The 69,087-nt window shown below is 51.3% G+C and overlaps 6 protein-coding genes and 1 long non-coding RNA gene across 7 annotated transcripts in view; 6 read left to right on the forward strand and 1 right to left on the reverse strand.

The window, feature by feature from the left end:
* Positions 1–4,013: 4,013 nt before the first annotated feature.
* LOC121851671 (retinol dehydrogenase 8-like) lies at positions 4,014–8,552 on the reverse strand. Its single transcript, XM_042345737.1, has 6 exons — positions 8,447–8,552; positions 6,982–7,143; positions 6,022–6,201; positions 5,431–5,524; positions 4,829–5,012; positions 4,014–4,341 (listed from the first exon to the last, which is right to left on the reverse strand). Exons 1-6 carry the CDS (start codon positions 8,550–8,552, stop codon positions 4,114–4,116), a joined length of 954 nt encoding a protein of 317 aa, XP_042201671.1. The 3' UTR covers positions 4,014–4,113.
* Positions 8,553–11,762: 3,210 nt separating this feature from the next.
* LOC121851669 (complement C3-like) lies at positions 11,763–38,781 on the forward strand. The gene is given in 44 exon segments (XM_042345735.1): positions 11,763–11,845; positions 12,755–12,944; positions 13,426–13,585; positions 14,022–14,092; positions 14,323–14,426; positions 14,787–14,869; positions 15,204–15,291; positions 15,786–15,835; positions 15,838–15,938; positions 16,185–16,305; positions 16,484–16,599; positions 16,985–17,137; positions 17,821–18,024; positions 18,636–18,839; positions 20,531–20,695; positions 20,994–21,123; positions 22,033–22,109; positions 22,438–22,699; positions 23,340–23,451; positions 23,914–23,999; positions 24,538–24,646; positions 24,648–24,678; positions 25,460–25,672; positions 26,284–26,335; positions 26,936–27,020; positions 27,831–28,048; positions 28,546–28,621; positions 29,102–29,261; positions 29,917–30,012; positions 30,582–30,732; positions 30,944–31,113; positions 31,738–31,834; positions 31,837–31,895; positions 32,366–32,425; positions 33,288–33,378; positions 33,777–33,828; positions 34,210–34,297; positions 35,031–35,119; positions 35,371–35,531; positions 36,000–36,089; positions 36,526–36,615; positions 37,200–37,283; positions 37,871–38,009; positions 38,275–38,781. Coding segments are annotated over 44 exon segments (5,148 nt in total). The 5' UTR covers positions 11,763–11,777; the 3' UTR covers positions 38,417–38,781.
* A 2,751-nt stretch (positions 38,782–41,532) lies between these two features.
* Positions 41,533–45,213, forward strand: LOC121851670 (deoxyribonuclease-2-alpha-like; the record flags this gene model as incomplete). The annotated part of the gene is made up of 6 exons (XM_042345736.1): positions 41,533–41,627; positions 42,142–42,307; positions 42,829–42,904; positions 43,213–43,374; positions 43,839–44,177; positions 44,419–45,213. Coding segments are annotated over 6 exons (1,191 nt in total), but the record flags the coding sequence as incomplete, so codon positions are not given.
* Positions 45,214–46,043: 830 nt separating this feature from the next.
* On the forward strand, positions 46,044–55,878 carry LOC121851674 (DDB1- and CUL4-associated factor 15-like). Its single transcript, XM_042345746.1, is given in 15 exon segments — positions 46,044–46,154; positions 47,481–47,578; positions 48,395–48,411; positions 48,414–48,529; positions 49,097–49,203; positions 50,056–50,192; positions 50,812–50,982; positions 51,470–52,147; positions 52,732–52,776; positions 52,779–52,822; positions 53,166–53,294; positions 53,852–53,934; positions 54,737–54,841; positions 55,183–55,298; positions 55,803–55,878. Coding segments are annotated over 15 exon segments (1,983 nt in total). The 5' UTR covers positions 46,044–46,073; the 3' UTR covers positions 55,859–55,878.
* A 3,597-nt stretch (positions 55,879–59,475) lies between these two features.
* LOC121851673 (ATP-dependent Clp protease proteolytic subunit, mitochondrial) lies at positions 59,476–63,819 on the forward strand (the record flags this gene model as incomplete). Its single annotated transcript, XM_042345742.1, has 6 exons — positions 59,476–59,496; positions 60,414–60,485; positions 61,193–61,289; positions 62,049–62,236; positions 62,987–63,092; positions 63,596–63,819. Coding segments are annotated over 6 exons (639 nt in total), but the record flags the coding sequence as incomplete, so codon positions are not given.
* Positions 63,820–65,113: 1,294 nt separating this feature from the next.
* LOC121851668 lies at positions 65,114–66,321 on the forward strand. The gene is made up of 3 exons (XR_006085945.1): positions 65,114–65,185; positions 65,547–65,599; positions 66,290–66,321. It is a non-coding gene; the product is annotated as an uncharacterized LOC121851668 (long non-coding RNA).
* A 46-nt stretch (positions 66,322–66,367) lies between these two features.
* Positions 66,368–69,087, forward strand: part of LOC103171577 (afadin- and alpha-actinin-binding protein-like) — a 7,098-nt gene continuing 4,378 nt past the window's right edge. The window contains exons 1-3 of the mRNA XM_042345743.1: positions 66,368–66,458; positions 68,360–68,470; positions 68,639–68,762. Coding sequence (XP_042201677.1) covers positions 68,660–68,762 — 103 coding nt within the window. The 5' untranslated portion in view covers positions 66,368–66,458; positions 68,360–68,470; positions 68,639–68,659. The remainder of the gene's footprint in view (positions 66,459–68,359; positions 68,471–68,638; positions 68,763–69,087) is intronic.

Consider the following 69,087-nt stretch of genomic DNA (forward strand, 5'->3'; position numbering starts at 1 on the left):
GGGGTGGAGCGCCATTTGGACTGCGTGAGAGTGCGTGTGTGTGTGTTCTCTCTCCCTTTAGGCTGACGTGAATACTTGCAACCCGACTGGCACTTCAAGGGGGACCAACGATGTATAAATCGGCGATTGTGTGTGTGTGTATATATATATAATATATTTATATATTGTCACCCCCCCCCCCTCACCCTTCCCACTCCCCCAAACACCCTCCCATTGTGGCAGTTCTACTTAATGCGGCTACACGCCTGAATCCTGCAGGACAGAGCTCGGTTTCTCAGCCCTAATACTCCTCGCTTGGAGGCTGCGGAAGGAGGTTTCAGCTGACTTGCTCCCAATAAAACTCCCGTACCTTATTCGCCAGCCCTTAGGGAATCTTGGGACATCTTCCACATAGGGTCCGTCCGCCCACACTCTTTTCCCGCTTTCCCAGCCCAACGGATCCAATGCGACCAACAACAAATTACATTTGTGTAGCGCCTTTCACGCCTGGAGGACGTACCAAAGTGTTGCATTGCCAGTAACCCCCACGAACCATTCTTTCAGCTTTCACCCCCCTCCCCCCTGCCCCCCCCCCTCCCCCCTGCCCCCCCCCCCCCCCAAATTGCCAGGAGCACTTTTTATGTTTTCTTTTGACGTCGACTCTTTCGAGCCGCGCGACGTTTCTCTGAACGGAACGTCTCGATGGGGGAAGGGGGTGGGGGGGGATAATTTGCGGGTCGTGGGCAGTAAGTCAGTGGACCTGTTCCCCCCCCCCCACCCGCCCCCGTGTCCACGTGACCAGGCCAGTAGAGGAGTGAGGTGCATTTTTCCGAGATGCTCCTTCTCTGGACTTTGGACAGATCTGGAAAAGCTCCCGTCTGGACCAATGTTATCTGAACTTCCTTTAATAAAGTGTGCAAAGGACGAGCAGCCCCCGCACCCCCCCCCCCCCCCACCCCATCACCCCCTGACCCCACCCCATCACCCCCTGACCCCACCCCCCTCACCCCACCCCTCACCCCCCACCCCCCGTCCCTCTCTCTCGCTCTTCTCCCCTTGTCCTGGTTTGGGTGCCGCCCCCCGACTGGTCACTGGATTCAAACTTCCAAATCTTTGCCATTTGAGCCTTTTTTTTTAAATATACTGTGTGTATATATATATACACACGTGTGTGTGTGTATATATACACGTGTGTGTGTATATATATATACATGTGTGTGTGTGTGTATATATACATGTGTGTGTATATATATATATATACATGTGTGTGTGTATATACACGTGTGTGTGTGTGTATATACACGTGTGCGTATATATATATACATGTGTGTGTGTGTGTGTATATACACGTGTGTGTGTGTGTATATATATATACATGTGTGTGTGTGTGTATATATATGACGGGAAGCCATGCGTTTGAGTTTGTAAAAATGATCAGTAAAATGCAAACCTTTGCTGATCTGAGACGGCTGTTTTCTTACCCGCGACACCCACAGGACCGGGACTGAGGGACACCCCCACACACCCCCCCACACACACACAGTCACACACACCCCCACACACACCCCCACACACACACAGTCACACACACCCCCACACACACCCCCCCACACACAGTCACACACACCCCCACACACCCACACACACCCACACACACACAGTCACACACACCCCCACACACACCCACACACACACACAGTCACACACACCCCCACACACACCCACAGTCACACACACCCCCACACAGTCACACACACCCCCACACACACCCCCACACACAGTCACACACACCCCCACACACAGTCACACACACAGTCACACACACACACACACACACAGTCACACACCCCCACACACACACCCCACACACAGTCACACACACCCCCACACAGTCACACACACCCCCACACACACACCCCCACACACAGTCACACACACCCCCCACACACACCCCCACACACAGTCACACCCCCACACACCCACACACACACAGTCACACACACCCCCACACACAGACACCCCCACACAGTCACAGTCACACACACCCCCACACACACACACCCCACACACAGTCACACACACCCCCACACACAGACACCCCCACACAGTCACACGCCCCCACACACAGACACCCCCCACACAGTCACACACACCCCCACACACAGTCACACACACCCCCACCCCCACACACAGACACCCCCCACACAGTCACAGTCACACACACCCACACGCGCCGAAGGAACGCTCCGGGAGTGCGGGGACTGTGGCGGCGCCGAGAGCTCTACAGCGGTCAGAGCCGCGGGAACCGGAGGGGGAGAGGGGTCCGGGGGGTGAGGGGGGTCCGGGCCCCGGCGCGGAGGGGGTGAGGGGGGTCCGGGCCCCGGGGGGAGGGGGTGAGGGGGGGTCCGGGCCCCGGGGGGAGGGGGTGAGGGGGGGTCTGCAGTTGGGGGTATAACCGTCATTATCGGTTCATTTTATTTATTACATTTGATTATTTTGTTATTTTTCACGTTTTTAATGAATTTTATTTCATTTAATTTTATGTCATTTTTACTGTGTACTTTATGTCCTTTTATTTTATTTTATATGTTATGTTCTCTGCAGTTTAACTTTAATTATATCATTAATTTTATGCAATTTTATTATGTTTTATTTTATTATTTATTATGTTGTAATTCAATTTTAATTTACGTTAATTTGTTCGATTTTGTTATATTTTATTTGATGTAATTTTATTTCTTTATTTGATTTTATTTACTTTGACTTCTGACTTTTCGCTTAAAGTTTCCTTTTAATTTAATGTCTTCCGATTTGTTTTTTTTCTAAAAAATTATTTTAATGCATTATTGCATCGTGTGAATGAATTAATCTAAACCGATTAATGATTATAATGATATAATATATAATTAATATAATATATATAATATAATAATAATAAACATGAGCGTCTGCATGGGGAGGGGAGGGGAGTGGGGGGAATTACTGCCGGAGTGTAATCAGCTAAAACCACACAGATTGCTCATCTGAAAACACTACTAATAATATAATAATAATAATAATAATAATCCTCGCATTTGATATAGCGCTTTTCACGTCGGGAGGACGTTCCAAAGCGCTTCACAGAACACACTGTAAAGTGATTGACTGTATATTTGTGGGCGAACGCGGCAGCCAATTGCGCACAGCAATGTCCCACAAACAGTCGTGGATTGTAAATGACCAATGTATTATAGTTTTGGTTTGGGAGGGATTATTATTAGGCTCTGTGTGGAGTAAGGAAACTTGCCCAAGGTTTCGCCCTCTGCCGGGGATTGAACTCAGGTCTCTCACTTGCAAAGCGAGTGCTCTAACCACTGAGCCTCAGGACTCCACTAAGGAGAGGGAATAGCGCTGTGCGTTCACCTACAAAATACACAGACTCCGTGAGAGCTCGAGGGGGTTTGGGGGGAGAGGGGAAAGATGACCGAAAGAGCGGTCACAGAGAGGTAGGTCCTGTGATGAGGGTCGGGAGGATTGCCAAGTACTGGGAACGCCGGAGAGGTCAAGTTACAGACAGGACCATATTTATTAGGATAGCACAGCAAACATAACGACCCAATCTGACCACGAAGGGGGAACCGGGAGAAGAACAGTTTGGCCTCATTGAGCTCTTCCCCATTCATGACCTGTTTCAGGTAGAGGTTAAGGATTCCCCCCCTACCCACCGCCCCCCCCCACAGCGATGCGACGCGACAAGAGAAGGGAGTTTCTCTCTCCCGACCAAAAGCACAGTCAAAGAGGTAAGTCTTGTGGCGTACTTTGAAAGGAGGGAGGGAGGGGAGGGGAGGGGAGGGGAGGGAGGGAGGGAGGAGGGGAGGGGAGGGGAGGGAGGGAGGGAGGGGAGGGAGGGAGGGGAGGGGAGTTGGTGGACTCCAGGATGGAGTTCCAGAGAGCAGAGTGGGGGGGCCTAAAGGTTCGTCATGATGATGTTGCGGATGCTGTTGATAATAATATTGCTCGCATTTGATGTAGCGTCTTATCTTGTCTCAAAAGTGCCACACACAGAATATACTGTGGAGTGTAGTGACTGTATATTGTGTGGGGGAAACCACTCTGTTGCCGTTGTGGTTGATTTTGGCTGTTGAACCTTATCGGTCAGTTCGGTGAAATCTCACCGCTGCGAAAGCAATTGCAAGTTATGATCCTGAGGAGAGTTAAACTAATTTTGAACATGGTCCCGTGGTTAAAGAGCAAATTATAAAACGTACGCACGGACAGGTTTCCTGTGTTGTCCGCATATTTCATTGCTATCAGAGGTGTGTAGAGTACATTCGTTTGGTAACGAAAAACTGGCCTCTCCATGCTGATCACTTTCATAGTTGCCTGGGAAAAAAGAAGTACTTTAGAATAACCGCGGAATATAGTTAATAACCTAAATAGTTGTTTTTTACGCTGTTAGCAGATGTCCCGATGTTTTCAACGATCAAAGGTGCTTCAGACCTCACAGATTCGATCCTGTTTTTTTGTTGCAAATCCCAACATCTGTGTTTCTTTGACATTTAGTTATTTATAATAATAATAATAATAATCCTTGTGTTCGATAGAGCTCCTTATCACACCGGGAAGACGCCTCAAAGCAAGCGCTTCCTCGGGATTTCCATTGTAAATTGTAGTGACTGTGTGTCTTGTCGGCAAACACAACAGCCACGTCCTTGCAAACAGCCATGAAGTGAATGACCGGTTTTATCCTGGGGGGAGTGGGGGGTGGGGGGAGCTCGGTCTTAACATCTCATCATCTCACAATATATCCCACAATACCCCCCCAGCACTGTGCTGGTTAATGAGCCCGGATTGTGAGTTTGCTGAATACCTGTGCAATCGCGTCCGGAGTCTGACCCATTGTCATAAAGATGTCGTGGGAAGCAGGAAGATAGACGTCCTTAAAATACTGGACGGTCACTGGGTCTGCTCCCGGGAACTCTGATTGAGACACCTCCTCCATCAGCTTCATCTCGAATTCTGTGTTGACCGGACCTGGTTCAATCATTGACACGCTAAATCAATTCAAATAAAATCAAAATTAATCTGGTCAAGTCATATACCTATGTTGTTTCATTCGGTTAGTTATTGGGGCAACTGAGGGTCTGACACGGGGAAACACTTCGCTGTGTTTAGGGGTCTCTAAACCCAAGTCGGTAAGTCACCTGCACACAGAAATCTCTGTGTCTTGAAGTGGAATGCACATTCTCTCTCCCCCCCTCTCTCTCTTGGTCCCGGGAGGGATGCATCTTGCCCAGAGGCAAGAGTGCCTCTGAATGAGCTGACCCCCAATTCTGGAGAGTATTAGGCAGGGTGGGGATGGCCAAGGCCTGGGACCTTAGAGAGTCCATTGGTGGGGAGGGTACCTTAACCAAGTAACTGCTGGAGTTTACCCAACAGCTAAAATCTGTGTATCAAAAAGTCAAAACTTACTAGATATTGAATTTCAGAAGTTGAACCGCAAGGCTCTCACAGAATCCCTCGATGGCAAATTTGGAGGCAGCGTACACGTCATTAAATACCACTCCTAAGCAAAAAGAAGTCCTGTTAAATTGTATCCCAGTAGCTATGAAAGACCTCTCCCTACTTCTCTGATTTACTCGTACTCCACTCTCCTGCGAACCCATCCCTCCCTTTGCTTAGCTAACTCGGATGACCTCCCCCCACCCCCATCCCCGCACCAACATTGGGTGTCGTTACTTCAGCCACCACATCTAAATTATGCAGTAATGTCTAAACCGGCACATCAGAATATGCAGCTGCCCCCTCCCGCCCCCCCCACCCCATCATAACCCTCCACTCCCCTAATCTAGTACCCTCCAGAATGAGGTAAGTGGGGTACATCTCTCGAGGGGGGAGAGAGAGTGTGTGCCAGATGGGGAGATTTCCACGTGTAGGTGGCATATGCACGTGTAGGACTCCAGGTCTGTTTTGGAGACTCGAAGCAAGGAGATGGGTTTTCACGCGTGGAGGTCAGACTCCTGGATGATCAAAGAAAAATGCCATGAATTTAAGCGCCTGTACCTTGCAGACCTATGACACTGCTCATCACGACAATGTGGCCACTTTGCCTTTTCTTCATGTCGGGCAGCAGAGCTTTGATCATACGAACAACCCCAAAAAAATTTGTTTCAAAGATAGTTTTCATTTCCTCGATGCTCAGGCTTTCCACTGGTCCTATCTTTCCAACCCCTGCGTTGTTGACTTGATCAAAATAATTCTGATGTTAATAACAATAGTAATCTTCGCATTTGATGCAGCGCCTTATCATGTCATCGAGACATCTCAAAGCGCTTTCCAAAGTTATGCTATCAACCCTCCAAAACACTGCCCCGTGATACATGAACAAAAAGGTGTTGTTGTTCAAGTGTAGTGACTGTGTGTGAAGCATTCATTAAGGAGGATGTTGGTAAGCTATTTCCAATTGCTGAAGAGTCTGGGGAAGGTGTGTGTTCGGGGTAAACGAATAGAACAAATTAATATCGTCAATAGAAGATAGACAGCGGTAGATTGAATGGAGAGTTTAGGAGGAGCTTCTTCATGGGGAGGGTATGAGAATGTGGAACTTACTGCTGGGGTTAAAGCAGAAATCTTTTAAGTGTTTAAGAGGAAACCTGATGCAGAGATGTAGGGACTCCGTGATGGAGTTCCAGAGAGCTTACCTCTGCAATAAACTTAATGTACCAGTTATCAGCCCAACTGCACACCCTATCAAGCTCTCTCACTGAGTAGGGGAGTTGGCTGGAGTACTGGGGGGAAGCAGAATGGTTGGTGATGGGACAGGTAGAGGTGGGGAGGGATAGGTAGGGTGGGGGGCAGAGATGAATCGGGTGGTATTTAATGAATACACAAGGGAGAAGTGACTAGAAGGGTGTCAGGAAGGTGGGATATAAACACCGGCTTCGACGAGTTGGGTGTAAAGGCCTGTTTGCACGCTGTCTGGTTGTGTGTTACTCTTGAGTACACAAAGCTTCACTCGCTTACCCACGATATCGACTCGCCCGGCTTGAATGCTGCTGAGACACTGGGTCACAGACTCATCATAGCAGACGTCCAGCTGTGCGATGTGTAATGTTTTGTTCAGCGTCGCTCCAGCCGCCTCTTCCAACTTCCCTTTTTTACTCAAGTTCCTCATTGTCGCGATAACTTTCCATACAGACGCCCCCACCACAGCCCCCACACAGACCAAAGAATAGCGTTAACTCGGTCACTCCGCTTCACAGTTAAATCCCACCCAAACGCTTCGAGACACCCTCTCGACATGGAAGGCTGACTGATCCCACAGATTTGAATCACTTTCTCTTCTATTAAACATTGTCGGCCTCTGGCTCAGTCGGCAGCTCTCTTGTTTCTGAGTCAGAAGATTGTGGGTTCAAGTGGGTGGGGGACGTGAAACTCGTAGAGTCTAAGATGACTATATGAGTTATTATTAAGATGGTATTCAAGTAACGGGAATTTCCCCCTCTCAAGAGAAAAAAAAATCCTGTCAAGCGCTTTGAGACGTCAAGAAGACGTGAAGAGCGCTGTATCAAATGCAAGGACTATTATTATTATTATTACTATGATAAAATTCTGAATGTCGACCCAATCGTTAGTAATCTTCGCATTCCACACCTGTTTTTCATGTCTTGAAGTGCTTTGCAGGATTTCACTGTGTTTTTTGTGGGCCACTGGCGTCGCTGTAATTTAGTGATCAGAATTAGACAGAAAGCTTATTATATATAAATGTAGCACATGTCCCCGTTAATCCTTTTACACCTAATCTTCTCGAACTAAATCACTGTAACACTCCAGATAAATGACCCTGTACTGGACTGTTTCATAACAAACACAAACACATCTTGAATTGCAGTAAAATAATCGAGTTGATTTGGGGGTGAACTTTGGTCCATGTAAAAAATAAAAATGACGAAATAGACTTTACTGCAGTTTTTTTGTTTGCTAATGATCTTAACGTTAATTAATAATTGATGATAATAATAATCCTCGCATTTAGACAGCACCTTATTACTTTCCGTCTCAAAGCACTTTGCCGGATTCGCTGTCGAGTGCAGTGACTGTGTGTTTTGTGGGCGAATGTGGAGCTGAAGTGCAACACCGACGTCCCCGAGAAGAGCGAGGAAGCAAATGAGTGATTTTATGGTGGGGGGTGGAGGGGGCAATTTGTCAGGCAGAACACGGGTTGTGGGGGAGAGAAACTCTTCTCTTTTCCGACAGCTTCTTTAACTTCTGCCTGAACGGGGAGGAAGCTCGGTTTAATGCCGCCCGCACACACACACACACACGCCCCCCCCCACCCCGCGCCACACCGGAGCGTCAGTCTGGACCGTGTGAACTCAACCCAAGGGGACTCGAACCCACAACCTCCCAACTCGGAGACCAGAGCGCTGGCCGGCGGCTGAGCTCCGGCACGAGACAGCCCAGCATGGGCCATCAGCAAGCCACCTACCGTGAAATCGCTTCAGTGGGTCGCTAGCGAGTTGCACAGCGAGCCTCAGACCGATCCCCGAGGAGCAGCCAGTGATCAGCACGACTTTTTGCCCGTCGCTCGCCATTGCTGACAGAGCCCAGGAGCCTGAGCCGGACACTGGAGAGGCTCAGCGGCTGGAGAGATGGGATAAGCTGGCAGCTTAAGCGAGGGATGTTTACGTCACCTTTGTGCACTCGGACCGGTAATCCACCGTGGACACTGATTACAGGCGGTTTCCAGCTGCCTTAGGTCGGCTCAGAGTTTTAATAACAAGAAGAAGAATCCTTGCATTTGGATATAGCTCTTTATCACGTCGTTGAGACGTCTGAAAGAGCTTCACAGGATGTACTGTAAAGTGGATTCACTTTAAATAAATTAGATAGGGAAGGGTACCAAGCCCAGCTCAGCGGGTTACGCTGCCCGGACATCTTAGGTTGGTTTGCTGACTACAACGCAGGGCTTAATTTAATTTTTTTGGATGCTGTGGATTGATTTTCCCCCCAAATCCCCATTTCTCTCTCTCCCTCCCTCCCGGCTCCCTCCCTCCCTATGGGTTTCTCCAGCGAGTGCAGATGAACGCCCCAGGTTCAATTCCCTCGCTCGCTTTAACTCGATCAGTGAGCTTAGCTCAGCCAGTTGGTCAATTGGCCTGAAAGGCCAACTTCCATCAGTGGCCGAGCCTTCAGCCAATGCGCCCTCTAACCTCTGGACTCCCTGCCCCTACTACTCCTCCGCCTGTGCCCTCTTTATCTTTAATAGATAAGCCAACCGATGACCTAGTTCTTCAACTGCGCGATGATCCCCCCCCTCCCGCCGCCCACCGTGCAATTCTCCAAGATGATGCCCTATGTGATGGGCGCTACGTGAACGCAAGTTGTCGTGTGTTTTGTGGGCAAACGCGGCAGTTAATTTACACATTTTGACATCTCGCAAAAATGGCCGTGAAGTGAACGACCAGTTGTAGCTGTGGTGATGGTGGGGTGGGGGGAAGGAGGGACTTGTCGGTCAGGATAGTTGAGGTGGTGGGGAATGGCTGGGCTGTGTAACATGGGGGAATTCTACGTTCCCTGCGCTAGAACCTTTAATTGAACAATATTATGGGGGAAGCTGAGTAAACGAGCGGTTCTTTGAACTCTTGTGTTATTGACTCTGTGTTGCGCAGCATTTGACTGTTTACACTGTGAACACAGAGAGGAACAAATTAGTCATTATCGATGGCAGAGAATCGGAGCCCAAAATTCCACCCCGTCTCACTCTTTTTTAAATTGATTGATTGATTGATGGATTGATGGATTGATTGATTTAGAGGGGTTTAGAATTGTAGCACCTACAGGAGGCCATTCGGTCGATCGAGTCCGTCCCAGCTCTCCGAGCAAGCTTTCCACTCAATCTCACTGTCTGCACCCTATCCCCAAACCCTTCAAGTCTCTATCCTTCTACATGTGTATACCCCCCTTCATGTACGTTGTCAGGTTGGCTCAGTGGTAGCTCTCTCTCTCTCTCTCGCCTCTCGAGTCAGAATGTTGGGGGCTCCAGCTCCATGTCAGGACTTGGAATCACACACGTAGGCACATCCGTAAGATGACATATCAGTTCAGTGCTGCGGGTGCGCTGCATTGTTGGAGATGCCGTCCTTCAAGTGAGGTTAAACTGAGGTCCTGTCTGCCTCTTCAGGTGGACGATAAAGATTCCCATGGCTCGAAAAGAGAAAGAAGTTTCTCCCGGTGTCTGGCCAATAATCCCCCCAAATAAAAACGTGTCACTCACTCCATGGCTGTTAGTGGGATGTTGCTGTGTGCAATTGTGCTGCTGCGTTTGCCCACAAAATACTTCACAGTAAATTCTGTGAAGCGTTTTGAGGATCTTTAACGTCTGTCTGAATAGGGCACGGACTAGGTGGCTCGCAATCCCACCCCTCCACCTACCCAACCCCCAGCGCTACATTGGAGCTTTGTTCTAGACCTCGTGAGCTCAAAGTCTTCTGACTCGGAGGCGAGAGTGCTGTCACGTGAGCCAGACTGACACACTTAGAAAGGACCTAAATGACTTATTCCGAGCTTCAGTCACATTGCAAGTCTGTCCGTAATCATAAGGTCACCTTATCTGAGGTAAACTTGTCCTAAGATGCGTTTCACAACAGGATCTCGTATAATCTCCCTCTGTGTTTACAGATGTCCTAATAACAATTTGTTGTTTTCAAATTTTTTTTTAAACTGTACCCCCCCCCCCCCCCACCGGGGTCCTGGCCGACAATCCCATGGATAAAACCAGTGGGATGGGGATGGCTGTTTACGGCCTCGCTCCCTCCTACCTCTCCAACCTACTATCCCCCTACCTACCTGCCCGTACCCTCCGTTCCTCTGGCTCCGGTCTGCTCCACGTCCCCCGCCCCAATCGCCCTACCATCGGTGGTCGGGCCTTCAGCCTCTCAGCCCCCAGGCTCTGGAACTCCATCCCCCAGTGCCTTCGCCGCTTCCTCCCTTTCCTCCTTCAAGGCCGGTCTCAAAACCTTTCTCTTTGACCGTGCCTTCAGCTCCCCTCTCGACTCTCTTCCCCCTCCTTGCTCCCTCCCTTCCCTCCCCTCACCCTGACCATTTCCCCCCTCCTCGCTCCCTCACTTCCCTCCCCTCACCCTGACCATTTCCCCCCTCCTCGCTCCCTCCCTTCCCTCCCCTCACCCTGACCATTTCCCCAATGCTCGGGTCATGACCCAACTGTGCAGCGCCTTGGGACGTCCTCCTGACGTGAAAGGCGCTTTATAAATGGAATCTTGTTGTTGTTGTTGTTGTACGGTGATGTCAAATGTGTGCAAATCTGCTGCCACCTTCATCCCCATAACGCGCAGTCACAGTAACACCCTGCAAAGCGCTTTGAGACATCTTGATGAGATAATAAAGCGCTGTCACAATTGCAAGGATTATTATGACAGTGTAACTCCCGATAACTCGACCCTGGCTTAACTTGTGATCGTGCTGCCAATATCCTGGCCGCGTTTGTTTATGAATTTATACATCTGCCTAAGTTGCCATTCTTGATAAATCGCCACTGAGCCCTTTTCCTTGGAGCAGAGAGATATCAGGTGTTCACTGTATGATTAGACAAGGTCAAACCGTCCCTCATGCCAGAAAACTGTTTGCTTCCTGGAATTCGCCTTGTCCGCTGGATTGCGATCAACTCTTAAATAAATATGTTCACAGATAAAACGAATGGTGCAAATCCACCTCCAATGTTAAAGATTAATAGATATCATTCCCACATATAAACTGACAAGATTTTTGGGGAGGTTTAGTCCCAGTGAAAGTCTGTCACCATGAAGGGGACATGTCTGTATCTGGTCCTGTGGACGTATTTCACTGCTTTCTCCCAATGTGGTGCACTGTAAGTATTAATATTCCTATTTCCTATAATAGTAATCGTTGCATTTGATACACTGCCTTTCATGTCAGGAGGGCGTCTCAAAGTGCTTCGCAGGATTTTACTGTGGAAGGGGAGCGACTGTGTGCTTTGTGACCAAGTGGGGCAGTCAATTTGCGTGCAGTGACATCCCTGCAAATAGCCGTGAAGCTGAAACATTACCCCCCACCCTCCCGTGCTGGCTGTGTCCTGTTCAGTCAGACACTAAAGATCCCCCGTGGCGCTATTCGAAAGGAGAAGGGAGATTTTTTTTCTGTCTCTCCTAATGTCCTGGCCAACAATCCCCCCCAGATAAATGTAGTCGTTCCCTTTAGGGCTGTTTGCGGGAATGCCTTTTTAAGCGCAAATTGGCTGCCGAGTTTGTCCACAAACTACACAGTCTCTGCACATCACAGTAAACACCTGTGAAGCGCTTTGAGATATCCTTCTGATGTGAAAGGCGCTGTATAAAATGTAAAGATAGTTATTAGTAGTAGTCCAGTAAACTGATAACTTGTCACACCTATCTGGAAGGCTGGTGGAAGCCGATTCAATAACAACTTTCAAAAGAGAAATGGATAGATATTTGGGGAAGACAAGTTTGCAGGGCTGTGGGGAGAGAGCGGGGGAGTGGATTGATTTGGAAGCTCTTTTCAAAGCGCAGACCGAATGCCTCCTTCCATACTGTATAATTCTATGATGCTATGAAAGGGCTCTGACGAGTTATCCAGAGTGGGTGAGTTAGGCATATGTATAAATGCATAAATAAACACGGCCAAAATATTGACAGCACGATGACTACTTGGTAGTGACAAGTTAAGCCAGGGTTGAGGAGTTACCAGGAGTTTTACTGTAATTATATTAATTACCTGTTAATTTGTTGTCTTTCCCCAGCTACACTCTAACGACTCCAAATCTCCTGAGGGTCGACATCTTCGAAAAGATTGTTGTGGAATCTCATGACACAAGCAGTGCCTTTCAAGTGCAAATCCGTGTCCAAGACTTTCCTGCCAAGTCTGAAATTCTGTTTTCTACCGAAGTCCATCTCTCACAAGATAATAACCCGGCCTCTGTGGAAATCAAGGTAATCAGCTGAGGACGTAAACCGCAAGTTAATACTTACATTTATACAGCGCCTTTCACATCGGGAAGATGTCCCAAGATCCTGGATAGTCCAGGGTTTGCACCCGAGCTGGGGTGGGGGTTAAGGTGGGAAACAATGACCTAAAGAGCGGCCAAGAATAAAGTTTTGAGACGGACCTTAAAGGGGTGAGGTAGCAGGAACTCCAGAGGGTGAGGGCAGATAGGCTGAAAGCCTGAACCCGAGGTTGGGGCACAAGACACAAAGCGGAGGTGAGCCCCACTGAGCGAAGGGAGTTATAAGTTTAGGTGACCAACCCTGTTTCAATGTGGTAGTGTGGGTTCAACACCTCGGTAACGTATTGCCTCTCCTCCCCGGTGAATTCCTGCGAAGCACTTTGAGACATTTCAACGGGTTACGGCGCAGTACTGAATGCGAGGATTATTATTAATGACGTATCTCTTTCCACCTGTTTTCTGCCCAGATTCCAGCTGATCGGGTTCCTAAAACGAGATTTAAACAGTATGTTATCGTGAACGCCAGGTTCCCAAACTTCGAATTGAACCGAGAAGTTCTTCTTTTATACGAAACTGGTCACCTGTTCCTCCAGACTGATAAACCAATCTACACACCATTGCAAAACGGTAACTCCTTCAGCAAATTATTTTTGGTCACCCGTCCGAGTGTCTCACCCGCACACGAGGAAACCCGTTACTGCAATCGGCCATGTTTCTCATCCACGTGGAAATCTGTCACTTGTCTCCCAAACCAGCCCAAGAATTCTATAATTGTCACGTGGAATTGGGAATGGAATCACATTGTTCGCTCTCCCCCTCGAGGGTGGTGGCACCCTCTGCTTACCTAATTCTGGATAGTGTTAGGGGTGGGGTTTCAGGGCTTTCACTAACCTGAAATGAGAAGATTCAGATGCACTCCTTCACGCAGGAGCATAGCTTCCCTCCCTCTGGGGTGTATTGAATAAACCCCGGGGTGGGGGGGGGGATTTATATTCTAACACACAAAATGCGCATGAATTAATTAATGTTTCTCTGTCGTTGTGTCTCTGGTCTCCATTCTTAGTGCTTTACCGATTGCTCACTGTGGACAGGGATCTGAAGCCAAACAACAAAAAGGCAACTGTTGAAATTTTGGTAAGGCTCTGACCTGATATATTCTCACGTAGATTTTGTATATTAACAGTGGACATATTGTCACCGAGGTATAATTATATGATGCTATGAAAAGGTCTCTGACGTCATGTACCTGTCCACGTGTCAGCCCCTCTGCCCATCCCCTCACCCCCACCCCTCCTCCCCGTGCCTCAACGGGTTTAGTGGAGCCCTGATCTCTGCTTACTCTCACAGCTCGTTCCTCCTCTCAGACCCCACAGGGTGTCACCGTGCAGCAGGTCCAGATAAATAAAGAAAGCAGAATGAAGTCGTCTGGAATCAGCACGGGCACGTTCGCTATCCCAGAGCTGGTGCAGTAAGTAGCACTTCCCAAATTTGTCCCTGATGGAGAGGGGACGCTGCTCGGCCAGTCATTAACCACGGTGCAGTCTCAGCCTGTTGCTCTCTCGCGCGCTCTCTCGTCTCTGAGTCAGGAGGTTGTGGGTTTGAGTCCTGAGCTCACAGTGCACACCCCGGCATGTCGGAGGCAACGTCTAGGAACTCTAGGAGAGAAGGGAATTTCTCTCTCTCTCATAAAATCGTTCGTTCACTTCACGGCTGTTTGGAAGACGTGCTGCGTTCCTCCCACATGTCTCGACGACCCGCTAGTGCGCTGTGTCCAACATGAGGATTATTATTCTTTCTTAACTAAATGTCGGTTCATTTCTACTTCCAGGTTTGGGTTCTGGAAAATTGTAGCAAAGTATGATACCGATGAGACCTACAATTATACAACGGAATTCGAGGTCAAGGAATACGGTGAGGGATCCCACTGAACAAAGCAGTCGACCATTTGCTCCCTTACTGTTGATGGAATTGACCTGCCCCCCACCACCACCGGTGCCTGTTCATGTTCAAACATCCCCGTGGCGCTATTGAAAAAGAGATGGAGTTCCCCCCACACACACGTACACCCACACATTCATACGCACCCCAGTGTCGTAGCCGACAATCCCCCAAGTAAAAATTAGTTGTTCACGCTGTGCGTGCCTTGGCTGCCACATTTGCCCTCAAATCATGTGGTCACTGCACTTTAAAATTTGTGTTGTACTGTAAGCCTAAAAATACCACTTTCCTCTTCAATAACACGCAGTACTCCCAAGCTTCGAGGTCGTGTTAGAACCGAGGAAGCATTTTTTCTACGTGGATGACGTGAAGTTGGACGTGGACATCAAGGCTAGGTCAGTGGGCTTGTCGGGGAGAAGAGAGCAGACAGGAAATCTGCTTTCTGTTCCGTGCTCACCTCACCCCACTTCCGAATTTAGGGTTTACACTTTGTCAGTCAGCCAGGCTCAGGGGCAGCTCTCTCTCTCTCCTCTGAGTCAGAAGATTGCAGATTCAAGCCCCACATTAGGTCTTAGAATCACACAGTCTAAGCTGATGCTCCAATACAGTGCTGGGGTTGGGGGGGTGTTGCATTGCCGCAGGTGCCATCCTTCAAATGAGATGTTAAACCGAGCTCCCCGTCTGATGGTAAGATCTCTCTCTCCCAGTGTCCTGGGTGGCAGTCACCCAAATAAAGTAAGTTGCTCACTTCGTGTGGAGGTCCCTGAGCACAAACTTGCTGCCACGTTGGGTGACTGAATTTACTGTAAATCCTGTGAAGCGATTTCCTCGTGATTTGAATGCCACCTTATCGAATGCAAGGATTATTATTATTTATTTATTTATTTAGATACACCTATGGCGAATCCATAGAAGGCCGTGCGTTCGCTCTCTTCGGGGTGGTGACGGACAAAGATAAGTACTAATCCCATCGTCCCTTCAGTCCACCGATGTGAGTACAACAGTCACGCCCTGGTCCATCCTGCTGCCCCTTCGCAAGGTTGTGAGTTCAAGCCCCACAACACCGACAGCTAACCCGTAACCTTCCCAGCTGTTTGGGGGACGTCATTGTACAAATCGGCTGCTGTGTTTGCCCACAAAACACACAGTCACTGCGCTCGATAGTAAAATCTTGTGAAGCATTTGAGATGCCTCGAGGATGTGAATAGAACTGGACAGATGCAGGGATTGTGTGTTCTCATTAATTTAAAAGCTTTTTACCCGTCTGACCGTGTGTGTTTATTTTCAGATTATTGAGGGGAAAGCGTCGGTTTTTCTGGAGAGTAACACAATATCTGAGGCTTTGGGTCCCTTGGAAAAGCTTGTTGGATTTTCGATCTACGTCATTGTCAGCGTGATAACCCGCACAGGTAAACCCTGCAACTGTTTGGACACCCGGTTGATCACGGCGATGGGTTTCCGCGTGGGTCAGACACCCGGTTGATCATGGGATGGGTTTCCGCTTTGCGTGGGTGAATCAGCCAATTGTTTTATAAACTGCTTACACTTTGTAAGTTTCTTTTCTAATTCCCCACTTGTTTCTTCCAGGAAGTGATATGGTAGAAGCAGAAAACTCTGCCACCAAAATCGTCAAATCTCCATACGTAATACTGTTCACTAAAACACCAGAGTATTACAAACCAGGGATACCCTTTGACTTCATGGTAAACGTAACCCTTTTTTGTGTTTTCCTTTTTGCTTTAGTGCCGAGGGTGGGTGTGGGGGTGTATGGGGCTGTGTGTAGTGTGTGTGTGTGTTTTTATTAATAATTGCTTTTTTTAAAACTTTGGACCTTTTATTTTCCCGGCTCAAACTCCACTCTGCTCCTGGTCTGACCTCCTTATAGCTGGGATGCAGTTACCCCAAAAAACTAAGCCTGGAGTCTCACCACCTTGCCCCTTCCTCCCTCTTCTTCCCTCACCCCCCAATTTAATTTAAAGCCCATCTTGTTTCAACCACACTTATGATCACTCCGCCCCCACCACTATCCCGACACAGATGTGAACAGCATTGTGTAAAGGTTAAGTAGTTGTTGTTATTGTTGTTAAGGTCTCTGTCACAAACCCTGACGGTACCCCAGCCAGAAGAATCGAATTGTCTGGGAGTCATGATACGGCCCACAGCGAATCCATCACCGGACTCAATGGGAAAGCCAGAATGGTTATCAACACACCAGGATCGTCAACAGTTATCAAAATAACCGTAAGCACTCCACCACTTACTATTTCCAGTGCCTTTGGACCTCCTCCAGACGTGAAAAGCGCTTTGCAGTGTAATTTTGTTAATGTTGCTTCTTCTTTTATAATAATAATAATCCTGGCATTTGATACAGAGCCTTATCACGTCTTCGAGAAGCCTCAAAGCGCTTCACAGGATACACTGTAAAGTGAAGTGACTATATTTTGTGGGCGAAACGCAGCAGCCAATTGTGCACAGCAGCGTCGCACAAACAGTCGTGGATTGAGTGACCAGATTATTAATTTTTTAAATTTTTTTTATTTGTTTTCTTGAGGGATTATTATCAGGTGTGTGGAGTAAGGAAACTTGCTCAAGGTTTGTCCTGCTGGGAATCGAACCCAGGTCTCTCGCTTGCGAGGCAAATGCTGTAAACCACTGAGCTGCAGGACTCCAGGCCAGGGTTGAGGCCAGGAGACTGAGAACCCTTTTACTAAGTAGCTGGATGCTGTTATGTGGGGGTGGGGGAAGGGTAGGGCGGGTGTCGTGGAGGGATGAAATTGGATTCGGATGAAGAGCCTTGAATCAAATACAAGACTTATTATTAATGATTATTGGACTTATTTCGAGTTGTACAGTTACAGTGCAGCATTTAAGTTACATTTGACCTGACCTGTCCCTTGGCTCTGTCCTTCCATTGTGTGGTGCAGGTTACAACAAAAGATCCAGAGCTCCCAAACGAACGTCAAGCCACGGCCTCCATGGTTGCCAAAGCCTACAAAACGATGTTTAACTCAAACAATTACTTGCACATCAACCCCAAAGTGACAGATGGAGACAACCTGATCGTTTATCTGCACGTTCCGAAAGAAACTGCCGCCGTTACCGAGAAGATCAAGCACATCAGCTATATCGTATGTGCCTTGTGACTGCAGTCCTGGTGTAAAACTTGCCACTCCTGACCTCACCCGCGCCCCCAGCAGCACAGAGACCACTTGCTCCCTGTCACAGAACCTCCTCACACTCGCCTAGAAATCACTTTACGCCTTGGCACCTCCCTACCTCATCCATCTGCCAACACACACAAACCACACACACAAACAACACATACACACTCGCACGCGCCCTTGCCCTTGGCCAGCTCGGGTCACCTGCACCCCCTGTGTGTCAGAGGTGTGTTTTCAGCCAGTATTACCCTGTTCTGTCACTCACTGCCTCTGCCCCTCCACCTCCCGCCCCACCACCGCCTTCCCGGTCTTCAGATTGCTTCTGAAGGCTTTCCTCTTCAACCCCTCCTGCGCTCCCCTCCCCTCTCCTCTCCCCTCGGCTTTGTTAAGCAGCGTTCAGTGACGCTGCCCCTCGGGAAGACCACCGTGTAGATGTGAAGCAGCGTTGTATCAAAATAGTAAAAATCAAGCAAACTTTACCCCATAAAATCCTCTTTCTGGGGGGGGTGGCGGGCGGTTGTTATCTTTGTTCCTCAAATTATTTTTCCTCTCTCTCGCTCTCTCTCCTCTCGCTTTAGCTGATGAACAAAGGGGCGATCGTGAAAGTTGGGAAGCAGCCAAAGGACCCGGGGCAGACCGTGGTGACGATGACGGTTCCGATCACCAGTGCGCTGATCCCATCGTTCCGACTCGTGGCTTATTACTACATAGCTGTGGGAGGGAAATTTGAATCAGTGGCTGATTCCATCTCGATTGATGTGAAGGACACATGCATGGGATCGGTAAATATTCTGTTATGCTGGGGGTGGTGGGGGGGGGGCGTTGCTCGTGGGGGCCATATACGAGAGGTAATTATTTGATGCCTTGCCGAGGCCACCAAGTTGGAGGAGGTGGTGGGGGGAAGCATGTTCATTGCCATGATATCTGATCATCTGGAGCCCCTTTGACTCTTACAGCCTCTTGTTTGCCTCTTCTGTGTGTCAGCCTGGCTCAGTTGCCTCTAAGTCAGAAGGTTGTGGGTTCAAGCCCCCACGTCGGGACTTGAAATCACACAGTCTAAGTGAAGGAGGTCCAACCCTTTGGCTGCTGAGGGCCGGATGCTGGATTTGGGAACTGTCCCTTTGACTCTTCACAATAAGCAATATTTTTGCGTTTCCCTTCCTGAAACAAAGAATCCTATCGAAGTCCTCTGGTTTGAATTGTGTGCCTGTATTACTTCAGTTCACTTCATTTCGGTTACATTGCAAACCTTAGTTAGTCAATTTAAAAATTCAGACAAATTTTAAAACAATAATACAACCAGCAATGAGGTACTTGTCTCTGTGTCTCTCGGTGTATCTGTGTGTATGTGTGCGTCTCTCTCTGTGTGTGTGTGTGTGTGTGTGTGTGTCTCTCTCTGGGTGTGTGTCTCTGTCTCTCTCTCTGTGGGTGTGTGTGTGTGTGTCTCTCTCTCCCTTGCTGTGTGTGTGTCTCTCTCTCTGGCTGTGTGTGTGTGTATCTCTGTCTGTATGTGTTTCTCTGTGTGTGTGTATGTGTGTCTCTCGCTCTGTGTGTGTGTGTCTGTCTGTGTATCTCTCTCAGTCTGTGTGTGTTTCTCTCTCACTCTCTCTCTGGCTGGGTATGTGTCTCTGTGTTTCGCGCTCGGTCTGTGTGTGTCTCTCTCTGTGTCTCTATCTGTCTGTCTGCATATGTTTTTGTATCTCTGTCTGTATGGGGTGTCTCTCTATCTCTATGTCTGTCTCACTCTCCCTATTTGTTCATGTCTCTGGGACGTCCTCCCAACGTGAAAGGCAACATGAAAGGCGCTCTATACATGTAATTTTGTTGTTGTTGATGTCTCTGCATTTCTCTCCGTCTCTCTGCCTATCCAGTTACCGGTTTGAAAGTGATTGACAGGTTCTGCTGCTAAATGATGCCTTGTGATGCTTTTTTCTCCCAGTCGAGTCAGACCAAGCCAGAGCTCCAGACCGTGTTTGCGGGCCGGGCTGGGTGTGGTGTTTAAATCACCTTGGTCTAGTTGACGCTCCAATGCATTGCTGGGGTGGGATGCCTCAGGAGTCCTGTAGCAAAATCCTATGCACTCGTCTCGCAGGTGAGACTACCCGGGTTCGATTCCCGGGCAGGGCAAAACGTTAGGCAAGTTTCCTTACTCCACACACCTCTGTTTACCCAGGAGTAAGTTGGAACTTGGTTGTCAGTCGATTGGCGGATCACTTTTCTGGGAGTAATAATTCCTTCAATAAAATATAATAATAATAATCCCCCAAATAAAATTGGTCACTCACTCTACGGCAGTTTGTGGGGCACTGCTGTACTCAAACTGGCTTCTGCGTTTGCCCACAAAACACTCAGTCACTCCACTTCACTGTATATTCTATGAAGCGCTTTGAGATGTCTCAAAGCTGTGATAGGCGCTGTATCAAACTTAAGTATTATTATGATAATTACAAGCAGTATTATTATTACTACACAGCTCAAAATCACTGGGGCCAACGAAGGGGACAATAAGAAGATTTATAGCCCACGTCAAGCATTCAAGTTGAAAGTAACAGGCGATTCAGGAGCCAAGTTTGGTCTTGTGGCTGTGGATAAAGCCATCTACGTGCTGAATAACAAAAACAGACTGACTCAGAGCAAGGTGAGGATCCCGCTACACTATTCTGGGAACTAGAGTCTGATGTCCGTCCGGTTCGCATAGTTTTATCGTCTTCTGCTGACAGAATGTCGAACTTCCTTCAGAAAAAAAAACCTTTGTGCGATATTGACTCCAAATTTCCGCCAAATTGCTGTGCTTCGGGATAATGTCCTGGAGGTGCTTTGAATCGCCATCCTGACCTCCCCGGTGAAAGGCGCTGTATCAAAATGCCAAGATACCTGTTGTTATTGTTGTGATGAATAATGTTTTTTTTTAAACTTCCCGCGTGTGTTCCCTGTAGATCTGGAGCACAGTAGAGGAGAGCGACATTGGATGTACAGCAGGAAGTGGGCCTGATGCCTTTGGTGTTTTTAGTGATGCAGGTTTAGCTTTCACAGCAAGCAATGGGTTCAAGTCGACCACACGGACAGGTAGTGTTCGCTAGGACTTACAATACATTTTGACAATTCGTTGTGAGGTCAAACACGGGAGTGGAATCACATGGTCTAAACGAGGTCCAATCTGTTTGTTCAGATGGACAATTAAAGACATCTCCCGGTGTCCTGGCCAACCAATCATTTCCCCAAATAAAATCGATCGCTCACTTTGTGGCTGTTTGTGGGGACGTGGCCTGCAAATTGGCTGCTGGGTTTCGCCCACATAACACACAGTCTCACTCCACTTTACAGTGTATCCTGTGAAGCGCTTTGAGACATCTCGATGACTTGATAAGGCGCTGCATCAAATGCCAGGATTGTTATTATTATTAACTCTTTCAACATAGAAGTGTCTGTCAAGGAAATGCCATTGAAATTAAGATTGCACAGAGGTTCGGTTCAGATATTTCCCCTTCAATTCCATTCCCAGTTTTCCCCCGTCGGCCCTATTCTCCCTCACTTGGCAACCGCTCCAGTCACTGAGAAGCGCCCCTGACCTTATCTCACAAGGTCTCATCAATTACTGGATTAGGATTAAGGATTATTGTTATCAAGATTAGTTTGGATGAAGGCACTTTGACCCCGTTAATTTCATCCCAGCAGCACACCCGCCCGACCATTATCCCATTTAAACGAGCCCCAGTGTCCTGGCCTCAACTACCCATACTGGGGACTCGTGTGTATTTTGAAGGCGAAACATGGCCACCAATTTGCACACAGAGATGTCCCGCAAACAGCCATGGAGTGAATGAGCGATTGATGGCCAGGTCACCGGGAGAGAGAAGCTCATTGGGGAGACTGGTTGCATGTTACTGGGCCTGTATGAAGTGCAAACCATGAACCAGGTTAACAACACGTTATCATTACATATCAGACTGACAAGTTGGCTTTGGTTTGTTGCAGAACTCGGGTGCAAACAGATACAGAAGAGGAAACGTCGATCGCTCACTCTCATGAAGCTAAGGAGATCCAAAGGTATATAAGAGGAATCTTGCCTCAGTCGTGAGGGGAATAGTGAGGCCCAGTAGGGCTTGGGCTGTGTGGAATATCAACAGCGGCACAGATCTGTTAGGCCAAATGGCCTCCACCACTTGCTCAGTGCCGGCCAGCTCATCAGCTCATTACCGACCTCCCTTCCTTTCCTGTGCTGAGTGCACGAAGTCAGGTCAGCGGTGACCTGACCACCCAGAAGGCGGCCGTTTTCATCGGCCGATTGTGGATTTGCCTCTTGTGGTGGGAGGGGGCTAAAAGCATCTCAGTACTTCCCGCTCCGCTCCTGCAGTGACTATCCGTGTCCTGGGGTGACTGTATCCGTGTCCTGCGGTGACTGTATCCGTGTCCTGCGGTGACTGTATCCGTGTCTCTGGTTCTTTTAGAGAGCAAGTACTCAAACGTTTACTGAGATGCTGTCGGGATGGAATGAAGTCGATTCCAATGGCCTACTCGTGTACCTTCAGAGCAAGACGCATTAAGCAAAGCCGTGAATGTGTTGATGCCTTCCTGGACTGCTGCAACGCTTACCAGCAAAGGAAGAAATTAGAAGCAAGTAGTATGATGACATTAGCACGAAGTAAGTACATGATACTGTGCCGGCCTGCGACTTGGAACCAATGTAGTCGAGGCTGAGGGTCGGGGCAGGGAGGAAACAGATGGACAGAGAGGGGGAGGAAGGCAAAATGGTTGAATGCTCACCCATTGATGAGGTGGGGGCAGGAAAAAGGGCAGGCGGGTGGACAGCGAGGGGGAGAGAGAGAGAGAGTCCTGTAGCTCAGTGGTTAGAGCACTCGCTTTGCAAGTGAGAGACCTGAGTTCAATTCCAGGCAGAGGGCGAAACCTTGGGCAAGTTTCCTTACTCCACACAGAGCCTAATAATAATAATAATAATCCCTCCAAAAACCAAAATCAATAATAAATTGGTCATTTTCAATCCACGACTGTTTGTGGGACATTGCTGTGCGCAATTGGCTGCCGCGTTCGCCCACAAATATACAGTCAATTCACTTTACAGTATATTCTGTGAAGCGCTTTGGGACGTCCTCCCGACGTGAAAAGCGCTATATCAAATGCAAGGATTATTATTATTATAGAGAGGGGGATGTGGAGATGGTGGGTGGAGGGAGCTGAGGAAGGAAGCGGGTGGGTAGGGAGTGCCAAATTCCTGCGTGGTCCCACAAGCTTTTTTTCCTTTCCCCCCCATTCATCTCTTGCAGGCGACGATGATCAAGGTTATCGTCTGTATGAAGATATTTTCGCCCGAAGTAATTTCAGAGAAAGCTGGCTTTGGTACCTGTACGACATGCCCAAGGAGACTGACAGAGAAGGGTGGGTATCTGTTTCATTTAAAATCCCTGTTTATTTATCAGAAGTTGTAACCTCTGGCCTGTCTTCTCTGTTCTCCTTGCCTCTTGGGTCAAAAGAACATGGGTTCTGCTCACATCCCGCTCCTCTACCCACTCCCATTGCTCAGCTGGCTCTGGCCTCCTGCGCGACCCTGGTTCCCTCTGCTCCAATATCAGCAGCCATGCTTAAAGCCAATACTCCGAGACTCTGGAACTCCCTGCCTCCATCCCCCTCACCTCGCCCCCTCTTTGTCCATCTTCGGATCCCTCCTTAAGACCTTCCTCTTCATCTGTGTCTACGGTCACCTCCCACCAACTCGGCGTTCATGCTCTGCCACTGTCAAGCGCTCTGAGGCGCTACCCACTTGTACTGTGTTAAATGCAAGGTGTGGTAATGTCGCTGTGGAAATGTCCACTGAAAATAAGCCTCTTTCTGCTTAATCAGCTATGCTTCAAAAGAAATACCAGGTCACCTGCCAGACTCTATTACTTCCTGGGAGGTGCAGGCGGTCAGTATTTCACAGGATAAAGGTATGGACATCACACTGTTACGTTTGCTGCACCCCCCCCCCCCAAAAAAAATCCATCTATTTGGAAGGTTATGGGTTCAAGCCCCCTCCAACGTCTGGGACTTTGAGCTCGCAGTCCAGGCTACAATATATTTCTGAGGAGTGTTATGCACTGCAGTGCCACACGTCAACTCTCAGCCGCCACACACAGTCTGTTAAAGATGTTAAAGATTACCCTCTCTCCGCCCCCACCCCCGCCCAGCCCCCCCCCCGCCATGGCGCTGTTCGAAACGAAAAGGGAGTTTCTTTCCCCGATGTCCTGGCCAGCAATACCGCCAACAAAAATTGTTCGTCAACTTCACAGCAGTTTGCGGGGCGTCACTATGAGCAAATGGGCCGCCTACAGAAATAGTCACTCGCACTTGACGGTGAATTCTGTGAACCCCTTTGAGACATGAAAGGCGCTGTATCAAATGTGAGGGGTATTATTAATGTATTTGAACGAATGAACGTTTGACAGGGACGAGTGTGGTCTGACCCGACCTGCTTGTATCCTACAGGTATTTGTGTGTCTGATTCTTACGAGATGACAGTGATGAAAGACTTTTTCATTGATCTTCGTCTGCCCTATTCGGTCATACGGAACGAGCAAGTGGAAATCAAAGCCATTCTTTAACAATTACCACACCGAGAAGATTAAAGTAAGTTTTGTTCTTACTCAAGATTTTTATTTCAAAGTAAAATACAAAATGTTACCACAAAATACAAAGTGGAATTGAATCTAGGAACTGGAGAGAACGATCTTTCAAATGAGTCATCAATTCTATAGAAATGTAGGTGTCAGCTTGGCTCAGTCTGTAGCACTCTGGCCTGGGAATTAGATGATTGAGTCATTAAACCTCTCTCCCCGACTGTGGCCAGTTCAGATAGGCATTAAAGATCCCCCACAGTCACTTTCTAGTGTATCCCGCTGAAGCACTTTGAGGTGTCTCGGTGGTGTGATGAGGCGCTGTATCAAATGTAGGGATTACTGGTTTTATTACATATTCCTTTGAAGATCAGAAGACTGAGTGGGGATGTGATAGAGATATATAAGATGGCGGGAGACTTAGATAAGATGGACGGGAACGATTATTTCCAGGGGTACAGGGCATTATTTTACAATCAGAACCGGGAGATCTCGAACGGGGACGAGGAGGAACTTTTTCACATAGAGAGTGGTGGGAATGTGGCATTCTCTGCTGCAGCCAGCTGGGGAAGGAACCATGTGCCCCTTAAAAAAAGACTGGAGGCAATGTTGAGGGATATGGGGGAAAAGCTGAGATATGGGACTAAGGATAAGATGTAGGATCAACACTCCATCGTTGGAGTATAAACCCGAGCCAGTCTTGATGGGCTGAATGGCCTGTTTCTGAGCTGTACCTTCTGTGTATCTATTTATCACCCCATAAAAAGACCTGCATTTAATCTGCTTGTTCCCAGGTCCAAGTGGAGTTTCCATACAATGAACATATCTGCAGTGGGGCAACACCACAGAAGAGGTTCAAACAGACGGTTGAGATTCACCCAAAGTCTTCCGAAGCCGTGTTCTACACCATCATCCCTCTGGTGCTTGGAGATATTGCAATCGAAATAAAGGCCTCTGTCTATGAAGCTTTTGTCAGTGACGGAGTGAGGAAGACCCTTCGTGTGGTGGTGAGTGTCTGTATTTTTACTCCGAATCTCCATCATTCCCATCCTGAATCCTCGGCTCCTCCTTGTCCGTCTTCAGGTCATGACTGAACGCCTTCCTCCTCGACCATGCCAACACTCACCGCCCTTCTCTCCCCCGGCTTGGCATCATTGTTTATGCGATCCGAGACTTTATCCCACATGAAAAGAGATATGTAGATAGATATTTGGGGAGAACGGATTTGCAAGGCTATGGGGAGAGCGAGGGGGAGTGGGGTTGATTTAGATAGCACCAGACACAATGGGCCGATTGGCTTCCTTCTGTGCTGTATAATTCTATGATTCTATGATTCTTTCACGTCATGTGGATGTGTTGAACGCTTCACAGGAGAGACTGTTCAATGCAGTGGGTGAAGCCCCTGGATCTCATCCTTCAGATGAGCTGTAGAAACCTGACTCCCAGTCTGTGCTCTGTTCAGGCAGATGTTAAAGATCCCCACAGCGCTATTGGGAAAATAGAAGGGAGTTTCTCTTCCCCAATGTACTGGCCAACAATCCCCCAAATAATTTTAATCTTTCTGTCTTTGAAACGAGTTAAGAACTGGGAACTCACACAAATGTATTTTTTTTCTTAGGCCGAGGGCAAACAGGTGGAAAGAGTGCAGACTATCCCATTAGATCCTCAAGGTGTGTTTGATTTTTATTTACAATTATGCAGTACCCTTCACTTAGCCTAACTTCACAGGGATGGGGTCAGACATTGAGCAAAGGGAGGGGAATGAGGCACGTTCAAAGAGACTTTAAAGACAGAAAAGAAGGGGGTGGGGGAGTTGGGGGTTGGCATGCAACAGGATAGTGGAAGGAGAGAATTCCGAAGGTCAAGGGGCATGAGAACTGAAGGCTCGGCTGTCGATGGTGGGTCGCCACTGACATCACTTCCTGCACGTTGCACCCAGAAACAACAACAACAACAACAAGATTTCATTTATAGAGCGCCTTTCACGTCGGAAGGATGTCCCAAGGCGCTGGACAGTTGGGTCAGGACCCGAGCAGGGGGGAAATGGTCAGGATGAGGGGAGGGAAAGGAGGGTGCGAGGAGGGGTAGAGAGTCGAAACAGGAAGCACTCGCTGCACTTCACAGGGAAGACTCCACAATGCACTTTGAGATGTTTCGAGGTGATGGAGGGGTGGGGGAGAGATGAGATGCAAGGCCAACACAGTTTGGAAAATGATCATCAAAAAATATATAAACTATATTGATTTATTTTCCCTTCCTCTCTTCAATAGGTGTACGTAAAGAATTCCCAGTTGATAATAGAATCCCAGATAATGTGGTTCCAAACACAGAGCCCAGACTTCATCAGTGTACAAGGTACAGGCACCCAGGGTAGACTTCGCTTGACCTGTCTTGCTTTCAAGGTTAAAAAGAGGGACATTTTGTGACTTTTTTTTCACAAATCTCTTGACGTTTAAGAGTCTCTTGGGTTGAGTCAGCCTGTGTTTCAGTCGGTCGCACTCTCGCCTCTTGAACCAAAAGATTGCCCACACATTTATCAATCTAGGCTGGACCGTGCTAACTCCCTGTTTGCCGGCTTCCCCAACTTTTCCCTCCACAAACTGCAGATCATTCAGAACTCTACAGCTCGTGTCCTCTCCCGCACCAGGCTCCATGACCCTATCACCCCCACCCTCACCCAGCTCCACTGGCTCCCCATCCTCCCGAGGATAGAGTACAAAATCTTCGTCCCCACCTTCAATGTCCCCCATGGCCTGGCCCACTCCTACCTCTGACCTACCTCTTCGGCCACTCTCCTCTCCCTGCCGTCCAAGCCCTCCTGATTGCAACCCCTAGCTCAGGTCCAAATCCCTGACTGTCCAGCGCCTTGGGATGTCCTCCCAACGTGAAAGTTGCTGTGTAAAGTCATTTGTTCTTGTTGCTGAAGATGTTGTGGGTTCAACCCCCTCCCCCCAAGTTGGGGACTTGGAGCTCACAGTCTATGCTGCTTGCCTCACCCCTTTATCTATCGAACTCCCACCTTAACACTTACCTCTTTGATTGTGCCTACAGTCCCCTGGCCCCATCCCCTTCTCCCTCGCTCTGAGTCTGACCCCAGCCACTAGGACTCTACCCCTTGTGAAGGGCCCTGTGTAAATGTAAGTTGTTGTTGTTTTTGTTCTGCTGAACCAACAAAACAGGGAGCGTGCTGGCTGAGACCATTGAAAATTCTATTGATGGGAGTAGGCTGAAACATCTAATCCGACAGCCAACTGGGTGTGGCGAGCAGAATATGGCCTCCATGACCCCCGGGGTGATTGTCACTCATTACCTGGACCAAACCGCTCAGTGGGATAAAGTGGGCCTGGACCGCAGAGAGACTGCGCTAACCTACATAAGGAAAGGTAGGCGATCACCAGCGAGAACCCCCAGCCTCAACTGCTCTGCTTCACTTCCTCTTTGCCTGTCATCAGGTCGGCCTGAAGGCTTCTCTCTTCAACTGCGTCTACAGTCACCTTCCCTTTCTCCCCACTCGGGCTCAAACTCCACCACTGTTAAGTGTTCCCAGACGCTACCCTGAGTGAAGGGTGCTGTGTGAATGCAAGTTGTTGTTGTTCTCCTAATCTTCCTCCTCCACATTTGCCACACTTCACTACATTATAATCAGCCAACGTCCTCCACCAATTATAACCTCACTGCCACCTGGTCAGGCTATCAGCCCCTCTGTCCCACGCCTTGAAGCTCCATCCCAGAGTCGTTCCAACTCACATCTTTCCCCACTCACCTCGTCTCCCAAACCAAGCTCGGGTGCACAGCCAGGGTTGTTGAAGCTTCTCGGTCCATCCTCCCAATGTGAAAGGCCCTGTGTTACAGTAAAGTTTGGTTTTGCTCTCAACTGTAGGTTACACTCAACAGCAGGCTTTTCGCAAGCCAGGAGGATCGTATGCAGCCTTCATCAACCGCCCTTCCAGCACCTGGTACGTCAGTCAAGTCAGTCTTGTCTGCAGTTTGTACAGGCCGCCAAGCTCAACTCGTCCACATCAGTTCCCCCCGCGCCTACTCCCCTTTCCTTATATCCTTCTATTTCCCTCTCCTATGTCCTTATAATAATTGTTGTATTTGACGCAGCACCTTATCACGACTTCGAGACATCTCAAATTGAGTGACCCAATTCAATATTTTTTTGAAGGAATTATTACCCCCGGAAAAGCGATCCGCCAATCGACTAACAACCGGGTTCCTACTTACTGCTGGTAAACAGAGGTGTGTGGAGTAAGGAAACTTGCCCAATGTTCGCCCTGCCCGGGAATCAAACCCAGGTCCTCTCGCTTGCGAGGCGAGTGCTCTAACCACTGAGCTACAGGACTCCAAAATCCTTCTATTCCCCTCTCCTACACCCCTCTATTCCCCTCCCCTGCGGGGGTCGTGGGGCTAATTGTGACTCTGTGTCTCGCCAGGCTGACCGCGTATGTGGCGAAGGTGTTTGCAATGGCCCAAAGTCTGATCTCAATAAAAGCTGAGGTTTTGTGCGAAGACCTGAAGTGGCTAATATTAAGGAAACAGAAACCTGACGGGATCTTTATGGAGGACGCAGCTGTGATTCACCTCGAAATGCAGGTAAATAAAACTGGGGAGAGAGAGAGTGCCACACATCAGGGACCCTGACCCTTCAGATGAGACGTTGAACTGAACTTCCCCATCTGTGCCCTGTTTGTGTTGTTGGAAAAGAGAAGGGAAAAGAGTTTGCTCTTCTGTCTGTCTGTCTGTCTGTCTCTCTCCAAGTGTCATGGCCAACACGACCCTTCCCTCTTTCCCCCCCCCACCGCCCCCCAAATAAAGTCATTCACTTCAGGGCTGTGTGCCAGGTGTTGCTTTGCACAAATTGGCCACTGTGCTTGCTTACAACATACACAGTCACTTCACTTGACAAGGGGAGTTTTTCTCTCTCTCTCTCTCTCCCCCGGTGTCCGGGCACACAATTCCCCACCCCTCTCCCCCCCAAATAAAGTTGGTTACTCACTCTGGTGATTCGTGGTGTCGTCGCTGTGCACAAATCAGCTGCCATGTCCCCCCACAAAACATACAGTTATCACACTTTACATCCCTGTGAAGGGCTTTAAGACGCTTTGTGAACGTGTGAAGTTGTTGTATCAAACGGAAGATTATTATTATTAAAAGCCGACGATGAGATTTAAGGTGTCGGTCGCGAGGGGTAAGGGCACGTCATCGAATGCGAGGATTGTTACCGTAACACTTTAACCGATTTCTCTAGGGAGGAGTGCACGGGGCTGAAAATGATGCCTCGTTGACTGCGTTTGTTCTTATCGCAATGATTGAGGCCAAAGATCTCTGCTCAAGAAGCATAGGGGTAATGTATTTCAGTATTACAATTTAACATTGTTCCCAGGAAAAGGGACCGACAAGCATTGATAACCGGGATGAGTGGTTTGGCTGATGAGCAGTGACAGGAGGAACTGGGACTATTTCTGCTGGAGCAAAGAAGGTTGAGGCACGACCTGATCGAGGTCTTTAAAATGCTTTAAAAGGGAGAAATGATTTCTATTGGTTGGTGAGTCAGTGACTGGAGGGGTGTCAATTTAAGATAGTTAGCAAACGAGTAAAAGGGGAGTATTTTTCCCCCGAGTGGCTAGGATGTGGAACGTGCTGCTGGGAGCCGTGGTTGAGGCAGAATCCACATTAGCTTTCCGAAGGGAAATGGATGGATATCTTAAAAGGGATTGGACTGTAGAGGGCACCACTGATGGGCCTGACCTCCCCTCACAACCAGTGGAGGGCCCAGGAGCAGTGAACCCTGACCCTCAGCAATGATCCTTCTCATGGCCAAGCCCCGGGTTGGAAAGGGGACCCGATGGGATGATTTGATTTCATTTCGATTTTAACTAACGATGAATAATCTTACGTCGACATTCGTTCCAGAGTTATGAAAACAGCATCCAGAAAGCCGGTACCTATTTGGAAGGCCGTATTGCCAAGCTGACCCGCGCGTACTCCGTGGCCATCACTACCTACGCCTTGTCGCTCTTGGGGATACACAAGGACGACATTCTGATGAAGTTCGCCTCCGAGGGTAAATTTTTTTTTCTTTCTCTTTCCCTCTGGGCGAACCCCAGTTACAAGGTGGTGTTTTTGCTCCGTATAATTACTCTCCAAACTTACAATGGCTTCCCCCTGTAATTCGCTTCCCCCGTAATTCAGTTCCCCCTTTAATTTGGTTCCCCTCTAATTTGCTTCTGTTTGAACTTCCCTGCCATTCGCCTGGACCTTCCTCTCGGTTCTAGATGGAACCTACTGGGCAAAAGCCAATCAGGAGAATTCCATGTACACCATCGAAGCCACAGGATACGCTCTGCTCGCATTACTGCAACTGGAGAAATTCGAGCAAACTGGTAAAATCGTGAGGTGGATGACTGCGAAGAGAGATTATGGTGGCGGCTTCAAATCCACCCAGGTTACGTTTTGTTTTTCCATTATAAAGTGAATTAATTTAAAAGACATCGAAAAAATAACACTGGGGTGGGGCGGGGCGTGGTGGGAGGGGTGGGGTTGCTCAGCCTGTGTCACCCTCTCATCGCTGTGGTCAGAAGGATGTGGGTTTGAGGCTGGGGAGGGATAGGGGAAAGATGACCACAAGCACGGTTATAGGGCTAAGTCTTGAGACAGACGTTGAACGAGGGAGAGTGCGAGCGAGTTGGTGGGACTCTGGCTTGGGGAGCAGAACAGTTGAAAGCCCAATGGGGTGTGTTTGGGAGGGGATGGGGAAGAAGCCAGTTCACTGAGCGAATCGAACAGCCTGGTCAACAGGGTTGAAGCAGGTCCGGAGGTCGGGTGGAGATCATGGATAAGATTTGAAGACAATTACTGGCGGGCAATAGATAACAACCACAACAAGATTCCATTTATAGAGCGCCTTTCACGTCGGGAGGACAAAATATTGCATCTATTTAGCGCTCCTCATGCAGAGAAGTATCCCAGAGCATTTGAGATAATGGCAATTAAAATAATGCCAGTCTCTTCTGATTGGAAATGGTTTAATGAAACTCTTTCTCTCTCTCTCTCTCTCTCTCTCTCTCAGGCCACCTTTGTTGGTTTGCAGGCTCTTGCTGCATACCTGATTCAAATGCCCGATTCCAAAGCTGTCAATATGGATGTCACCCTGACCATCAAGGGCAGGCAAAATTCCATTCCTGGCATTTTAACACAGAAAATGTGTATGTAGCGAAATCTGAAAAGGTTAGTGCTTATATAATATAATTTACACTTACACCGTGCCTTTCACATTGGGACAATGCGTTGCCCCTTCCTTACCCATCTACAGGTCGCGCCTGAAGACCTGAGGCTTACGGTCACCTCCCACCGGCTCGGAGCTCTACTCTGCCACTGTCCAGCTCTCTGGGACCCACCCCGCTCTGCATGAGTGAGGGGCGCAAGTTGTTGCTGTTGCATTCAATCTTGTGCTTCGATTGAGACAGAGCTCTCTCTCTGCTCTGTTCAGGCAGATGTTAACGATCACCTACCGGGGAACATCCTCCTCCCCCACCCCCCCGAATAAAATTTGCATTAAATTCCTGGCTGTTTGCGGGACATTACTGAACATAAAAAATTGTGTTGGCCTACAAAACACACAGTCACTATGCTTTGTGAAGCACTTTGCGATGGGGGGGGTTCTGACTCTTTTAATATTCTATGTTTTTATGTTCCAGATCAACATCAATCAAAACTTCACTGTCGCAGTGACAGGTCAAGGCCAGGGGATGCTAACAGTGAGTTCAGTTAGTTCAGGGAAATTTACTATTCATGAGTTTGTTTCTCAAGAGGAATTCTCATCCCAGGTGTCGGAATTCCAGGCTCCGGGAATTGTCGGATGCAGGTGGGAATGAGATACAATACAATCGGCTGAGCGGAGGGATCGGGCAGGTTGGCAGTAGGTTAGGAGGTCACCGAGGTAAGGAGGAGCAAGGCCATGGAGGGCTTTGATGATGAGGACCAGGATCTTGAACTGTATCCTCTATGTGATGGGAAGTCAGTGGAGTCGGGCGAGGATGGGGGTGAAGGGTCACAGAGGCCGGTGCGGGAGAGGACACGGGCTGCAAAGTTCTGGATGATCTGCAGCCTGTGGAGGTAGAGGTGGGAGGCCGACAAGCAGAGAGTTTGTGTGGTCGAGCCTGGATGTGATGAATGTGTGTATGAGGGTCTCGGGCCTGCGGTGTGAGACAGTGGCGGAGCCGGGCGATGTTGCGGAGGTGGGGGAAGGTGGAGCGGGACACGGCACAGATGTGAGGGATGAAGGACAATTGAGGGTCGAATAGGATGGTGAGGTTCCATATTGGCTGCGCGAGTGTAGAGGGCATCCATGAAGGGTGATGCCCGAGGTATGGAGACGCTGACGGGAGCCAAGCAAGAGATCTTGTTGGCATTCAACTGGAGGAAGCCCATCTGAGATGGACGAGGGGGAGAAGGGAAGGACTTAGAGATCACAAATCCAGCTCCAGCTGATCGCCCGCCCCTCATTTCAGCATTTTTAAAAAAAAAACTTATCTTCCCCCTTTGCTAATTATCTGAACCTGATATATTTGTGGGCTAAGTTTCTGCTGTAACTGAACCTCCCACATCCTTTCCCTGAAGGTGACGACCATTTACAACGCTTTATTGACTGAAAAAGCCAAGGAGTGCCAGAAATTTGACTTGCAAGTTACTGTGGAAGAGGTTTTTCCAGGTAAGCACCACAGTATCCGACCAGTGTCAGCGTCGGTGTTCCTATAGCATCAGAAGTAAGGATTGGGGAGTCCTGTAGCGTAGTGGTTAACACACTCGGAGGGAGGGAGGGAGGGAGGGGAGTCCTGTAGCGTAGTGGTTACACACTTGGAGGGAGGGAGGGGGGGAGGGAGGGAGGGAGGGGAGTCCTGTAGCGTAGTGGTTAACACACTTGGAGGGAGGGAAGGAGGGGCCCAGTTTTGAGACCAGAAGTACATGGAAATGGCCAGTGACCAAAATTTAAAAATGGCCATTATCTGAGGCACCATCGGCATCACATTCGGGATAAATCGGAGCCGGAATCGGGAAGTGGAGGGTGGATATGCCGTACAAACAGAATCTTCCTTTACATTGTTACAGAAAAAAAACCACAAGGCGCCCTGAGCTCTGTATTGATAAACGTGTGTGCACGGTAAGTGGACTGAATATTAATCAATACATGACCAAATTGTACAATATTTCCCCTGACAATAAACAGCGCTGTGGGCGGCCGAGCAGTTCCTGAGCGTGAATTCAGGGGGGAGTTCAATTTAACGCGTTCAAATTGCTGCCTTATAAATGCATTTTCTAAGCCCGTTACTCAGACCCCCAACTCCCGGCACCGACCAGCCAGCTTCTCGCTCTAAAGAAAACGTCCGACTCCCTGATGGTCAGGTTTGCCCCCGTCACCCCGGCCTGTGTGCAGGAAGTCATGTCGGCAGCGACCAGGAAGCCGATCCAGAAGTTGGCTGTTTTTTTTTCACTTCGGCCTCTTGAGATATTCGACCAAGACGCTTTGTGTGTTCCTGTTTAGGAATCTGGAAGAGAAAGAGGTGACAATGACCATCGCGGATATTTCCATGTTAACGGGATTTTCTCCGGATTTGGATGATTTGAAAGCGGTAAGATTGCATTTCTAAATTGATGGGCAGTCTAAGGATTTTAACACTATAATAATAACACTCCTCACATTGGCCCAGTGACTTTCACGTCAGGAGACCTTCACTGTTCAGTGGAGTGCTGTAGCACGTTAGTTAGGGCACTCGCCTCGCAAGCAAGAGGACCTGGGTTGATTCCCAGGCAGGGCGAAACCTTGGGCAAGTTTCCTTATTTCACATGCCTCTGTTTATCCTACAGTAAGCAATTATAATGATTTGGTCACTCAATCCGCGACTGCGTGGGGGACACTGCTGTGTGCAATTGGCTGCCACGTTTCGCCCACAAAATATACACTTTACAGTATATCCTGTGAAGCAAGCACTGAGATGTCTCAATGACGTGATAATGCGCTGAATCAAATGCAAGGGTTATTATTAAGCGAGTCGGAGAATATGGCAGCTTTCTATAAAATGCCTTAAGTGTACTTGTCGGCAGGTAAGTTATGCTGTAATTTGAAGGTGAATATCTTAACAATATCTTTTCAAGATGGAGGTAGATAAATATTTGTTAGGTCCGGGTGGTAAGGGATATGGGACAAGGGCGGGTAACTGGAAATGTCAGCACAGGCTCGATGGCTGAATAGCCTCCTCCTGTTTCTATATGTCTATGTATCTATGTATTAGTAATGATCTTAGTCACAAATAACAAGTTGTTTGATAAGTTGATATATTTTATTGATCTGTGGGTTCTTTGCAGATTTCAACTGGTGTCGATCTGTACATATCAAAGTTTGAACTCAACAAAGATACATCACGCAAAAGTTCCTTGATTATTTATCGGATAAAGTAAGACACGACACATATTTGTATCTTTTTACCGAATATTCCTCTTATTTTTTTAAAAAAAACTATTTATGTAACCAGAGGTTTATCGTGCCCCCATCCGCCCTTGCCCTTCACTGATGACGTCGCTTCCTGTGCCTTGAGGTAGTTGGTTGTGAGGGACGATGGCGGAAGGGTGGGGTTTGTCCTATATTTGGAGCTATAATTACAATTCTCCAATTGGGTTTCCTTAAACCCCTTAAAAATAATCTGTAAAGGAACCATCAGCCCAAAGTGTCTGCTCATATTTCTGCTTGGAAACCCCCGCAGGTCTCCCGTGATGAAGACACTTGCTTTGCATTTAAAGCACATCAGTACTTTAAAGTTGGTTTCATGCAACCAGCTGCAGTTGAGGTGTACGAATACTATGATTCAGGTGAGTATTTACAGGACCGGTGCCTCTATACCAGAGCCCTCACCACCCTCCCTCTCCCCACGCATTGATGATCTGGATTCACCGACCCAGTGTGAGGTACTTACATTTACAGATGACATCAAGTTAGGGGAAAAATTGCAGAACCTGAGGAGGCAGCAAAGGGTCTTGGGCTGATAAATGGCGAATGAAGTTTAGTGCAGATATCTGAAACTCCATCCCGGAGGCTCTCTGACACCCCACCCCGCACATCACCATCTTGTTCAAGGCCTGGCTCAATATGCGTCTCTTTGACCTTCTGCCCGCCTCTCCCCACCTCAGCTCCCATATTCCACCCAAAGCGCGGTCAAAAAGATACGTTTTGAGAAGGGCCTTGACCGAAACAAGGGAGGGAGTGATTTGCCAAAGGGGGAAGCTGATAAAAACTGTCTATTTATGCTTTATGTTTCTTTTTTGTTCTAATATCCTCAGCAAACAGCTGCACATCGTTCTACAACTTAAAGGCAAGCAACGCCATGCTTGGTAAGATTTGTCACAACGAGATCTGCAGATGTGCAGCAGGTAATAAATCCAGACTTTCTCTCTCCTTGAACACTGTGAGTTTTCAGATGGCTTTGTCCATCAGTCCCATTGTGTAAAGATTCGATCTGGGCGCTGGTCTTGTCAACTTGGCTCAGTGGGTCACGCTCTCGCCTCCGAGTCAGAAGATTGCCCATACGAAAGGGGAGTTAGAACTCATCTAGTCCAGGCTCAGGCTCCAGTGCGTTGCTGGGGGCTGAGCACCACATTGTGAAAAGTACCCTTTCAGGAGAGATGTTGGGGGAGTGGGAGCAAAAGTAGGAAAATAAACTTCCTAACCTCCCCATTGGCTCCTTTACAAATTATTGTAAATCAACACCCTCTTGTCACTTTCCTTTGGAGAGATTTAACTGAAAAACTGGACCCATTGACCACAGTGATGTGAGGATATTAATCTCTCTTCTATTCTTCCCGATAGAAAACTGTGTTTCGCTACAGAAACCAAACGACAGATCGATAACTGCTGATATGAGACAATACCAGGCCTGCCTTCCGGAAGTTGATTTTGGTAATTATTTTTTCTGTCAGACAACAACTGTCTGATATTATCCCACCTCGTGGCTCAGTCACTCACACTCTTGCTTCTGAGTCAGGTCATGGATACATGCCACGTTGGGGACTTTGAGCTCACAGTGTAAACCCGAGGATCTGGTGCAACGCTGGGGGGAGCACCACATTGTCGGAGGCGCCATCATCCGAATGAAACATTAAACTGACCTGCCTATTCGGGTGGATGTTAGAGATGTCTCCTGTGATGCTATTCGAAAAGAGAAGGGAGTTTAGTTTCTCTCTTTCCCCTAGTTTTCTGGTTTACAAACCCCAAGATAAAATCAGAGACTCATTACAACGGCTGTTTGTGAAGACATCACTGTGCCAAATAGTCTGCCATGTTCACCCACAAAAACACAGTCACTGCACTTTACAGTAAATTCTGTGAAGGGTTTTGAGACGTCTCACTGACATGAAAGGTGCTGTATTAAATAACAGTCCTTATGTTTGATACAGTGCCTTGCAGGACATCTCTATAAAGTGCCTCGCAAGGATTCAATTGAAGCATTGTTATTAATAATTATAATTTCCACTGATTTCTAGTTTACAAGATACGATTCCTCGATAAGGAAGAAAAAGAGGGTTACGATTACTACAGTTTCAAAGTCCTGACAGTGATTAAAGCCGGTGAGACAATCAGCAGTTCAAATTGTTACTTGTCTAATTCGCGCAGAAACCCATCACCGTGATCAGCCGGGTGTCTGAGGGACAGGGAAAGCCATCACTGTGATCAGCCGGGTGTCTGAGGGACAGGGAAAGCCATCACTGTGATCAGCCGGGTGTCTGAGGGACAGGGAAAGCCATGTGGAGTCCTGTGGCTCAGTGGTTAGAGCACTCGCTTTGCAAGTGAGAGACCTGAGTTCAATTCCAGGCAGAGGGCGAAACCTTGGGCGAGTTTCCTTACTCCACACAGAGCCTAATAATAATCCCTCCAAAACCAAAAACAATAATAAATTGGTCATTTTCAATCTACGACACTTTGTGGGACATTGCTGTGTGCAATTGGCTGCCGCGTTCCCCCACAAATATACAGTCAATTCACTTTACAGTGTGTTCTGTGAAGCGCTTTGGGACGTCCTCCCGACGTGAAAAGCGCTATATCAAATGCAAGGATTATTATTATTATCACTGTGATCAGCCGGGTGTCTGAGAAACCCATCACTGGCAAAGATAAAATGAGTCATGGTGTCCGGCTGTGAATATTCCTCTTACAGGGAGTGACGAGGTGGTGGAGGGAAATGACAGGTTCTTGGTGTCACACGCCAGCTGCAAAGAGACGTTTGTGGTGGATCTGCAGGTCAAGGATTATTTGATTATGGGTTTTCAGAAAGATCTGTGGCCGATGAAAAATGGGTGAGTTGCAAATTCTGGCTTCTATTCTGCCTTTCAGCCCATCCATCGCCTGATCCACACACTCCTCCTGATCCACACACTCCTCCTGATCCACACACTCCTCCTGATCCACACACTCCTCCTGATCCACACACTCCTCCTGATCCACACGCCTCCTTATCCACATGTCCATGTAATTCTCTACATCCATGGCTGCAATGTCCAGTTACAAATTGGAGGCGATGCCCGGTCAATCCTCACGGGTTACAAAATATCTTAATTTCAGAATGACCTACGTGGTCACGAAGGGGACCTGGGTGGAATGGTGGCCGAACAACGAGGAGTGTCAGGCTCGGACTTACAGAAGCCTCTGTGAGAACCTGATAGACTTTTCAGACACCCTGCGGGACTTTGGATGCACCACTTAAACACGCTCTGACTAACCACATCCAACAACAGCCCTCGCATTTGATACGGCGCCTTTTCACGTCAAGCCGCCTCACTGAGCTCCACGGGGGGGGTTTGCGCTGTGACTGTGTCGGAGGATTTTCACCGCAGCGTCCGGCTGACGGGAAAGGCTCTGTATCAAAAGTAATTTTAATCAATAAAGTGCCGGCGTGCGATCGCCTCGGGGAAGAGTCTCGAAGCGCCTTGCGGGGATTTTCCCGTGTGTCGTGTTAATTTTGTGCTGGTGGTGGTGGTTGTGACTGTGATTTGAGGGCTTTCGTGTCGTGACTTGTCGTGCGCGTGACATCATTTTGGGAACCGACAATAAAAAGCAGCTGAAATCAAACCAGTCTGTGTCAATTAATAAATGATTACCCCACCCACCCCCGGCATGACCTGCTTACCATCGGGTGGGGGGGGGGGGGTTAGGGTTTCTGCCTCTACTCTCTGGAACTCCATCCCCTTCCTCCCCTCTCTCTGACTCGCTCCCTCCTGAACAGCGCACAGATGGGGAACTCGACGACATGAAGGCGCTATGTAAATGTAATTTTGTTGTTGTTGTTAACATCTCATCCGCAGGACGGCGCCTGTGATGTTGCTTCCCTCCCCCAGCGCTGGGCTGGAGCATCAGCCTGGAGTTTGAGCTCAAAAAAGTCCCCAAACCTTAGGTTGAGGGTTGACAGGAGTGGGGGGGGGGTTGACATTTGCAGAATGATTGGCTTTAATCTGACTGAAGGTCAGAGATTGAGGATTTATAAGCAAGTGAGAGGCTTGTGATCTCGGGGGAGAGAAACACTTGCTTTTTAACTAAAGGAATTTATGTAAAGCTCCTGTGAGGGAGACTGACTGGCCCAGCAATCCTGTTACTTTTCAACCTCAATGTCAGACAGACAGGCAGGGCGGGCAGGACAGGCAGGCAGGGCGGGCAAGACAGGCAGGCAGGGCGGGCAGGACAGGCAAGCAGGGGGCGGGCAGGACAGGCAGGCAGGGCAGGCAGGACAGGCAGGCAGGGCGGGCAAGACAGACAGGCAGAGCGGGCAAGACAGACAGGCAGGGCGGGCAGGACAGGCAGGCAGGGCGGACAGGCAGGCAGGCAGGGCAGGCAGGACAGGCAGGCAGGGCGGGCAAGACAGACAGGCAGAGCGGGCAAGACAGACAGGCAGGGCGGGCAGGACAGGCAGGCAGGGCGGACAGGCAGGCAAGACAGACAGGCAGGGCGGACGGACGGGACTCGAAGGGGAAGGGGAAGCGGGTTGGTTATTGGCTTGTTTGTGGGAGGGAGAAAGGTCAACCTCTTTAGAGTCATCACTACTGAACATTGCCACAGTGTGAGACAGAGAGTGTGTGTCACAGAGAGAATGAGACAGAGTGTGTGAGACGGAGAGTGTGTGAGACAGAGAGAGTGAGACAGAGTGTGAGACAGAGAGTGAACCACAGTGGGAGACAGAGAGAGTGAGCCACAGTGTGAGACAGAGAGAGTGAACCACAGTGTGAGACAGAGAGAGTGAACCACAGTGTGAGACAGAGAGAGTGAACCACCGTGTGAGACAGAGAGAGTGAGCACAGTGTGAGACAGAGAGAGTGAGCACAGTGTGAGACAGAGAGAGTGAACCACAGTGTGAGACAGAGAGAGTGTGATAGAGGGTGAGACAGACCGTGTGTGAGTGTGTGAGACAGACGGAGAGTGTGAGAGAGAGTGAGCCGCAGTGTGAGACAGACGGAGAGTGTGAGAGAGAGTGAGCCGCAGTGTGAGACAGACGGAGAGTGTGAGAGAGAGTGAGCGCAGTTGGAGGACGAGCCGGAGGGAAGAAGGAGAAAATGAAATGCGACAAACCACAAGTATGAACTTGTGACAGTGGTTATGGTTAACTCAGTCCCTGGGTGTTCTGCTGATTCTTTTTAATGCTGAAGAGAAATCGGTCTTATCTTTATATTTTATGTAAATATATATTTATTATAACAATTTACTGCATTGTGTGTGTGTGTGTGGGGGGGGGTCAGTTTGTGGGGGCTGTGTGTGACTGTGTGTGGGGGTGTCTGTGTGCATTTATGTATGTGTGTCGGGGGGGGGGGGGGGGTGGAATCTAAGTGTGTGTGTGTTCGTGGGGAGTTTGTGTGTCTGGGGGGGGCTTTCATTGTAGAAATTGGTTTTAATGTGCTGGGGTTTTGAAGACAGAGGTGGGTGGGAGGGGAGCGGGCAAGGCAGGGGGGGGTTGGCAGAGGGGACGGTAGGGAGGGTTGCAGGGGGAGGGGTGGCAGGGGAGGGTTGGCAGTGTAGGGGTGTCAGGGAAGGTTGGCAGGGGGAGGGTTGCAGGGGGGGTTGGCAGTGGAGGGGTGGCAGTGGAGGGGTGGCAGGGGAAGGTTGGTAGGGGAGGGGTGGCAGTGGAGGGGTGGCAGGGGAAGGTTGGCAGGGGGAGGGTTTGGCAGTGGAGGGGTGGCAGGGGAAGGTTGGCAGGGGAGGGGTGTCAGGGGAGGTTGGTAGGGGAGGGGTGGCAGTGGAGGGGTGGCAGGGGAGGGGTGGCAGGGGAGGGGTGTCAGGGGAAGGTTGGCAGGGGGGAGGGTTGGCAGTGGAGGGTTGGCAGGGGAAGGTTGGCAGGGGAAGGTTGGCAGGGGAGGGGTGGCAGTGGGGGGGTGTCAGGGGAAGGTTGGCAGGGGAAGGTTGGCAGGGGGAAGGATTGGCAGTGGAGGGGTGGCAGGGAAGGGTTGGCAGGGGAGGGGTGGCAGTGGAGGGGTGGCAGGGGAAGATTGGCAGGGGGAGGGTTGGCAGTGGAGGGGTGGCAGGGGAAGGTTGGCAGGGGAGGGTTGGCAGTGGAGGGGTGGCAGGGGAAGATTGGCAGGGGGAGGGTTGGCAGTGGAGGGGTGGCAGGGGAAGGTTGGCAGGGGAGGGTTGGCAGTGGAGGGTTGGCAGTGAGGGTGGCAGGGAAGGTTGGCAGGGAAGGTTGGTAGGGGAGGGGTGGCAGTGGAGGGGTGGCAGGGGAGGGGTGGCAGGGGAGGGGGGGTGGTATTGCCTGACGGCTAATGTACCTCTCATATGGCTCCTGAATCAGACTCGGCTGATTGTTTGTTTGTAGATGATGTTCCGCAGCCCCTCACGGTCCTCCTGTTCCTGCTCCTGACCACCTCCGCTGCCTGGTGTCCTGCAGCGAGTTCGTCCATCTCCTGTTACAGCGACTCCGGGAATCCCGTGGACTGGTAAACCCGGCTCCAGAGTGCTGTATACTGGGGAGTGTGTGTGTGGTATGTCTTCTACATGTGTGTGTATGTGGTGTGCGTGTTGTCTGTATGTGTGTGTTTCTGTGTACATCACCACGACTGTTCGCACCACTGCTCCCTCGATCCCATCCCCACCTCTCTCCTCGTCTCCCAGCTCCACCTTCTGGCCCCCACTCCTGTCCGATGTCATCAATCTCTCCCTGTCCACCGGTTCGGTTCCCACCCCCCGAAAAACAGCCGTCATCACCTCCATCCCGACTCCGCTCCTTTCTCTCTCGCCGTTCCCTCTTTAAACCCCTCCAATCCGGATTCCGCGCTGCCCACAGCACGGAAACAGCCCCGGGGGTCACAGTCACTGATGACATTCTGAATACCTGTGATCAGGGGCTCCCTCTGCCTCCTTGTCCTCCTCGATCAATCCACGGCTGTTTGTGGGGACGCTGCTGTACGCCGTACAGATGCCAGGATTATTATTATTATTATTATTATTCAGGTTCATCGTTTACAAACTGCCCAAACGCAGCAGTCTGACTGGGCTCAGCTACATGTACCAGGACTCTACCACCAAGGGCTGGAAACCGGGGAATTACTTGATAAACAATACACAGGGAGCTGTGGGCCGCACTCTGACACAAGTCTATAAGCAACGTCAAGCTCAGGTAAGGCTCCCGACCTCGCCAAGTCCTGGCTGAGAGCTAACTTGCTCTAGTTCAATGTCAGCAAGACCGAGGCTTTCTTGATTGGCTCCCGTCAGCGCCTCCTCACCTCAGGCGCTGACAACATCACCGTCCATTGCTCACTCCACCTCACTGAGTCAGTCCCGAACCTTGGGGGTCTTGTTTGACCCTCACCTATCCCTTCTACCCCACATCCGTGCCATGACCTGCTCTGCCTTCCCCCACCTCCGCAACATGACCCGGCTCCGCCACTGTCTCACGTCGCAGACCTCCGAGACCCTCATAGAAAGAAGGTTCTTTCTCTCTGCCCCGGAGACTTGGGCCAACAAACCCCCAAGTGAATCCTTCCTTCACTTCATGGTTGTTGGAGGGAAGTCGCTGTGTGCAAATTGGCTGCTGTGTTTGTCCCCAGAAAGCCAGTGCGGTACTGTCCGCTCAGTGAATTTTAGGTGAATTTTGATGTGAAACAACTGATAACCGAGATTTCTCCTTCACTTCACCAGAACCAAGAGACAGCGTATGTGCTGTATAACGATCAGTCTACTAAACACTCGGAGAGCAACTACGGCCACACTAAAGGTAGGGAGTGAACACTCGACAACCTCATCTGACTTTACCATCTCCTCCTCCTCGTCCCTCGCGTCCTCTGCCCCGAAACTCTGGAACACTCTCCCTCAAATCCCTCCGCCTTGCCCACCACCCCTCTCTCTCTCTCTCTCTCTCTCTCCCCTCCTTTTTTCGACCGTGCTTACGGTCACCCTCTTCCCCCCACCAGCTCGGAGTCAGGCTCCGCCAATGTTAATCACTCTGAGACGATGAAATGCCCATATATTTATTTATTTATTCTCTCTCTCTCTCTCTCTCTCGCTGTCACGCACTCGGTCAAGGTGTCATCCTCTTGGATCAGAAGCAAGGTTTCTGGCTGGTCCACAGCACTCCTCATTTCCCGCTGCCAGCCAACGAGAGTTACAGCTGGCCAGACTCAGGCAAACGCAATGGGCAATCCTTCCTCTGCGTCACGTACCCCTACGCCCAGTTCAACGAGATCGGTGAGGGCACAGGTCGCACATGTCACTCCATTCTACTGTGAAACCCCTGAGAAGCACTTTGAGACGATCTGGACCATGTGATTAAGGCTCTGACTCCCCACCATCGGCGGTCGGGCCTTCAGCCTCTCTGCCCCCACCCTCTGGAATTCCATCCCACTGACCCTCCGCCTCACCCCCACCCTCCCTCCCTGGCCTCCTTCATCACCAGTCTCAAGACCCTCCTCTTCAACTAACTGGGCCTTCGGTCACCCTCCTACCCCCACCCTCCCTGCCTCCACCCTCCCTCCTGATCCCAAGCCCCAGCTCGGGTCCAAACGCCTGACTGTCCAGAGCCTTGGGACGTCCTCCTGATGTGAAAGGCGCTGTGTAAGTGTCGTTTGTTGTTGTTGTTGTATCGATTGCAATGATGACTGTAACCTCTCTCTCACTCACTCACCCTCTCTCTCATTCCTTCCTTGCTCCAGGCCTCCAGCTGTTGTACAACAATCCTCACACTTACTCCCACTCTGTACCGGAGCCTTTCGCCAGAGACTTGCCCGACCTCAAGAAGGCCGTGGAGCCCCACAGGGCGCTCCCCCCGGGGGGGAAGAGAAAGGCTGGGTTGCGCTCAGTGGCCGGAACCAACTTCAACAGCTTCGCAAAATCCAAAGCTTTCGGCAAAGGTAATCCTCGCTCGTTTGAGATGGTGCTGCCCACCCCCACGTCGTTTTCCTTTTCACCCCTCGAGCCCCAAATTCCACCCGGTCTCAGTCTGCCAGACCGCTCCCAGATCGGAGCGAGCAGCTTGCGGGTTCAAACCCCGTGTCGGTGGGGTGGGTGGGGGTGCTTCACGCTCACCTGATCCTCACCTTTAAAACCCCTTCACACCTCTGTATTGCCCCGATCCTCTCTTCCGCTTGGCAAACACCCTCCCCCCTTCCCAGCCCTCCCCCACTCACGAATCGAACCCGGGTCCTCTCGCTTGCGAGGCGAGCGCTCTAACCACTGAGCTACAGGACGTCCCCTATGTGAAGGTCGCGGGATGAACGGTTGCTCTTGTTACAGATCTGTATGTTGACTGGCTGGCGGGCGAGTTTGCCAGTGACCTCCTGGTGCAGTCGTGGCCCAATTCCCGAGGGACTCTGCCGTCGAATTGCTCCGGGCCTCACTGGGTTTACAACGTGGACACCATCCACCTGCCCGGGAACCCCGACTTCACCAGCACCGTAGACCACTCCAAGTGGTGCGTGACCCACCCACGCGGCGACGGACCGAGCTGGGTCTGCGTCGGCGACATCAACCGAGACAGAGCCGAGGAGTTCCGGGGCGGAGGGGTTGTCTGCGTCAACGATCCCGCCGTCTGGAAGTCTTTTTCCAGCCTGGTCTTGAAATTCAAGGATTGTTCGTCCCGTAACTAGCAGCAACTTGTGGGAACTAACTAACTAACTAATTATTATTATAATAAAACAGGTGTTCAGCCGTGCCTCAGGTGTGGAGGCACTCGTGCCTCTGGGCTGCTTTGACACTCCAATAACAATAATAATAATAATAAGCTTTACGTTTGACGCAGCGCCTTATCGCGCCTTTGGCACTTCTCAAAGCACTTCACGGGATATGCTGTAAAGTGTAGTGACAGTGTGTTTTGTGGGTGAAACGCAGCAGCCAATTGCGCCCAGCGACGTCCATGGCAATTGTTTGATTTTGACAAACTAACATTGCACCTTCCTCTTCGACCGTGCGTACAGTCACCCACCCCACTCCTGCTTGACATCGGGTTCTGCCTTTGTTATGTGCTCCGCGACGCTGCCCTTTGTTGTTGTATAAAATGCAATTAAAAGTGGGTTTTATAATCTGTGAGCAGATGTGGGCTTGGTCTTTGGTCAATAATAATTATAACAGTAATAATGCTGGCATTTGACACAGAACCTCATCATGTCTTCGAGATGTCTCAAAGCGCTTCACAGGATACACTGTAAAGTGTAGTGACTGTGTGTTTTGTGGGTGAAATGCCCGGCGTCGTCCCCACAAACAATCGTGGGTTGAAGTGACCGAATTTATTATTATTATTATTTTGTTTTCGAAGGGATTATTACCCCAGAAAAGCCACCCAACTAGTTACAGAGCATTGTGTGGGAGGATTGCACTAAGCTATACCAAAAGTGTGTGATGGAACAGGCTGAGTGGGCTGAATGGCCTCATTCTCTATAGGGTGAGGACATGGGGCTGGGATTTCCTTTCCTGCTGCAGTTCCAGCCTCCAGCCTCCAGGCGGCGCTGTCCCCAAACCCAACCTAACCTGGCGGCGCAACCTAACCTGCTGGTGCGGGGGGGGGGGGGGAGGGGCAGATTGATTGACGTACCAAACGTCCGGCCGAGCGGGTGCAGGTGTGGGACCAATGAACGCGAGGAGAGGGCGGGGCTCTAGAAGAGGTGAGAGACAGGACTGAGGACCAATCAGGAGCCGTCTGGCGGGGGGAGCGGCCAACCAGCGTGAGGAGAGGGGCGGGCTCTGGAAGTGACAGGAGTGAGAACCAATCAGCAGCCGCCAGACTGAGCTGGGGGTGGGGGGTGGGGGAATCCGACCAATGAGCGTGAGGCGAAGGCGGGTTCCGGGGGTGGGGGTGTGATTGACAGGGTCGTGGACCAATCGGGAGTCAGGCCGAGCGGGAAGCTGGTGAGACCAATGACCGTGAGGAAGGGGGCGGGCTCTTAGGGGGGAAAATGGCGCCGAGCGCGAAAAAGCGTCCGGTGGCGGCGGCCAAGAGGAAAACCAACGTCCTGAGGAGCTTACACCGCCTCAAGGTACCGCCCCCCCTCCCCTCCGCCCTCAGCCCCTCCTCCCCCCAACATCCACCCCCCGGCAGCCCCTCCATCCTCACCTCCACCCCTCAACCTCCTCCCTCCCCCTCAACCTTCTCCCTCCTCAACCTCCTCCCCTCAATCTCCTCCCTCCCCCCCCTCAACCTTCCCCCTAACCTCCTCCCTCAACCTCCTCCCTCCCCCTCAACCTCCTCCCCCTCAACTTCCCCCTCCTCCCTCCTCAACCTCCTCCCTCAACCTCCTCCCTCCCCCCCTCAACCTTCCCCCTAACCTCCTCCCTCAACCTCCTCCCTCCCCCCCTCAACCTTCCCCCTCCGCCCCCCCTCAATCTCCTCCCTCCCCCCCTAACCTCCTCCCTCCTCAACCTCCTCCCTCCTCAACTTCCTCCCCTCAACCTCCACCCCCCCCCTTCCCCTTATAGCCCCCTCCCCGGGCGAGAGCAATCCCGGCTATAACAGTGACCCCCCCCCCCCCCCGCGCTGCTCTATATAAACTGTATAAATAATAAATAATAAATACTATATATAATTCCCCCCCACTGCGCTATAACTACTGCAACTGGACACCTGCAGCTATAATAATAATAATAATAATAAGCCTCGCGTTTGACACAGCGCCTCATCGCACCTGTGGGACTTCCCAAAGCGCTTCACGGGATATGCTGTAAAGTGTAGTGACTGTGTATTTTGTGGGTGAAACGCGGCAGCCGGTGCCGCGCAGCAGCGTCCCCACACACAGCCGTGGATTGAGTGACCAAGTTATAGTTATACTAACCTTGAACCCGCACAGTGTACGGTGACGCTCCAATGCGCTGCTGGGGGTGGGTTGCGGGGTTGCGGGGGGTGGGGGTTGCATTGTTGGAGGTGCTGAACGTCATCCGCCTGCTCAGGTGGACATTATTGACCCCGTGACGCCATTTGCAAAGAGAAGGGAGTTTCTCTTTTGTCTCCCTGTGCCCTGACAATTCCCCGAATAAAATCCCCCGCGAGCTATTGTGCTGCCGCGTTTGCCTACAAAAACACACAGTCACTCCATGTCACAGTGAATCCTGCGAAGCTTTGAGACGTCCTTCCGGCTTAAAAAGGCGCCATATCAAATGCAACGACTATTATGATAGCCCTGTAACGGCCCCCCCACAGACACAGCCCACTCTCTGCTTTATAACTAGTGTGACTAGCATAACTAGACTAGGAGCAAACGCTGCAGGTCTCCTTAGTGTTGGGGAGCTGACCTTTGGGTGAGAGTTGATGTGGGAGTTGTGTTTTTTTCTGGACGGTTCCTGAAGTGCTTTACGTTTTCTCGTTGCAGATTACCGGACAGTTCTCCCACCGAATGTTCCAGAACCTGCCGCCGATATTGTGCGTCCCGCTAAAAAACATAGTGGACGATGTGTTTTTGCTCGCGGGGTACGTGGAAGAAAAAAAGGTTTCAGTCGGTTGGCATTCCTTCCTGGCCTTTTCCTCCCCTCCCACCTCTCTCCGTGGAGGAGATCAGACTCCGGAGTGAAAAGTCCGCACTCNAAAAAACATTGATAGAAATGTAGTTCTGCCTTGTATTGAGTAGAGAAGGTTGAGGGGTGGTCTACAGAGAAACTGTTTCCTCTGGTGGGTGGGGGTGGGGGGGATTCAGAACAAGTGGGGGGGCTTCATCTTAAAATTAGAGCCAGGCCGTTTAGGAGTGAAATCAGAAGGCAGTTTTTCACACAAAGGCCAGTGGGAGTCTGGAACACCCTCCCTCCCCCACAAGGCTGCGGATTATGGCTGAATCCGTTCACATTTTTAATTAGAATTTAAAAATCGATTCAAATTTTCCAGACTGAGGTGGACAGCTGTTTGTTAGGTCAGGGGATCAAGCGATAATGCAGCAAGGGCAGGGTAATTGGAGTTGAGGTACAGATCAGCCGTGATCTTATAGAATGGCGGAACAGGCTCGAGGGGCTGAATGGCCTCCTCCTGTTTCTATGCTGCGCAAATAACTAACTGAGCGCCTGAAATTTGAGAGTCTCTCACAATCAGCCTGGCTCCTGACGTGAAAGACGCCGCGTAAATGTCACGTGTTGTTGCACGGAATAATATAACAACGCCGACAACTACTTGCATTTACACAGCGCCCTTCAAGTGGCAGCATTTCGGAGCGCTTAACAATGGCGGAGCCTGAATAATAATTAATAATAATAATAGTTATAAGGATTATTCTTGCTCTTGTTCTTCTCTCGGCTGCAGGCATATATTCCTCGGATTCACAAATGTGGGCGATATGTGCTGTCCTACACCAGGGAACAGGTGTTTGATGAGTTACCGGATTACGTGTATTACCTTTACTGGTGGAAATTCAACATTCACGACAAACTGAAACAGGTGAGTAATAAGCACACAAGCGAGAGACAGCGAGAGCCAAATAGCCCATTGGCCTTTAAATCAAAACCTAGTCTACACCCAGGGGGCTATGTATTTGTTTGTTTGTTTGTTTGTTTGATTTTTGAAGGGTCTCCTTCAAAAGGGTGGAGTCCTGTAGCTCAGGGGTGAGAGCACTCACCTTGCAAGCGAGAGACCTGGGTTCGATTCCCGGGCAGGTCAGGGTGAAACATTGGGCAAGTTTCCTTACTCCACACACACCCCCGTCTCTGGTGACCCAGCATTAAGTATGAAACCAGTTGTTAGTCGATTGGCGCATGCTTTTCCGGGATAATATTTCCCACAAAAAGAATAGTAATAATAAATAGGTCACTCAATCCACGAGTATTTATGGGACATCGCTGTGGCTGCCCACAAAATACACAAGTCACTGCATTTGACAGTGTATCCTGTGAAGCGCTTTGGGATGGCTCGACGGTGTAATAAGGCGCTGTAGGAAATGCCAGGATTCTTGTTGTTATTATTATTATGGTTTGTGTGTTATTATGATTTGTGTGTGTTTGATTGTAGGTGCGGCAGATCCGCTTGTTCAAGGATCAGGAAGTGTACAGCGACCTGTACCTGACTGTCTGTGAGTGGCCTAGTGACCCAACAAAGCTCATCGTCTTTGGCTTCAAGTAACTATCTGTGACCCTTTTTTACAAAGAGAAGTAACGCAACACCAACAACAACTTGCACTCACACGGGCAGTGTCTCTCGGCGCTTAACAGTGGTGGAGCCGGGGGGGGGTGGGGGGGGGGGAAGGTGCCTTCCTCTAAACACAGTAGAAGAGGAAGGTCTTCAATTGTGATCTAAAAGAGGGGAAGGAGGGGGAGAGGAGGAGGGATTGGTGGGGAGAGAGTGACGGAGACTGGGGGCGTAGTGGCTGAAAGCGCGGCTGCTGATAGGGGGTCACGAGGGACATGCATTTGGCACCTCCCTCCCTATCTGACCTGAAGACTTGATCTGTCTTCCTCTATGACTGTGCCTCCCCACCCCTTCTCTCTCTCTCTCTCTCTCTCTCTCCCCCCCCTCTCCCTCCTCCTCTGGCTCAGTGTCAGCCTCCGCCACTGTTCGAGACTATACCCCAAGCGAAGGGCCGCTGTGCAAAAGCAAGTTGCTGTTGTTAATTCGGACGCCTTGTGGCGTCCAAACTGAGAACTATTATTGTCAATCGTCGTCGATAACAAGAAGGAATTCTTTATCTGAGAATCAAGAAGACACAAAGGCGTTATTGTTTTTTTAAAGAATTTTCCATAATTTAGTCTTCAGAGTAGGAATTTGTGGGGGCGGCCGGGGAGGGGGTGTTGTGAGGTGGGGGGGAATAAGGTTGTGGGGTCTGGTTTGCGGGGAACGGTGAGGTTGTGGGGTCTGGTTGGCCGGGGTGGGTGAGGTTGGTGGGGTTTGACGACCAGGGGTCTCGTTTGGCGGACATTTCCCTCTCGAGATGAAATAAATCCCGACGTGAAAGCCTTGTGTTTATATCTCAGTATCCGCTCCGTCTATGACCTGCTGATCAACATGGTGATGAGCGACGAAAACGACCGAGATATTTACATTACAGCTGTGGCTGCTCCTCCCTTCACCCAGTGCCCGGACTGCCGTGACACAGCCCTGCTCACCACAGGTCAGACTAACCCCTCCCTCCCTCCCTCCCTCCCCTCCCTCCTCCCTCCTCGCTCAATCACCAACAATAATACTAATACTAATAATCCTCGCCTTTGACACAGCGCCTGATCACGTCTTCTAGGCATTTCAAAGCGCTTCACAGGATACACTGTGAAGTGTAGTGACTTTTTTTTTCGTCAAAACGCGGCAGCCAATTGCGCCCAGCGACGTCCCCACAAACAGCCGTGGGTTGAGTGACCACGTCATTATTATTATTTTTATTTATTTATTTTGGAAGAGACGATTACCCCCAGAAAAGCGATCCACCAATCGACGAACAACCGGATTCCTGCTTACTGCCCACAGAGGCACGTGTGTGGTTGTGTGTGTGGTGTGTGGTGGTGTGGTGTGTGGAGTAAGGAAACTTGCCTAAGGTTTCACCCCGAATTGAACCCAGGTCCTACACTTAAGGCGCGGTGTCAAATACAAGGATCAAAGGTTGCGCTTGTTTTTTTGTTCGGTGAATGTTGCCGCCTTCGGTTCTCATCCTCTCCTGAAGCCGCTTCGACAGGCCCCGGGTCGACTGCAGAAAGGGGCTGGACAGACGTAAGTAAGTGGCTGTTGTGCTTGTTTGACAGACGACCCGAACACTTGTTGCCTTCAGCACGGCTTCATGCTTCACACCAAGTTCCAAGTGGTCTACCCGTTCCCCACCTTCCAGCCCGCCTTCCAGCTCAAGAAAGATGGCGTTGTTTTACTGAACACCAGCTACTCACTCGTTGCGTGCGCCATATCTGTCAACACAACAGGTGAAGCCCTCGGCCATTTCCCAGTGTGATTATTTTAGTAACTTAATAATAATAATAATAATAATGATCCTCAGCTTCGACTCAGTGCCTTATCCAGTTGTCGAGACGTCTCAAAGCCATTCGCAGGATACACTGTAAAGTGGAGTGACCGTGTGTTTTGTGGGCAGCCGGGTTTCCACCCCCCACAAAATCACACGGTCGCTACGCCTCACAATAAAATCCTGCGAATGGCTTCGAGGCGTCTGGCTGGTGTGAAAGGCGCTGGATCGAACGCAATAATAATCATCATCATCATCATAATAAAATAACGATCCTCGCATTTGACCCGGCGCCTTGTCCCGTCGTCGAGACGTCTCAAAGCGCTCACGGGACACACCGTAAAGTGGAGTGACTGTGTGTTTGGGATAGAAACTTAGCAGCCAATCGCATTTACCCCCAAAATGTAACGTATGTGTTGATTATCATTAATATTTTGTGTGTGTTTCAGGAGACAAGGGCCAGGTTCTGTACAGTAAGAGCTGTGAGAGCCAGGAGCGAGCAGGAGAGGTTGAGGAGGAGCCGGTGAATGATAGCCTCACCCCCTCCCCGCCCCCCCATCCCCACCGGGGGCCGTGCGAGGCTCCATGCCTGTCTGCCCCAGGCCAGTGCTGTACCCTGCACCGAGCCGAGCCGGGGGGCTGCTCCGAGGGGGAGATGTCCGGGTGGGAATTCCGGGAACGTAAACACCAGGCGCCGGGCGAGAGCAAGGCCAAGGAATTCGCGGCCGATATTTTCCGGCGAGCGAGGGCTGCCACAAACGGCGGCGTTCCCGAGGAGACCCTCAGGCCGGGCGGCGGGGGAGCGGGAGCCGGGCACGGGGAGGATGTTCCCGGACACGGACACGAGGGACCGGCAGCGAGCTCCGTCCTCGCTCCAGCCGGCGGGAGCTCGGAGCTTCCCGTGGCTGCCGGCTGCACCTGCCCGGGTCCCGGGGGCAGCCAGGGGCCTGCAGATAGGCCCCGGGGCCGAGCTCAGGCAGAGCCGGGAGCCTGGGATACCGGCAGCCCCCACCCCGACAAACCCCAGCCACACAACAGCCCCCACCCCGACACCGAGCCCGGATACGTCAACTACACCAAACTGCACTATGTCCTGGAACCGTCAGCCAACACTGCACAGGACGATGGTGAGACAGTCACACCTACAGCCGTGTCACACCTACAGCCGTGTTGTAAATAATAATAATAATAATCCTGCCATTTGACACAGCGCCTCATCATGTCTCAAAGCGCTTCACAGATACACTGTGAAGTGTAGTGACTGTGTGTTTTGTGGGCAAAACGTCACCAAAGGCGCCCAGCGACGTCCCCACAAACAGCCGTGGGTTGAGTGACCACATTATTATTATTTTTTTTTGTGAAGGTATTAGCCCCGGGAACGTGATCGGCCCATTGACTAATAACCGGGTTCCTACTGACTGCTGGTGACCAGAGGCGCATGTGTGTGTGTGTGTGTGGGGGAGTAAGGAAACTTGCCTAAGGTTTCGCCTCGACCTGACCCGCCTGGGAATCAAACCCGGGTCCTCTGGCTTGCGAGGCGAGGGGTCTGACCCCTGCGCTACGAACTCCAGCGTTTTGAGATGCTGAGGTGTGAGCCACATGTGTGCCTCTATGGTTCAGCAGCGAGGGGGCGGGGGGCTGTGGGTTAATGCCTGCTCCTGTGCCCACCCTGTGTGCCAGGCTAACCCCCCTCCCCTCTTCTCTCCAACAGGCTACGACGATGACAAGATCTCACTGCCTTTCGTGGTAACGGACCTGAAGGGAAGAATCTGAAGCAGGTTAAAGAGAGCGCCTCGTATCAGGTAATGGGACTGAGGCCCCTCAACCCCTCGGCCACACCACACTCGCCCCCTTGCCTGTCTTCAGATCACTTTCCTCTTCGACTGTGTTTACGGTGACCTCCCTCCTCTCTCTCTCCCGGCTCAGCTTCAAGCTCCAGCCCTCTGAAGCTCTCTGAGTTGTTTTATATAATAATAATAATCCTGGTATTTGACCCAGCGCCTTATCACGTCTTCGAGGCGCTTCACGGGACACTCCATGAAGTGTAGCGACTGTGTGTTTTGTGGGCTTAAGAGGGGGAGAGTCAGCGCCCAACCCTCTCTCCCTCCCTCCCACCCACCCACCGTCTCTATGTCTCACTTCCAGGGCAAGTACCTGACGGTGGAGCAGCTGATACTAGATTTCGAGTACGTGATCAATGAGGTGATCAGGAATGACGCTGCCTGGTCAAAACGCTACTGCTCTTTCAGTGACTATGACATTGTTATCCTGGAGGTGAGTCACGCTTGGGGAGGGGCCATCCCGGCGGTAGGTGAAGGTGGGGGGCAGGGGGCACTGGCTCCCAATTCCCCCATTCCCACCCCTCCTCCCACCCACCACTAGAGGATCGAGTTCAAAGTCCTTGTCCTCGCCTTCAAAGCCCTCCCGGCCTTGCCCCTCCCTACCTCTGTGACCTGGTAACTCGACCCGACCGCTCCCTCCCTCCGCTCAGCGGGTTCCGGCCTGCTCCACGTCAACCCCACCTGGCCCAACCCACCCCACCCCACCCCACCATCGGCAGCCTCTCTGCCCCCACCCTCTGGAACTCCATCCATCTCCCTCGCCCCCCTCCCTCCTTCACCTGACCCTCCTTTTCGACCGCGCCTTTGGTTATCCTCCACCTGCACCCAACCCCCAGTTCTGGGGCTAAATCCCTGACTGTCCGTCCAGTGCCTTGGGATGTCCTCCCGACGTGAGAGGCAGGCGCTGTGTAAATGTTCACTGTGTGGCCTCGCTGGCTCTCGGCTGCTGTCACTGACCCTGTGCTACAGCCAACCTGTCTTTGTTTCAAGGTGTGCCCCATAACCAACCATGTTATCATTAACATAGGCCTGCTGCTGTTAGCATACCCTTCCGAGGAAGAAGGACAAATCAGGTAAGCGCTTCCGTGTTCTCCGGTGTTTGCTCGGGCTCCGGCTTGCTCCCCGTCACCCGCCCTGTCCTGTCTGTCCAGCCCCACCCCACCCCACCCCACCATCGGCCGGGCCTTCAGTCTCTCTGCCCTCCACCCTGTGGGACTCCATCCCACCTCACCCCCTCCTTCAAGGCCCGCCTCGAGACTCTCCCTCTTCGACCAACCGCGCCTTCGGCCACCCTCCAACCCCCCCCTCCCGCCTCCATCCCTCCTGATCCCAACCCCCAGCTCACGTCCAAATCCCTGACTGTCCAGCGTCTTGGGACAGTCCTCCCGACGTGAAAGGCCCTGTGTCAGTGTAACGTGTTGTTGTAATCCTCATAAGAATAATCCTTGCATTCAACATAGCACCTCATCACGTGGTCGAGACGTCTCAAAGCGCTTCACAGTGCGAAGTGCAACGACTGTATGTTTTGTGGGCGAAATGCAGCAGCCAATTGCGCACAGCAGCGTCCCACAGACAGCCGTGGGTGGCGTGACCGGATTAGTATTATTGTCAGCACGATTAATGTGTCATCGTCAATGTATTATCAACAAGGTTGTTGTTGCTGTTTGATGTGGTTTCGCTGCCCCTACGTGGTATACAAAAACAAATTGTTGTTGTTGCAGTTCTTGGCTCAAAAACACCCGGGGGGGTGTTTTTTTTAAAGTCACTACACTTTACAGTGTATCGTGTGAAACGCTTTGAGAATCTGGAAGACGTGATGAGGCGCTGCATCAAACCTCCAGGATTATTATTATTGATATTATTATTATCTTCCAGACCAAAGACCTACCACACGTACCTGCGGGGGGCTTGGAACCTGAACACGGGGGTCTTTGCTACCGTAGGGGTAGGTGACTTGACTGCCGTCCAGGGACAGACCAGGTAAACACCCCCTCACCAGCTCTCCAACTATCGCTCTATTTCTTGCTCTCTCTCTCTCTCTCTCTCTCTCTCGCCCGCGGCGATGTCCAATGGTTGTGGGTTTGAGACCCACCCCCCCCACCCTGTAACACTACCTACACTACCTCCCCGCCCCAGCAAGGTGTGTGTGTCTCTCTATTTCTGTCTCCATCTCTATCACTCTCAGTGTGTGTGTCTCTCTGCCTGTCTGTCTCTCTCTCTCTCTCTCTCCACGTCTCTCTCGCTCTCCCTGCCTCTCACTGTCTCTCACTCTGTGTGCGTGTGTGTGTGTCTCTCTGTGTCTCTCTCTCTCTCTCTCTCAGCGGCAGTGTGTGGAGTACATTCAGGAAGAGTTGTGTGGACGTGGCTATGAGGTGGCTGGTTCCCGAGAGCATCTTCCGCAACGTCAATCGCATGACAAACGAGGCCCTGCACAAAGGTCAGGCTCTGCGCACTCGGGGGGTCAAACACACCGGGTACAAGATCGTGCCAAAGGTCTTAGTGCATCAGCCTGGGGCAGGATACTTAGGGTTAGGGTTAGGGTTAGGGGAACCGTGATCACTCAATACTGACAGACAGACAGACAGACAGACACACACACTCTCGTGAGACGTGATAAGGAGCTGTTATCAAATGCAAGGATTATTATTATTATTACCCGCACACTACGTCCCCACCTCCCCTGATAAGGCACTGTGTCAAATGCGAGGATATCAAAGGGAGGGGAGGGCTGGGGGGAGGGCAGGGCTTGGTTGGGGGTTGTGGGGGGCCTGGGCTGGGTGGGGAGTGGGGGCTGGGTAGGTGAGGGGAGGGCTGGGGGAGGGCAGGGCTTGGTTGGGGGTTGTGGGGGGCCTGGGCTGGGTGGGGAGTGGGGGCTGGGTAGGTGAGGGTAGGGCGGAGCTGGACAAGCCCCTGGTAACCATTCCCCTCCTGTTTATTGCAGGCCGGTCACTGAAGCGACTGACGGACATCGGACGGAGTATGTGGATTGTTCTGTAGCCCGGGTTCGTCGGGGTGGGGGAGGGAACGGGGTGGGTGGTTGGTGGGGGGCGGGAGGCGGGGGGGGTCACTCGAGAGGACCAGTGACAACTAAGGAGAGAGTTGAGGAACGAGGAGACACTCAGCACCTCTTGATTTTCGCACTGACTGACACGTAAGGTTGTTTGTTTCCTTGTTTCCCTGTTTTTTTTAAAAAAAAGCTACCTCTTCATCGGATCTCTCTTTCCTTCATTCCTTCACAGCCTTAAAGGCCGTACCCAGGCGGGGGGGGGGGGGGGGGGAGGGGGGCGGGGGTTGTGTTTTTTTTATTATTATTATATATTAAAAATAAGTTGTTGTTTGGAGTCTTAAAACGTCTACGTGGCCCCGGGCTCGGGGGGAGAGTGGGGGGTGTCCTGCTGAGGGCCGGAGGACGGATTTGAGAAAGGTCCGCAGGCCGCATAAGCAATATTTTATCCTGATCGGCCAGTCCTGTTGTCCCCGTCCCCCCAACCCCAGTGACTGTCTCCTGATTTTTGCCTGTGTTTGATCATCACATCATCTCCCGGGGGCCGGATGTGGCCCGCGGGCCGGAAGTTGAACCACCCTGACGTAGGATGTCAGACCCGTTGTGGTCGTTCCTTTCCCTGCGTGTGTACCCCTGGCTCCCGGGGAACCAGTCACAGTCTCAGTGCCGAGGTTTGCTGACTCCTTGCCCCCCAAACATCCAGACCCCTGTTTGTTAACCATTTCTTTTTTTGGGGGTGGGGGGTGGAGGGGGGGCAGGGGACTGGTTTATTTTATGTTTGAACACTAAGTGGTGTTTGGTCTTTCAAGATAGAAGGGAATGGGACTCCAGGAAGTCTATCCTTCTTGATTCTCGTCTACATCAAGACCCCTGTTCCTCCATCGCTCTCCCCACCCTGCATCCTCGACCTGCCCCCCCATCCTCGACCTGCCCCCCCCCGCCCCCTCCCCTAGACCTGTCCACTAAAGTTGTGACTGTGAGATGGTTGTTCGCAGAATCCCGGGTGCCGATGGGGGGATATTCCGAATTGTTGCGTGTTGGTTCGTGAGCTCGTGCGGGGCGGCTGTTGCTGAGGGAGAAAGTGTTTCGTTACTCTTTCCTTCCTCCATTTTTTTGTGAATTTCAAATAAAACTTCTGCTCGAACGTAGTGACTCTGTCGGGTTGTGTCGTGGGTTCCGTCGCTTCCGAGCTCGGGTCAGATCTGTCTCTCTGCCCAAAAGGCTGTGGGTCACGGCTGAATCCAATCAAAATTTTCAAGACCGAGGTGGACAGATGTTTGTTAGGTCGGGGGATCAAGGGATATGGGGCAAAGGCGGGTAATCGTAATTGAGGTACAGATCAGCCTGACAGACTGGTGGAACAGGCTCAAGGGGCTGAATGGCCTCCTCCTGATTCCATGCTCACACCCAAATAGGGGTCAAGCCAGGCAGCGGGTCAGAAACCAAACGTTTCAAAAAAATAATTTATTTCATAACCAAACCCCCCCCCACCCACCGCACACACACACACACACACGCACACACACTGGCAGTTTTCCCATCTCTGGACAGTTTCCGGTTGCCCCGAAACCTGGTAATATTTACAGGGGGGAAATAAGTGGGTTTTGGGGGCAGTTTGACAGGAATAAACATTAATATTAATAGTAATGATAATCCTTGCGGTTGACACGGCGCCTTATCGTGTCTTCGAGACGTCTCAAAAGCGCTTCGCGGGATACACTAAGGTGTAGTGACTGTGTGTTTTGTGCGGGAAATTTTGTATATTATTTACAACCAACATTAATAATAATTCTGGGCAGTTTATCCAGTTCATTAAAACTCCTGGTGGGTGGTGGGGAGGGGGAGTGTGGTGGGGGGAGTGTGGTGGGGGGTGAGCCTGGTGGTGGGGGGTGAGCCTGGTGGTGGGGGGGGAGTGTGGTGGGGAGTGGGGAGTGTGGTGGGGGGGGTGTGGTGGGGGGAGTGTGGTGGGGGGGGTGTGGTGGGGGGAGTGTGGTGGGGGGGTGTGGTGGGGGGGAGTGTGGGGGGGGGAGTGTGGTGGGGGGGGGTGGTGGGGGGAGTGTGGGGGGTGGGGTGGGGGGGAGTGGGGTGGGGGGAGTGGGGTGGGGGGAGTGTGGTGGGGGGTGAGCCTGGTGGTGGGGGGGGAGTGTGGTGGGGGGGGAGTGTGGGGGGGGGGTGTGGTGGGGGGAGTGGTGGGGGGGAGTGTGGTGGGGGGGAGTGTGGTGGGGGGGAGTGTGGTGGGGGGGGGTGTGGTGGGGGGGGGTGTGGTGGGGGGGAGTGTGTTGGGGGGGAGTGTGGTGGGGGGGGTGGGGTGGGGGCTGGTTTGAAAGGCTTTGTGTAAATTCTGTGATTCCCCTTTAAGGTTGCTATGGTGAAAGGGGACGCCGCTTCTGGCATGACGTCACGCCGGAAATGTAACGAAGCTGAACTACTTCCGGGTTGAGGTCACAGGTGGCAACATGTTGATCAGAGTGAAGGTGAGGAACACGAGAGGCTGTCACTCAGGGGGGGGGGGGGGGGCTCAGCTGTCACTCCGGGGGGGGCTCAGCTGTCACTCCGGGGGGGGCTCAGCTGTCACTCCGGGGGGGGGGGCTCAGCTGTCACTCCGGGGGGGCTCAGCTGTCACTCCGGGGGGGGCTCAGCTGTCACTCAGGGGGGGCTCAGCTGTCACTCCGGGGGGGGGGGGCTCAGCTGTCACTCCGGGGGGGGGGCTCAGCTGTCACTCCGGGGGGGCTCAGCTGTCACTCCGGGGGGGGGGCTCAGCTGTCACTCAGGGGGGGGCTCAGCTGTCACTCAGGGGGGGCTCAGCTGTCACTCCGGGGGGGGGGGCTCAGCTGTCACTCCGGGGGGGCTCAGCTGTCACTCCGGGGGGGGCTCAGCTGTCACTCCGGGGGGGGCTCAGCTGTCACTCCGGGGGGGGCTCAGCTGTCACTCAGGGGGGGGCTCAGCTGAAAGTGGGGGGGGAGAGGGCGAGAGTTCCAGAGTTTTGGGGCGAGGGGACAAACAGGAGGCAGCGGGTGGTGGGGTGGGGTGGAGGGAGTGAGCGGGTCGGAGAGAGTGGTGGTGGGTGGGGGGGGGGTGGGAAGAGAGGGAGTGGGGGTGGGGGTGGGGGAGGGGGGCGCAAGGGCGTGTGTGGGGGTTGGAAACGAGTGCGAGGATCTCGAGCGCGATCCGCTGGGTGACGGCTCCCGGGGAGGGATGGGGCGGCGATGATAATAGCAATAATCCCGGCATTTGTCCCGACTCCTTATCGCGTCGCCGAGACGTCTCAAAGCGCTTCACGGGATACGCTGTACAGTGTAGTGACTGTGTGTTTTGTGGACGCAACGCGGCGGCCAATTGCGCCCAACGACGTCCCACAAACGGCGCAGGTTTGAGGGACAACATTATAATTTTTTTAATAGCAAAACGCTGGGGGTAGGGAGTTGCTCCCTCTCTCTCTCCCTCCTTTTCTCTCTCTCTCTCTCTCTCTCTCTCTCCTGGTTTCCTGGGACAAGAAGATTAATCCAATTTTTTGTGCCTTTTTATCTCAGACGTTTGTGAACCAGTCAGCGCGGCTCGTGAGCGTCTGCAGGGGCTTCCACCAGACCCCAGGACACTGCCTCCCTCTCATCCCATTGTCATCGAGCAGACGGTAAGTAATAATAATAATAATAATAATAATAATAATGTTCGAAAAGAGAAGGGAGTTTCTCTCTCTCTCTCTCTCTCTGTCTCCCGGTGTCTTGGCTTAACAATCCCCCCACATCAAAACGTCGTCACTGTTTGTGCGGACGCTGCTGTGCGCAATCGTCTGCCGCGTTCGGCCACAAAACATACAGTCAATTCACTTTATAGTATATACGAAACACAAAATACTGCAGATGCTGGAAATCTGAAACGAAGACAGAAGTGGTTGGGAACGCTCAGCGGCTCAGGCAGCATTGCTGCACGAAACGTCGACTCACTTTCCTCTCTCCATGGATGCCGCCTGACCCGCTGAGCGTTCCCGGCCACTTCTGTTTTTGTTTGACTTTATAGCTTTATAGTACACGTGGAGTCCTGTAGCTCAGTGGTTAGAGCGCTCGCCTCACACAAGTGAGAGGAGCCGGGTTCGATTCCCGGGTGGGTCAGGTCAGGGCGAAATGTTGGTCAAGATTCCTTGCCCACACACGCCTCTGTTTACCTATCAGTCAGTAGGAACCCGGTTGTTAGTGGGATTGGCGGATCGCATTCCCAGGGGTAATAATCCCTTCAAGTTTAATAAATAAATCGGTCACTTCAATCCCCGGCTGTTTGTGGGGACGCTGCTGTGCGCAAGTGGCTGCCTCATTTCGCCCACAAAATACACAGTCACTACACTTTACAGTGTGTCCTGTGAAGCGCTTTGAGACGTCTCGACGTGATAGGGCGCCGTATCAAATGCCGGGATTATTATTATTATTATTATTGCTAAATTGGAGTGTTGTGTGCGATTGAATCGCGGTGGGAATCCTTGTGAACAATTCACTCACTGTTCTCCCCCCCGACTGAAGGTGAATTTAATTAACCTGTAAATAATTTTCTTGTCAGGGTCGAGGTGAGCGAGCGTATGACATCTACTCCAGACTGCTGAGGGAGCGGATTATATGTGTCATGGGACCAGTAAGTGGCTGTTAAGACTTCCCTGTTAACACGTTCTACGTCTGGCTCAGTGCTAGCGATCTCTCGCTCTCTCTCTCTCTCTCTCTTTCGCCTCTGAGTCGGAAGGTTGTGGGTTCAATCCCCCACGTCGTGACTTGGAATCACATGGTCTAAGCTGACTCTCCAATGCAGCGCTGGGGGGAGTGTTGCATCATCAGAGAGACACTGTCCTTGAGATGAGATGTTCATCCGAGCTCCCGGTCTGGATGTTAAAGATCTTGCTTTAAAAGAGGACAAGGATCTTGAACTCCGTCCTCGGGGGGGGGTGGGGGGACCAGCCAGGCCAGGATGGGGGCGATAGGGTCATGCACGGAGCCTGGTGGCTTGAGAGGAGCAGAGCTGCCGAGTTCTGGATCATCTGAAATTTGTGGACGCCCGTTATCTCCGCTCGACTGGCTCCGGCCTCCTGCTCGTCCCTCGTGGCCTTCCGTTCCACCGTCGGAGGCCGCGCTTTCAGCCGCTACCCTCCCCCAAAACCCTGGAACACTCTGCCTCAATAACCCCCCCCCACTGTGCGCCTCGTCCCCTTTCTTCCCCGTCTTCAGGTCGCGCCCGAAGACCTTCCTCTTTGATCTGTTCCAATTTGGATCACGTCAAGACCGAAGAGCAGTCGAGCCACATCCCTTTAAAACCCTCAGTAATATTCCGGTGGGGATTTTTAATTGCAGATCGACGACTCCGTGGCTAGTCTGGTGATCGCTCAGCTGCTGTTCCTCCAGTCAGAAAGTAACAAGAAACCCATCCACATGTACATCAACAGCCCAGGTGGGTCGGGCGGGCAGTGAGGTTGTTGAGGTCCAGTTGGGAGCTGAGCTTGTTAGACGCTTCCCCCCCCTCCGCCCCCCCGCCCAAGTCCCCAACCCGTGCCCCGGGAATTGAACCCGGGTGCTCTCGTTCGTTTGCGAGGCGAGCTAACCAGTACTCTACAGGACCTCACAGCAGTAGCACCAGAGGACAAGCGGATTTCAGTGAGCGAGCGGGAAAACCTGTGGAACAGGCTCCCGAGGGAGGTAGGGAGGGAGGGAGGGGGGACGACGGACGGACGGACGGGGGAAGCAGAAAGCGTTGATTCTTTCAAGCACAAATGGGATCGATTTCTGTTGGGAAATAATACCTGTCGGGGGGGGATACAGTGTATAGTTTGGGGGACGCAACATGCGCAAGCGACTGCCAAGATGGGCGGAAGGAGAAACTGGATGGACCTCTTTGGTCTCACAAATTCACTAATAATAATGGATCCTTAATAATTTGGGCACTGGACCTTATCATCGGGTCTTCGAGATGTCTCAAAGCGCTTCACAGGATACACTGTAAAGTGTACTGTCTGTGTGTGTGTGTGTGTGTGTGTGTAGTGACTGTGTATGTTGTGGGCGAAACGCGGCAGCCAATTGACGTCCCATAAACAGTCCTGGATTGAAGTGACCAATTTATTATTATTATTTATTTATTTATTTTTGACGCGCTCTAACCACTGAGCTACAGGACTGCAGGTTCTTATGTTCCTGTGTTTCTCTGTGCCCGCAGGAGGGGTGGTGACAGCTGGCCTGGCCATCTACGACACCATGCAGTACATCCTGAACCCCATCTCCACCTGGTGTGTGGGTCAGGCCGCGAGTATGGGGTCCCTGCTGTTGGCTGCGGGCTCCCCTGGCACGAGGCATTCCCTGCCTAACGCCCGTATAATGATCCACCAGCCATCGGGGGGCACTCGGGTGAGTATTCACTGCCCTGGGGATGGTGGGGTGGGCGGGTGGGTGATGGGAGAGACTGTGGGCTGGGCTGGAGCTGGGGGTGGGATGAGTCAGTCTTAAAGGGAAGCAACTAAGTCAGACTTAAAGGAAAGCAAGTAACACTGCCGGGCGCAATAGGCTGCCGCGTTCCGCCCACAAAATACATAGGCACTACACCTTCACAGTGTATGCTGTGAAGCACTTTGAGATGTCTCGACGACGTGATAAGGCGCCGGGTCAAACACCAGGATTATTATTATTAACAACAAATTGCATTTATACGGGAGAGGGGGAATCAGAAGTCCGAGCTTGGGAGGACGTCCCAAGGTGTTGGACAGTGAAGGGTTTGCACCCGAGCTTGAGGCTGGAGTCAAGAGGGGTTGAGGGCAAGGATGGCGGTGGGGGAGGGTGATGACCGAAGGCCTGATTCAGTGTTTTAGTAACTTACGAATCGTTTAGAAGTGACGTGAGGGAAGATGTCAACAGCCGGAGGGTGGAGAGCGAACTGGTCGATGTGTTTGGTTCATCCCTCAGTCCCCTCCGCCTCGCTCCCTCCCTCCCTCGCCTCCTCAAGACATTCAGTCACCCTCCTGCCCCTACCCTCCCCGCCCTCCACCATCTCCTGATGCCAACCACCAGCTTGGGTGCGGATCCCTGACTGTACAGCGCTTTGAGACTTCCTCCTGATGTGAAAGGCGCCGTGTAAATGTCATGTGTTGTTGTTGTTTGCAGGGTCAAGCTACTGACATTGCGATTCAGGCGGAGGAGATCCTGAAGATCAAGAGACAAGTCAACATCATCTATGCCAAGCACACCAAACAACCCCTGGAAGTGCTGGGTGAGTCAATGTTGGTGTAGGATTGCACCTGACATGAGCTCAGTGGTTAGAGCCTTCGCCTCGCAAGCGAGAGGACCTGGGTTCGATTCCCGGGCGGGTCAGGTCGGGGCGAAACGTTCCTTACTTCACCCACACAAACACACACACACACAGTTTACTAACAGTAAGTAGGAACCCTGTTGTTAGTCGATTGGCGGATGGCTGTTCCGGGGGTAATAATTCTTTAAAATATAATAATAATAAATCGGTCACTCAATCCAGGTCTGTTTGTGGGGACACTGCTGCGCAATTGGCTGCTGCGTTTCCACCACAAAATGTACAGTCTTTACACTTTACAGCATATTCTGTGGGGGCGAGGCGGGGGCAGGGGGGTTGCGGAGGGAGTTGGGATGTGGGGGGTTGGGAGAAGGAGGCTTGAACCCACAACCTTCCTCCCCCCGGAGGCGGGAGTGCGAGTGCCTGAGCCGGACAGAGAGCAGTGATGGCTGTGTTGTGCATTACAGAGGGGGCGATGGAGCGCGATCGTTATATGAGCCCAGTGGAGGCTCTGGATTTTGGGATCATCGACCGGGTGTTGGTTCACCCTCCGCAGGATGGAGAGGACGAGCCTGAATTAGTCCATAAAGACAGCTCCACGTCAGCTTCTCCGGAGCCTTGAATCCTCCGCTCCCTCGACCTCTGTAGCTGCATCGTTCCTCGTGTCTAATAAAGGTTTCTCCAGGTTGTAGCCACTGATTCCGATGTCCTGTAAACTCTAAATAATCCCTCAAATAATAATAATAATAATAATCTGGTCACTCAACCCACGAGGTTTGTGGGGACGTCGCTGTGCTCCAATCGGCGTTTCACCCACAAAATACACAGTCAATTCACTTTACAGTGTATCCTGTGAAGCGCTTTGAGACATCTCGACGATGTGATAAGGCACTGTATCAAATGCCAGGATTATTATTATTATTATAACTCGATCCTTGCCTTAACTTGTCACTTACCACGAAGCTTGTCGGAGACGTTAAATCTCACTCCCCGTCTCTTCCTGTTCAGGTGGACCTTAAAGATCTCCCGCGGGGCTGTTCGAAAACAGAAGGGAGTTTCTCTCTCTCTCTCTCTCTCTCGGTGTCCTGGCCAACAATCCCCCAAGTAAAACCACTCGCTCACTCCATGGCTGTTTGTGGCACACTGCTGTCTGCAAATTGCATTAACCTTTTTTGTTTATGTTTCCCAACTGTTGTGGCATTCCACTGTGATGCAAGCCCAGTGAAGAAATTATTATTTTTTTCGAAAGGGATTAATACCGATCGAAAAGCGATCCGCCAACCGACTAACCACCGGGTTCCTACTTACTGCCAGGTAACCAGAGGCATGTGTGTGTGCGTGTGTGTGTGGAGAAAGGAAACTTGCCTAAGGCTTCGCCCTGACCCGCCCGGGATTCAAACCCGGGTCCTCTCGCTTGCGAGGTGAGCCCTCTAACCACTACGCTCGGGTGGGGGGGGAATCTCCACATAATATTTTGGCTTATCCGGTTCCGTTCGGTGGATCCATTATGCATCCTCAAGACCGAGGTGGATAGGTATTGGTTTGGTCAGGGTACTAAGCGATACCGGGCGAGTGGGGGGTGGGGGGCGGGTGATTGGAGTTGAGGTACAGAGCAGCCGTGATCTTACGGAATAGAATGGCGGAACAGGCTCGAGGGGCTGCGTGGCCCCCTCCTGCTCCGTTGCGGACGCCGGCAAACCACTGGTGGGAATGAATCACTTGGTTTTGTTGCTCCCCAACAGAAGTGGGCGATTAGTAATTTGTGAAGCCCTCCGCAGCTGTGCCCAGTGCCTGGGCATTGCCCTGTGGCTGCGCTGTGCTGTGCCGTGCGCACCTCTCGCCACTGGGTGGCGCTGTGACACGACCATGGCCGGGCTGTTGGCTCCCGGCGGCCCCCGCGCGAACTACAATTCCCAGCGGGCCCTGCGAACCCGGCGGCCCCACCCGTCTGACCAATCGCGGCGGCGCGTCGCTGTGGCGGGAGATTTAAAAGTCCGCCCCGGGGCTGCGCACCGCTCAGGGAGAGGCGGACAGCGGGAGGCGGTCTCTGGGTTCAGGTCAACACTCACTTAGTCAATTTAACTAAGTTAATGATAAATAATAATCCTGGCATTTGATACAGTGTGTGGGACACTCACTGTGGTGCGCAATCGGCCGCCGCGTTCGCCCACAAATATACAGTCAGTTCCACGTTACCGTCTATTCTGTGAAGCGCTTCGAGATGTCGAGAAGACGTGAAGAGCGCTGTATCGAATGCCGGGATTACAATACTAATAATAATAATAACACCTCCCAAACAGCCTCACAATCATTCTTTGTCTCTGGTGTAAGGACTTTAGACCGTTGTCGGTGACTCTGTCTGTCCTCCCGACGTCAAAGGTGTTGAGAGAAATGTGATTTTGTGGTATTGTTAAACAGGTTTCATTTGGTGGCTTTAAGGATGGGAGACTGGGGAATGGACGCATCACCAGGTGAGTGGACGTTAAGGGCTCTGGGGCGCTACCCTGCGCGATGGGCGCTATATAAATGCAAGTTGTTGTTGTGCGCTCGTCTGTGGGCCACTGTCCCTGAATGTAGGGGCAGTCGTGTTAATTTAAGTTAACACATTATTAATGGTCACAATAATGTTAGACAATGTGTTTGATAAATAATGGAATAGAATCATGGAATATTACAGCACAGAAGGAGGCCATTCGGCCCATCGTGCCTGTGCTGTGCTGCGTCTTTGGAAGAGTTATCCCATCAGTCCCACTCCGCTGCTGTCTTTCCTCCATATTCCCTGCAGGTTTTTCCTCTTCGAGTACCTATCCAATTCCCTTTTGAAAGTTGTTATTGAATCTGTCTCCACCGACCCTTTCAGGCAGTGCATTCCAGACCATAACAACTCTTTGTGTAAAATAAAAAGTCTCCTCGTCTTCCCTCGGGTTCTTTTCCAATTATCTTGAGTCAATGTCCCCTGGTTACCGACTCACCTGCTCGCAGAAACAGCTTCTCCCTAACCACTCGACCAAAAACCCCTCGTAATTTTGAACACCTCTATTACATCTCCCTTTAACCTTCACTGCTCTAAGGAGAACAACCCAGCTTCTTTAGTCTTGTCTCTCCACGGAACTAAAGTCCCTCATCCCTTGCAACCATTCTGGTAAATTCTTTCTCCACAGATGCCAAGTATTTTGCCTGCCGGCACATGTCACGGTACCCGTCCCTTCCTCCAGCTGCAGTAGCCTGACCCTGCACTGCTCGCCCGTCCTGTCCAAGGCAAAGCTCTTCCATCCCCTTGACTTCTGCTGCAGTGACAACATTGAGGATTGCCTCTCACTCCTCAACAAGGTGAGAACCTACGAGAAACCTCCGGCCGCTCGCACTCACCTCTGGGTCGCACGATCAGAGGTCTGTGATGCGCTGACAGTCCAGGCTGACTCTCTGGTGCGGGGCTGGGGTTGTGAGCACGTTACAGAGTCCTGGAGTGCAGTTGTTGCAGCAGCACTCGCCTCACAAGTGATAGGATCATTTATACAGTGCCCCTCACTCTCTCAGGGCAGCGACCCAGGGCGCTTGACAGTGGCGGAGCATGACTCCGGGCTGGGGCGAGGGAGGGGGAGGTGTCCGTCGGTTGGGGCATAGAGGCTGAAGGTCACAGGGAAACTGTCAGGGTCCTGATCCTCGCTGCCATCTAACCGGGTTATTTCTTCTTTTTATTCTGCTTTTACTTTCTGCAATTCTGTGAATTGTGGTTAATTTCTTACCTCGGAACATATTTCACCACCACCCAGGCTTGTCTGGACAGATAGTGCAGAGGGAGCATCACTCTGTCTGTATCCCTGACCTGGGAGTGTGGACACACAGTGTAGAGTAGTGTTACTGTGTCTGTAACCCTGACCTGGGAGTGTGGACGCACAGTGTAGAGGAGCGTTACTGTGTCTGTAACCCTGACCTGGGAGTGTGGACACACAGTGTGGAGAGCTTTACTGTGTCTCTAACCCTGACCTGGGGGTGTGGACACACAGTGTAGAGGAGCTTTACTGTGTCTGTAACCCTGACCTGGGGGTGTGGACACACAGTGTAGAGGAGCTTTACTGTGTCTCTAACCCTGACCTGGGGGTGTGGACACACAGTGTAGAGGAGCTTTACTGTGTCTCTAACCCTGACCTGGGGGTGTGGACACACAGTGTAGAGGAGCTTTACTGTGTCTCTAACCCTGACCTGGGGGTGTGGACACACAGTGTAGAGGGAGCTTCTGAAGGAAGTAACAGTCGAAGAGTGAGGTCTTCAGGTGCACCTTAAAAAAACAAATAATAATATTCGGTCAATTGTGGGGACGTCGCTGGGCGCAATTGGCTGCTGTGTTTCACCCACAAAATACACAGTCACCACACTTCTCAGTGTCTCCCGTGAACCACTTTGAGACGTCTCGAAGACATGATGAGGCGCCGGGTCACGTGGCAGGATGATCGTTATTGATTGAGAGTGAAGAGAGTCTCGGAGTTTCGGGGCGTAGTGGCTGAAAGCACAAGCGACAAGCAGGAGGCTGGAGCCAGCTGAGTGGAGAGGGAGGGAGGGAGGGAGGGAGGGAGGGAGGGAGGAGGGAGGGAGGGAGGGGAGGTGCCAGGGAGGGAAGGGATTTGACATGAATGTGGGGGAGCATTGGTCTTGCAGGAGTTTGGGGCCCGCGGGCTGCCCCTGCTGTACGAGGACAGATTCTCGGAGGCAGCACCGGCTCTGAGCTTCGACCTGGTCGCCCTGATAAACGGGGCTCACAGCCTGTTACTCCTCCACCGGGAGGCACCGCCACCCGGCCCCCCGGCCCCCCGCTCTCAGCCGGGCCCCCACAGCGACAGCTCCAAACTGCAGGTAGGTTTTGTGAGAGAGTTTGGGGAGTGAGTGAGCACCGACGACGACAACATTCACTTACACAGCGTCTCAAATCACTCACTCACTCACGCCGGATAGCGTCTCAGAGCGCTTGACGTTGGTGGAGCGCGACACCGAGGGGAGGGGGGCAGGTGACCACAGGCGCCGTCAAAGAGGAAGGTCTTCAGGCGCGACCTGAAGATGGGAACGAAGGAGGGGGTCGAGGCAGAGGGAGGGACAGAGGGAGAGAGTTCCAAAGCTTTGGGGTGTAGTGGCTGAAAGCGCAGCCGCAGACACTCTTTCTTTCCTCTCTCTCTCTCTCTCTCTCCCCCCACTCCCTCTCTCCCCCTCTTTTCTCCTTTCTCTCCCTCTCTCTCTAGGAGCAGGTGTTTGCTCGCGAGCGGGAGATCACTGAACTGAGAGACAAGGAGCGAGCGAAGCAGAATAACTTTGTGCAGCTGACTGAGAAGCTGGAGAGCAGCAGAGACGAGGTGAGAGCGACAAATCTTAGCCCCCCCCCCCCAAGTCGTCTCTTCCTTCCCAGTTGCCAATGTCGGCCATTTTTTTTCCACTGAAGCCAACGGAGGTAGGGAGGAGGGAGCAAGACGTTGGAACCCGCCGAGGGTCTCTCTAAACTGACGGTTCCCTTCTCGCTGTAGGTGACGAGGCTCCAGGGTGTGATGATGAGCCGAGCTGCTCAACACGCCCTTGAGCTGAGGAGGAAAGAGCAGGAGCTGAACCGCCTGAAGGAGAGGCTGATGGAGAAAGTAGAGCGAAAGATCGGTAATCTCCGCCCGCCCGGCCCACCACACCATTGACGGTCGGGCCTTCAGCCTCTCTGCCCCCACCCTTTGGAACTTCATCCCATAGTCCCTCCATCTCACCCCCCGTCCCACCCTTTCTCGCCTCCTTCCATCAAGGCATGTCTCAAGATCCTCCTCTTTGGCCAAGCCTTTGGTCACCCTCCTACCCCCACCCTTCACCACCTCCTGAACCCAATCCCAGCTCAGGTCCAAATCTCTGACTGTCCATCCAGTGCCTTGGGACGTCCTCCCGACATGAGAGGCAGTTGCCGTGTAAATGTAAGTTGTTGTTGTTTTTCCAGGGT

Source organism: Callorhinchus milii, unplaced genomic scaffold (genome assembly GCF_018977255.1).
Source record: "Callorhinchus milii isolate IMCB2004 unplaced genomic scaffold, IMCB_Cmil_1.0 Scaffold87, whole genome shotgun sequence".
NCBI classification, from domain to species: domain Eukaryota; kingdom Metazoa; phylum Chordata; class Chondrichthyes; order Chimaeriformes; family Callorhinchidae; genus Callorhinchus; species Callorhinchus milii.

Coding starts and splice junctions, on each gene's coding strand:
- LOC121851671 (XM_042345737.1), bottom strand. CDS start 8,552: ATGGCGAGCGACGGGCAAAAAGTCGTGCTGATCACTGGCTGCTCCTCG. Junction 6,202..6,981: donor CGGGCGAGTCGATATCGTGG/GTAAGCGAGTGA, acceptor ATTTTGATCAAG/TCAACAACGCAGGGGTTGGA. Junction 5,525..6,021: donor CAGTGTCATAGGTCTGCAAG/GTACAGGCGCTT, acceptor CTTTTTGCTTAG/GAGTGGTATTTAATGACGTG.